The sequence below is a fragment of the Sceloporus undulatus genome, chromosome 8 (genome assembly GCF_019175285.1).
Source record: "Sceloporus undulatus isolate JIND9_A2432 ecotype Alabama chromosome 8, SceUnd_v1.1, whole genome shotgun sequence".
Classification (NCBI taxonomy): domain Eukaryota; kingdom Metazoa; phylum Chordata; class Lepidosauria; order Squamata; family Phrynosomatidae; genus Sceloporus; species Sceloporus undulatus.
This window is the reverse complement of record NC_056529.1, coordinates 6,330,570-6,402,508: the sequence shown is the minus strand read 5'-3', so window position 1 is coordinate 6,402,508 and position 71,939 is coordinate 6,330,570. Positions and strand designations below refer to the sequence as shown.

General features: G+C 40.7%; 3 protein-coding genes and 1 long non-coding RNA gene across 9 annotated transcripts in view; 3 read left to right on the top strand and 1 right to left on the bottom strand.

Annotated features, from left to right (window-relative positions):
- Positions 1-12,844: 12,844 nt before the first annotated feature.
- On the bottom strand, positions 12,845-50,155 carry LOC121914841. Its single transcript, XR_006100591.1, has 4 exons — positions 49,776-50,155; positions 39,625-39,697; positions 19,281-19,457; positions 12,845-15,171 (listed from the first exon to the last, which is right to left on the bottom strand). It is a non-coding gene; the product is annotated as an uncharacterized LOC121914841 (long non-coding RNA).
- Positions 31,028-42,474, top strand: LOC121914840 (hypoxanthine-guanine phosphoribosyltransferase-like). Of its 2 annotated transcripts, XM_042438590.1 has the most exons (10): positions 31,028-31,140; positions 33,885-33,938; positions 34,399-34,505; positions 35,400-35,583; positions 36,090-36,152; positions 37,365-37,382; positions 38,314-38,396; positions 39,620-39,666; positions 40,357-40,433; positions 41,169-42,474. In XM_042438590.1, exons 1-10 carry the CDS (start codon positions 31,120-31,122, stop codon positions 41,226-41,228), a joined length of 714 nt encoding a protein of 237 aa, XP_042294524.1. In that variant the 5' UTR covers positions 31,028-31,119; the 3' UTR covers positions 41,229-42,474. The 2 variants fall into 2 exon arrangements, with proteins under 2 accessions (XP_042294524.1, XP_042294525.1); XM_042438591.1 differs by lacking the exon at positions 33,885-33,938 and having other exon boundaries at positions 31,043-31,140.
- Positions 44,881-50,697, top strand: NUDT7 (nudix hydrolase 7). Of its 5 annotated transcripts, none has more exons than XM_042438589.1 (4): positions 44,881-44,997; positions 47,241-47,400; positions 49,219-49,377; positions 50,155-50,697. In XM_042438589.1, the coding sequence occupies exons 2-4, from the start codon at positions 47,248-47,250 to the stop codon at positions 50,521-50,523; spliced, it is 681 nt and encodes a 226-aa protein (XP_042294523.1). In that variant the 5' UTR covers positions 44,881-44,997; positions 47,241-47,247; the 3' UTR covers positions 50,524-50,697. The 5 variants fall into 5 exon arrangements, with proteins under 5 accessions (XP_042294523.1, XP_042294521.1, XP_042294520.1 ...); XM_042438587.1 differs by lacking the exon at positions 44,881-44,997 and adding an exon at positions 44,998-45,085; XM_042438586.1 differs by lacking the exon at positions 44,881-44,997 and adding an exon at positions 46,138-46,893 and having other exon boundaries at positions 49,219-49,317.
- An 11,419-nt stretch (positions 50,698-62,116) lies between these two features.
- The window catches only part of VAT1L (vesicle amine transport 1 like), a 40,273-nt gene continuing 30,450 nt past the window's right edge, over positions 62,117-71,939 (top strand). Inside the window, exons 1-2 of the mRNA XM_042438480.1 lie at positions 62,117-62,698; positions 70,262-70,391. Of these exons, the coding sequence (XP_042294414.1) occupies positions 62,487-62,698; positions 70,262-70,391 (342 nt within the window). The 5' untranslated portion in view covers positions 62,117-62,486. The remainder of the gene's footprint in view (positions 62,699-70,261; positions 70,392-71,939) is intronic.

Sequence of the window (71,939 nt, the reverse complement as noted above, 5' to 3'; positions counted from 1 at the left end):
GCTTCAATGTAAAGGGAAAAAATGAGTTCTGACTCAGGTTTACAGTTATTGCAAACAGACTATTCCAAAATGTTGCAAAAGGGTGTATTCACACAGTGATATCAGTTTTGTTTGAACTCTATATTCTATGAAAACTATGGGACTTTTAGTTTTGTAAAGCACTTAGAATTCTCCACCAGAAACTTCTAAAGATGTAGTTCATGTTGTGAATTCTCTCTATCTCAACCATCTACAAATCCTAGGATTCCATATGATGGAGTCATGGAAGCCAAAGTTGTATCAAAATGCTGATGATTAATAATGATTAAGCGCAGATACACAAATAATCCAATATGGTAAGGAATGAAGAACAGATTTATATGTACATTAGAATATATATATACCAAGAGCACATCATGTCCCTAATTTCTTTTCATGTGCCTCCGATCAAATATATATATTTGATTGGAGGCACATGAAAAGAAATTAGGGACATGGTGTGCTCTTTTGTCCTGTTTAAACCAGTGAGTGTTTGTGTTAGCACACCTAAAGTCCACAAAAATGGGCAGGGGAAAGCCAAGGCTTACATGAGGTGATAAGCAGAAGCATGCTCCATTCAGTCCAAGGTACAAAGGGAGAAAACAGTCCAACCAGAGTCCGAAACCAGGAGGAAGAATGCCAGAGATATTAGTGCATAGGAAAGATCAGAGAGCTAGGAAGTCAAAAACATGATATAGGGGCTGCATGTCAGATAGGGGTTGCACATGCACTGCAGAAATAATGCCATTTGACACCACTTTAATGGCCATGGCTCAATGGTATGGAATTTTGGGATCTGTCATTTTGTGAGATGTTTAGCCTTCCCAGTCAGAGCGGTCTGGCGCCACAACAAACTACAATCTATCCCAGTGGTTCTTGGGGCTGACATTATCATTTCATGCTTGGCTATGGGACAATGCTCCTAAGATTCTTCCTTGTGAAAAAGGTCTCCCAGGATATCAGTTCACATCTTATAGAGTGTTACAAACTGTTTTAAAAACAAGGAGTAGTAGAACAGATTAGTAAGAAGAAATTCCCTTTCTAAAACAGTGCAGCCCCCCACTACCAAGGCACAAAAAAGAAATTTACTTGAGAAAAGAAAGCAGGTTAAGAAAAAGTACAACGGTCATGCATGCAGGTATAATGGGTCCATACAGACAGGCCAAAATAAAGCTGCTTTGGGTCACTTTGGAGGTATGCTGTTTAAATGACACATGCATCTTAAGAGGCCAAAAGCTACATCAAAGCCTTTGGCATGGCTTCCAGCCTCTTAAATACATCATTTAAACAGCATACCTCCAAAGTGACCCGAAGCAGCTTTATTTTGGCCTGTCTGTTTGGGCCCAATGATTCTCAAACCACCTATGCATTTTTTAATTCATCCATTTTCAACCCTGTATGTGTGTATGTGGGATCCTAAATAATCTGAGATCATCCTCACCTCAACTCATCCATAGCCCTAACTCCAGACAATTAATAAATGTTTATGAAAGTATCATCAGATGGAAATTATGGAATGTCTCAACTCAGCATGTAAGCACCCCATGTTAATTTAACCAGCATTTTATCCTGAAATCTGAAATTACACTGAAAATGTAACAATAATATGGAGTGCTGATGTCTCTTAATGCTTTCCCATATATCCCACTCATACCGTCCAGCAAACAGCCTATATTGTTTTGGGCTGGTGTGATTGCATTCCTGTTTCCGACTCAGACTGTGGGGGAAAGTCTGTTTAATTGTTTAAGTGGAATGGAGAAAATTTTGCTGACTATTCAAGCCACATTATTTTCAAAGATAATATCAGCGACTGACATCTAGACAGGGTTTGGGACTGGATTGATAGGCCTGCTGATTAACAGAGAGACACCAGAGTGACTCAAGCTTGATTTGGAAATGCTTGTCTACCCCTTTAAACAAGACCAGGCACGAGGTTTCATTTCCACAATACCACTATATATATATATATATATATATATATATATATATATATATATATTTCTGCCTGTTGTTATCACAGTTACCTCATTTTCAGAACTGTTCTTGGCAGCTCTCGGATCCTCATGATTTTTTCAGGACCATATTCTTGCATTCCGGATGACATTGGAGCACATTACTTGCAGAAACTGCCATTTCAGATCCCTTTCACTTTGCACTTAGGCACATGTGTGCAGCCTTGATATGGATTAGAGGTGCTTTTGGACAGAATAAGGCCTGAATTGTGAATAGCAGGAAGACATTTCCTAAAATTATTGTTGCTTCCTTGCTTGCTTGAGAAGGGGGCAAAACCCCAAAAGGGTGGATTGGGCCACCCTGGAGCTCCTCGCCTTGGACGCAACACTGGTCCAAATATGAGCGGAAAAGATCAGCTCCTTTTGGGGCTGGGTTTGGGATGCCTTAGGTGGTCCTGGTACAATGCCAGGGTGGCTTCTGGGTGCTCCAGGGCATATATAATCAAAATGCCATGCCCGTGACTTCCAAGCATCTTGGGGGTATGCACTGTCAAAACATTATTCCCCAAGCCGCTGGAAGCTGGCTTTTCCAAGCCATCTGTTCAGGCCAAAGAAAATGAGAGAAGAATTACATCCTTTGTAACATCAGCCTCCTTTGAGTCCCATGTTTCGGATAAGTGCAGGATATAATTACCATAAATAAAAACATAAGGGTAACAGTCTCAGTCCATATCAGGAGCATCATTTTCAGTGTGACTTGATAAACACAAATCAATTTCCGTGTATCCTTTGAGAGGCAAAGCAAACTGTAGCCATGGCATTACAAATGCAGTTTGGAATAAAGCCAAAGGGTTAAAGCCTCCTCGTTCCATACATTAGGGCTGTGATCAGGTCCCTTTTTTGTTGGGAGGGGGGGACAACCTCCATCTTTAAACTAATGTTCAGTTTTATTCTAAGCTTTAGGCCATGTCTGCACTGTCAGAAAAACATAGCCTATCATTGGAATTTTTGGGCGGAGAGGATGACCTATCCATACAACCAGCATCCACAACAAGCTGATACCAGCAGCACTGACTGCACACTCCACCTCCCAGCCACAGTCCTGATAAAACATAGCATGTGCCAGAGGAACCACAGGAACATGAAAGTGACAGTGCTATAGTGCAATGTCCAGGTGGGAATAAGTTAGCAGCTCACCCAGCCCAGGCCACTTTCTGACCTTTGCCTATCTGCCAGTTCTCCTTGCCTCATTCCCACAGTGGGATGCTGTCACATGATCAGAATTCCTGAACTGGTTTGGCCCAAACAGGGACTCTTTTTACTCCAGAGAATTGCCCACGAGCTTGAACTGGACCCATGTTTCACCCATTTTGGCCTTGTGCATAATCTAAACAAGTAAGTAAAGGGACGGGATGGATACATTTTTTTTTCCTCCATGCAAACACCGTTTTAGAATCCTTATGTTTGGCTAATCTTTCAGGATACAAATATACACATTAGTGAAAAAAACTCAGTTTCACACCTCCTATCTTGGTGGATATTATCCTATAACAATAACAAATGTGTACTCCAAATGTTGATCCTTATGTGTATTTTCCATGTGGAAGAATGTGGAATTAAAAGGCTCATGGGAGAGCTAAGGTTTGTATACGTATAAGATATGTTTGGGTATGGGAGGGACCCAAACAGCCTATACATCACACAATATAGACAACCATTTTGACAAGATGGCTCCCATACACTTTTGGCTGAATTTGAAAAAAATGATGTTTGGCTGTTTATGTGCACCTCATATTGGCATCTCTGTGGTTTTCCTGTGTCGTCTTCTGCATGCGCTTCAAATGCCCTATCTGTTGTCTCTAGTTTAGACTTTCCCATGGGACTTTATTTTTTCTGCTGTTGAAAAAAAAAATCATCTGTTTCAAGCTCTCTGCAAGTGAATTGCCTCGACTCTTCCAGACATAATTCTTTATTATTTAGTGTGCCGTATAACAGATGCCCATATAGGATGACTTCAATTACTTCTTAAATGTCTTCAATTCTGAAAACATTTCTCTGCATTTCAGTTTCATCCCAACTCCTCTGGTTAGAAGATATAAACATTGCTGTTGCTTGGAAGGTTCATTTAGTAAGTTCAACTCATACCCTAGATGCCTACCTTACAGTTGTTGAAAATAATCAGGGAAGACAGACAGTGTTAATCACTTACTGATGCCTGTTCTCTTCTGTGGTTTTTGGCAAGTGCAAAAAGACAAATTCCCATGGTTTAACAATGAACAGACTATAATTTAGAAGATAAAAGGCATTTTCCTAACAGCTGCAGCTCTTAATGTCTTTTACTGACATCAACCCTATTTGTTGGGGACAGGGTCTAGTTCAAGGCTAGATGGATTGCCCTGAGTGTCTGGGATTGAACATGGGTCCTTGAAAGCAGAAGGATTTGTGATAAACCCCCAGAATCTCCATGTAGGAGTGAGAAGTTGCCTGCCTGACACCCTGCAAAGTACTTGTGGTCTGTACATAAAGGAGCCAAAATCTACATGAGCATTGTGTTGCATGAATCTCATGCTGAGCTACATGTTACATGTATTACTTAACATGTGTGTTGAATGGTATTGTCACGTAAGTGAACCAAGGCCTTGTTTGCACTGGCCAGGATGCTCTGAGGGCAGCTCATAGTATCCTGACCCTGCAACTACCCAGAACTGCCTCTGATACCTGGTCCTCCATTTCCATGCTGTGATGGCTGTCTTCAGGGGTAACCTACTGAGCTACCAGGCACATCGACCGTTGCCATGAACAGTTCGACAAGCCTGTGTACAAGCCATCACACACACACGTACACCAACTTGGAAGTATAACGCGGCTGCCCGACTGTGCGGGCCAGCTGCTTTGCCGCCGGGAGCCGGTGCGGCTCCCTTGCCCCAACTGCCTGGTTGAGGCCGTCCTCCACCCTGATTGGTGGGCTGGGCAAAAGGGCCCGCCCCTTCCGCCCGCGCCGCTCTGTAGGGGCGGAGGAAGCCTGTATGGTGAGGCTTCAGTCCTTCAGGGTAGCTCATTGGTTGGGCTGCCCTGGAGGAGGAGCCTCACCATGAGGTGAGGAGGCAGGGCCTTGGCCTATTTAAGGGCCATGTGGCCAGACCCCACAGCCATTTTCAGCTTGGCTCTCCCACCCACCCTCTGCTTGGGTGCTTGGGGTTTTCTGTCACAACTTGGGGCAGCAGCATAGGCCAGGATCTGGTTGGTTTGGATACCAGGGCTATGGAGCACTGGTTTGGGAGTCAATAGGGACCCAGGGGCGAGCTGGGCATGCGTTGTGGCCATTGCGGGGGCCACAACATGGTTAAGCCACCCGGTGACTAGGGGCTTTGAGAACAAGAGAGCGCCTGGTGTTATGGCGGCTAGTTGGCGTTCCTTAGCCCCTAGGTCATGCCAACGCCTGGCGGTCACCAGGTATGCTGCTTATCGATTAACCGTGGGGTTATTCAATGCTTCAGATCCTGACCTTATGCTTTGTGCCAACCCTTCTGTTCTGGTTTGCTGTTGCTAATAAAGTTGTGGCCTTTCATCCAACTTGGTTTCATGTGGCTTTTAGCGCCGGCCTCCCAGGCAAAATCTCTTTGTCTTCTTTGTCTTGAAAACTTAACACAGGATTTTGTGGGCTGAGTGTGACTCACCCAAGATCACCGAATGAGTTTTCTTGGCCAAGCAGGGAATCAGCCTTGGTTTCCAGAGCCATATGAGTTTATCCCATGGTGCACTTATGGGATCTTTCGTTAATAAAAATGGCTTTTCTGAGGCTTCCCCACGAAAGTTTCCACGACGGAATGGAAGCGGGAAGCCTCTATAACATTTCAGAAGCACAACGGGTGATCCCACCTCCGGTGCTTCTGAAATGTTTGGGTAACACTTGGGCAACACTTTGGCAATGTTTGGGAAGCAGTAAGTGCCCCGTGGGATAAACTCCATAATCCAATGCTCAAACACTGGGGGGAAATGTTTGTAAGATATTTTTGTTTGACCAAATGGCTTGTGTGCAAATTTCAATTTGGGGCTGGGGAAAATACTGAGAAGTTACTTGCTTCACATATTTGTATCCACCTTTCTGACCCACTATTTTGTACCTGGATCTAGTGGGAGACCTCAGGCTTCTGGCAGGAAAAAAAAAGCAACCTGGACGCTTTAAGTCTAAAGCCTGCCCACTCATGCAACAAATGATATTGTGAAAGAAGAATGATCACCTCAGCTACTAGATTTTGAACTGACAAATTTGTGAAAGTTAAATCTCATGGAGTAGACACATTGCCATGATGCATGTGGACCTGAATCTTAATATAAGAACCCACTCATTAATCAGCCAGGAAGTTCAAAAGAATCAGCCCGAAGATGGAAATATTTCATGCTTTGTAGCCCAAGCTCAAAAAACCTGTTTGGTTTTTCTTTTCCCCCTATAGATCATTATCCGCAGTTTTACAAAATCCGGAAGCAGAGATATGTTGAGGTCAAGTTACATGCGCAAGGTCACCCAGTAGGTGGCTAAGCACTTCCCTACAATGAAATTTGAGAGTTCATATATTTTATATACCCTTTTGGAACTCTGCAATAGGCTGCCAATGAATGAAGAGATAGTTTCCAGTGTGAGATACGATACTGATATGATGGAGGGCAGTTAGGGTGGAGATGCCCCTTAGTTTAATCTACTGAACATTAATGCCATTTCCTCAGATATAGTTAGAGAACATTCTTTGATCTCTCTTCTGCAATTTTGTTCTGCCAGGGTCACCCAGAGGCACATAATGGTCGCATCTGGTTCAGTTTCCCAGTGGTGCTCCCCCCGCTACTTTTGGGTCCTCTTTCAGTCTCACAGGATTGCTCAAAGACAATAGCAAATGAAAAGTAGGCACTTATGTGAGTAACAATTAAATTCAGCATCCCAGACAGCTTCCTGGGGGAGATTAATTGTCAAACTTCAAGATCAATTGGTTCAATTACTTCTGCTGGAACAGCGCAGAAAGATGGGTTATTAATTGTGATGTTCTCGTACCGAGTAAACATTATTGGTCCATTCAGCATAGTACTTGGTGCAGTGTGTTCTTTTCCCCCTTTGCTTCAAGAGGCATTTTCTGTTCAGCTAGTGAGTCTTAAATTAGACTTAGGAAAATCTTCTAACAACTTGGGTATATTAATTTGAAAAAATAAAATACATAACAGGGCCAATAATTTGACAGAGAATCATAAAAAGGTGCCCGTTCCAGGTCAGATTGTTGTTTCTAGCTCAGTATTTTCTACACCTGCATGGGCAATCTGTAAACTTCAGATGTTATTGGACTACAAATCCATTGGTTATATAGCATATAGCTGATGGGACTCAGAGACAAACAACGTTAAAAACCCAGAATCATAGATTTGGAAGGGGACACAATTATTAATTCATCTTCTAGTGTCACCATGTTTCCAAAATAGTGGAAAAGAACAGTAAAAATTCATGACATGCAGATTAGACCATTGGGAAGCAGCTATTAGCAAGTATTGATTTCTGTTAACCTATCCGGGTATTTCTCTGTAAAACTAAAATATTGTCCACATTCATAAATTACAGGATTCACACATTTCTGCCTTTATGAAGGACACCTATACTAAGTTTTTTGTTTGTTTGTTTGTTTGTTTGTTTGTTTTGCATCTCATTCAGTCTGTATAAAAGGAAAATCTATCAAACCCCCAAATAGAGGAGACCTGGCAACCTTAAACTCATTCCACCAGGTGTCAGTGGTGCCTATTAAATAATGTGTAAAGTATTAAGAGTTCGTCTTATTTCCCATCTCCTGTGTATTGGTGAAAAGATAGGCTCAAATATCATAAAAGCAATGTTCAGGCAGGTGAATTTTGTTAAGGGCCAATTTATTTAAGAACGTATTTAGTGCATGCTTTCAAAAGACTAAGCTCATTCAAAACAAAGTGATACACGCAAACCAACACCTGGAATAAAAATCAGGTTAAAACAACAACAAGAAAAAAGGTGGCTACACTTTTATTTCAAAATACACATTACAAACCGCAGGTCATGAAATCTCAATTTCTCGTGATTAGTTGCTATTAAATGTCAAGTTGAAAGTGGCACGTGGGGAAAATATTAGAGCAAAAAATCCCAATCCTAAAGAGTATGTAGCTCACTAAAGAAGGGAGGTGAATATGACACCTATTGAGTTTAACGGAAAAGCTCATTAATATCAGGACTGAGACAAACGCCTCGCCGTCTTTAATAAACTTTCACTGCACTGCCTTAAAACACTTTGAGCCTGATTGTTCAGGAACTCACAACCAAGTGGAAGGTTTCAACATGAATTCACACTCCCTTCAGACTTCCTTGGTCAATACAGGAAATTTGGGAACTGAAGGGTGGAGTGGCATATGTAGGAACAGTAGGGTAGGGCCAGTATACATGACTCAGTTGGGCAGAAGGCTCTATAAGATAAGGCAGTTTGAGATAATGAGACTATAGTTGAACAGTTCTGTCCATGGGCTCATTCACACCCAAACGTCACTGTTTGAAGTTACAGTTGTCAAGCCAAGAACGCAAGTGTGAGCTAGGCAACACTCAGCAGGGATCAAAAAGGATCTCCATTGACTATGCATTTAGCAGCAAACTCAGCTTTGTCATTATGTGATGTCAGTGTCCTCAGGTGATTGTTATTTTCCTTTTCGTTTTGCACATGAAAGCTAGAATCCTATTGCCACTCCCCATTAGAGCAGAAGCGCTGAATCAGTGGCATTCACATTGACTTAAAGATTGATGCAATAAGTCCACTTTAGTTGGGATAAACTGATAAGAATGAAGTGAATGGAAGCAATATAGTCAAGGGAAGGAACTGAAAGAAGAAAAGACTTGTTTTTGAGCATGCACACACATGTGTGCACACACACACATGCACACGGGTCCTGATTTTTTACTTAAAGCAGTTTTGCCAGTTGTGTAGTAGAACTAGGATGTTACCACACTGTGGAATTAATGCAGTTTGACACCACTTTAATTGTCATGGTGCCATCCTATGGAATCCGGAGAGTTGTAGTTTGCTGTGGCACCAGAACTCTCTGACAGAGAAGGCTGAAGATCTTATAAAACTACAAATCCCAGAATCCCATAGCATTGAGCCATGCCAGTTAAAGCAGTTACAAACCGTATTAATTCTGCAATGTAAATGCAACCCGAGTGATCAGAAGAAACAATGATGTTGCCTGCCATGGCACCTCCCTCTCATATATCCCTGTATCCTCCAGGTTCAGTTGCAATCCTCACAATATTGCAGAGGAGGTTGTTCCTAGCAAAAATACTGTGTGCTATATGGAGAAACCTGACTATACCATGACATTTATCTCAGAAAACAAAACATCTCTTAGGCGAGAGTTAAATTAAAGAAAGCATTTTGACAAAGGAAGGTCCTTGAATCACAATAATCATACTGTATAGATATACTGTAAAATCTCAGAAAGCAAATAGATAGATCTGTGTCCTAATTCCCGCGTTGTTGATCAGGTGTCATTCATTTTGTCCATTTGCGGTTTTTGGCATACACTGTATTTATGTCTCTTTGCTAGCAATATTACACTTTAGAAGGTTTAGCGGCGGGTTTGTTTTAGGAATGTGTTTTGAATCAGTACAGTGTGAGCTGTAAAATATATGAACCCAAATTAAGCTAACAAGCTCCTAGGGAAAGGAAGAGGGGGACAAAAAGATCCCCACATTCAGTTCAAGTTAAAGATTTCCCAGCTTTTATGCATTAGATACAGCACTTGGAAGAAAAGTACATTTTCTGTACATTGAGACATCCTAAATGGTTTGGCAGAGATTTGTACGGAAGCTGATGTGCAGATTCTTAAGTCAAGGGATCTCTGGGGATATGTGTGCTTGCAGAAGGAAGGCAGGTTTCCAGCCATGGACTGAAAATGCGGTAGCGTTTGAAGCAAAAAGTTAAATTATAATAGAAGGCAAGAGGACTGTCCAAGGATAGGATACCTGTTTCCAAACTTTGCCATCTTGACAGCCTCCTACACTGCAACCAACTCCAAGTAAATAAGCTGATCCTGTTGGCATGAGCTATTAGCTCTTTGACAAATTTCCTTTTTTTATTGGTTGATGCTGGTCACTTTCAGGCCACTCCATTGTGGACAAAAGAAATGGACAACACAATTCTCACAACGCCAGAGATGCTGCTGAAAACTGAACAACCCCTTGGCTTGCAGTTGAAACATTGCAATGCTCACCTCTGCCCTTCCATGTTAAATAATATTTAAGTCTCCATTGATATCAATGGAGCTCTTTTCTCTATATAGTTTTTTGTGGCTTTTTCGGGCTATGTGGCCATGTTCTAGAAGAGTTTCTTCCTGATGTTTCGCCAGCATCTGTGGCTCTGAAGATGCCAGCTACAGATGCTGGTGAAACGTCAGGAAGAAACTCTTCTAGAACTTGGCCACATAGCCCGAAAAAGCCACAAAAAACAATGGATGCCGGCCATGAAAGCCTTCGACTTCTTTCCTTTCTGTTTTTGAAGCACTGTGTGGAGTATGGACTTAAACTCCTTCTGTCACCATGCACACCATAATTTGGATCAGCCCCACACAGGGTTGCTTTTAAGTAAATAAATGCAAGAAAACGGTCTGCATTGCAACATAACTCTGAAGCTACACTAAAGCATGCATTTGCACTTGAATTTCTAAAATTCTCTGATTCCATGATAGATTGGACAACAAAACAGTGAGTTTTTCCTGGAACTGGAATAAACTAGGGATAAGTATGAGAACAAGGCAAGGACCTCTATGTCACTGTGTGTATGTATGTGTATTGAGGTTTCTGCAATTTGTGCCAAAATATGTCCATGCAAAATTAGTCTTTCCCCCTTTGGGATGCAAATGCACACATATAGAAAACATGGACTGTCTGATGGATCAGGAAAAAATGGAAATATCCATATAATGCTACTTTTTTTTATTATAAACATTACATAACAAAAAAACCTCACATAACAAATAAAGTAAAACAAACATAAAGACAAATTGAAGGTTTCTTTTCCATCTTCTCATATGTAATCTTTCAGTTCTTCAGTTCATCGATTCTTCCAATGCTACTGATTTTTAAAAGCCTGTGCAACAAGGCTGCAGTCAGCTATTGTAGTTCCTCTACATGATTCACAATGCTTTAGCAATTTGTTTTAAAACCATTGCAGAGAGAAAAATTGAGGCCCAGAAAATCAAGACCAATTGGAAATCAAAATATGTTTCTTACATCCCAGTAGTATACGAATGTAGTTTTTAGGCACTGCTAAGTATAAGAAGGGAGGTGCAGGTGGAGAGGGAGATTTCAGAGTTGAACTTGCTAGCTATGAGACTGATGATAATCTTTATTTGCCAAAGTATCATAAATGGTCTGACACAGTAAACTTTCACCAAATGCTTCCCAAAATATTTTCTATCCTAGACTGAATCTTGAGAAGGAACCATGAAACTGAAAGGTAAAAGCTGCCTATTGTTATAGAATGGCCACCTGTCTAGGAAAATTTCAATGTATTACAGAGGGTACATTTAAAATGATTATTAAGGTGCTCTCTATTGAATCTGCTTTCTGTTCTCTTCACCGCATGCTTTCCTTGTATCCAAAGAAAATTCCCCCCAAGCTAGATATTTAACAAATATTTTGGCTTACTGACAAAGACTGTGTGTTATTTAAGTTAGGAATTTCAAACCGACTTTTGATACCATTTTAACTGAATGCAGCAACATGTATCTGGGCATGTAAGATATGCAGTGACTTTGTTCTGTCAGAGAAGTATATGGAACAGAGACTTGACTTTTGAACAAATTTCAGTCTTCTTGTAAAATAATAATAATAATAATGAGAGTGTTTTTTATTATGTCCATTTGAAAGTAATTAAAAAGCCTAAGCCAAGAACAAAACAGTAGTTGATGGAAATGGAAACAGACTGTGGATGCCCCTTGGCTGCTAATGACTTAATGTGCTGATATCTGTGAGTGCCAAAATAATCGCTTTCCACGATTCAGAGCATTTAAATAACTCAAATAAAGAAGGAAGGAAAACAGGCTTGTCTTGGATCTTGGAATCCAGGCTATCCCCAGGCTTTAATTCTTTAACTGGAATATGCCAATTCTCTGGTTCAAGGGGTGCCCCTGTTGCAAGCTCACACAATGGTATTCAGAAAGGGAACAATACACAGTCTGAAGTCAAAGGCTTTCATGGCCGGCATCCATAGTTTTTGTGGGCTATGTGGCCATGTTCTAGAAAAGTTTATTCCTGATGTTTCGACAGCATCTGTGGCTGGCATCTTCAGGGACACAGTCTGACAGCCAGGCAACTAGGGCAGCTGGTAGAGTCCAGTGAAAGAGGGCTGGGTTACTTGAAAGGGGGTGCTCTCTTACAATTGAGACCCAGATCATTTTAGTCTGGTAAGGCCCACAAAGGGGGTTCAGTTGTTTTAGTTGTATCCCTGCCAATACTCCTCAGACTGTAAAAAACCCAAACATACTTCATATGCACCATTTTTCAATATCTAAAGGGATGCCACGTAGAAGATGGAGCAAGTTTTGTTTTCTACTGCTCCAGAGACTAGGGACTATTATCACACGAGGGACTTACAGCGTGGTAATCATTGCCCAAACAGTCCAAAAGCGTGAAGATGGGATCATCCATCGCACTTCTGAAACGTAATTGAGGCATTCTGCTGTTCTTTCGTCAACCAATCGTTCACAGAGAAGCCATTTTTGTAATAATGGAAGAACCTGTTATTACAAAAATGGCTTCTCCACGAACTATTGGTCGACGGAAGAATAAAGAGAGCACTTCAGTTATGTTTCAGAAGTGTGATGGACAATCCCACCTCCATGCTTCTGGAGTGTTTGGGTAACGTTTGGGTTACGATTACTGCGTGGTAAGTCCCTCGTGTGATAAGGGCCTAAGATCTGAGCAAATAGATTCCAACTACGAGAACTATAAGATAACAGATTCCACCTAAACATTTGGGAGAATGTCTTTACTGTAAGAACTATTTGACAGTGGAATGGGTTACCATGGAGGAGGATGGACTCTCTATCTCTGATGGTCTTTAAACAGAGATTGAATTTTTCAGGACTGCTTTAGTTATGTATTCCTGTATAGCTGGGGGTCAGGCTAGATGTTCCTTATGTCCCCTTCCAGCTCTTTCTATGAAAAAGGATGCCTAGTTGGACCAATATTCCATGGCATCATGATCCTCTAGTTTGGAAAGAGCAGAAGCACACTCAGTAGGGATGCATGAGAATTTATTTCAGTTCATTTCTGATTTTGAAATCGGTACCCACAGTCATTAATTTCTTTACATTTGGGTTGGAAAGAATTTCATTTAAAAACTTCAAATGTGGGCAAAACCAAATCTGTCAGATTCATCCATCTGGGCATTTGGGATTCGAGTGCTGAGCTTGTAAAGTTTGGGTTTGAATCTCTGTGTCTTAAACCATGTTAGAGTCAATAAACACAGACTGTGGTTAGCTGCCACTCCATTTGAGATGGGAAGTATTTATTTGAGAAGAAGCCAGGTAGATGTGGGCTGTTTTCAACTAATGTTTGTGCCCTGAGACCACATGCCTTTAAGCCCAAAAGAACTCTTAGTGTTTTACTGTTTACTCATTTAGTGTTCCTTTTATTTTTGATGGTTTGATTATTTCAGTAAAACAAAATGTATACCACTGAGGACAATTTCAGACATAGCTTGGTTAGGCTGGAACATCATCAGTATGCAATACTGATGCAATACTGTAAAAACAATCCAGTTTGAGACCTCTTTAACTGCCATGGTTAGCAACTATTTGGAACTGTCCTCCATAAATATCAAGGTTAGAAGAACCTTGGCTTCATGGGTGAAGCCATGGGGAAGTACTACGAGTATGAATAGTACAGGAGGAGATGGGCCAAGGATCCAACAATATAGGCCACTATATTGGCCTATATGAAGAGATAACTGAGAGCTTTTGTAAGTGGGCATCTATCCAGCGCTGGAACTCTCTTCTCCAAAGATCTAACCAAGTCCAGTTCTCAGTATCTTCTAGAAGCAATCAAGAGATTTGTGTGTAGCACGGCCCAAACACTTGTGGAGTGCGTATTGCATTCTTTCAATGGCTTTGGGCAGGGCTGAGCCAAATCTGCTTACTGCCTGTTGTTCTCATTTTCATCTTTCTCAAACACTGGCTTTGGTTTTGGCCTGGGTTTCAGCCCTCCTTTCAAACTCTCCATTTGTTTTTAATTTGGACGTGAACTGCGTGTTCCTCCTTTTGAAGTACAGGAACTTTGGTGTCACATAATGATGTGTGGAGGCAGTGGCCCTTTGGTGCTAGTGTTTATGTGATTTGCCACATTGTCCCATGTAATTTTACAGTAGCCCACAGAATATAATGAGCTATATAAATATAAAACCTGCTTGAAGTTTTATCTGAGTGCAAGAAAAACATTTAAAAATCAACAGCTGTGAAAGGGACTAGTGATACATTTTTCACTTATGGATTTACTAAATCAAATTTACCCAGCACTGCTGGGGTCTGCCTGATACCCCAGCAGACATCCATTGAGCTACTTCTCTTCTCACTACTTCCTTTTTGCATCATCATCATCATCATCATCATCATCATCATCATCATCGGAATTAACTGAGTCATTTTTCTTCCTTGCTTATTTTTTGAAATGGAAAATGGCTCAGCTTACTTAGCCAAATTCCAGGTTTAACTGAGGTGGATAGGTTCAGCAATCACGCATCATTAGAAGTAATAACGAAAGAAACAATCTATGTGAATATATCAAGCAGATTCAAATGAGAAGTCAAGATGTGCTCTTAGCCTCACTTGTGACAGTGTCCAAAGAAGACACAAGGCTGATGTGGTTAGAAATAATAGGGATATGGGAAGAAAGGAATGCATATCGCTTACGTAACTCTAGCACAAAAGTTTGGATGTGTGATTCTGTGTCCCCTTTCCAACATGTCAAAAAAAGAAGACAAACCTAAAATCCAGATACATGTCTCTCTGCGCTTCCCCATCTGGCCCACATGCAAGGAAAACAAAATGGTGTTGGCGACCAAGCTTGTTGACTTCATCCTAATATTTATCAACCTATGCAACTTGTTCGTAACATTTGGGTTTCAACCAGGCTCATGCAGATATACAAACCAGCCTAGTGAAAAGAAAGAAAGAAAGACACAGAAAGAAAGAAAGAAAGAAAGAAAGAAAGAAAGAAAGAAAGAAAGCAAATTAGAAACATGGCTGGGAACTCATCATCAGACACACTCTTCTTGCCAATATATCTAAGAGAACAGCCACATACAGTTCTGCTTCACACACAAATCTACAATCGTTCAGTGAAGAATGTTGAACTGAAAGATATCTGCAGCCCCATCCCTCATTAATCCAATATCTGCAGACATGTCTTCCTTCAGAGTTGCTTGACAGATGGGTAGGACAATTCATAATTTTTCCACACAAACAAAACTCTTGTCTTGGTTATCTGTTTCATAGGAATTGAATAGCCATTGCCTTAATCTCTCTTTCCCATGGACATTTCCCCCCACAAATCAAATACATCTTGACAATAACAGGAAGAGCCTTAAGCCCTACAGTGTTCATGAAGAATACCATCTACAGTCCTAATGTGCTAAAGAGCTCCTGAAGCTGCAATTCTATGCACACTTGCACTTACTTAGGAGTAAGACCCCCCCCCCTTAAACACAGTGGAACTTGCTGGTTTGAATCCTGTTGGTAGTCCTAACTAGAGTAGAGCCATGGAAACAATGGGATGCATATTTGAGTTGAGGTCTTCCCAAAAGTAATTCCACAACTGATTAGATGGGTCTGCCCCAGCTTGGATTGCCAATAGGATTCAGACCAATGTAAAGTAAAGCATTTCTTCAATTGCCCTGTAAATACGCAATCTAATTTCTATGTACTTGGGATTAGTGATGGGCACATCTATAAAGTCCCTGTCCATGGAATTCTTCCTTTTCCCACTTGCACATTTGTGCCCACTTTCGTTCATTTTGCTCCTGGGTCAAAAGCTGTCTCTATTTTGGAATATATTTTGAAATGTTTCACATTGTTCTATGCAATTTTTTACTTTTAAAAACAGCCTTTAAAACAGAAGACAAACATGCCTTACAAATAATTTAAAACCAGACAGTTAAAACAACCAGAAATATCTTCAAGGACTGGATGCCATGCAAAACAGCACAGCCTTAGCTTCCTAGTGGCTTCCTTTGGCTTCCTTTGAGAAGGCCTTCCACAACTGGGGAGCTGCTATAGAAAAAGCCCTGTCTTCATGGCAGGATGGGACATGCAATAGGGCCTTCACTGAGGATCTCAAGTGTCAGGCAGGCTCTTATGAGAGGACACAGTCTTTCAGATATCTTTGCCCTCAATCTATGTAGAGCTTTGTTGGTCAGAACAGTACCTTGAATTGAACTTGGAAGCAAATTGGAAGTCGCCTGTGTCTAGTTCCCATCCATCAAGTCAACCAAGGTTGTTTCTGACACATAAAGAGGCCTGAATTCCAACTGCAATGGAATCCAGGTAATCCATTGAATTCTAACTTTCTCTCTCTTTAATGCTGTTTATGCATGGAAGGATCATAAATTATCATCTTGGTGAGATTCTATGGAGAATGACAACAGCTTAGAGACAGGCTTGGCACCAGTCTAAATCTAGGCTCAGGTGCTGTTAAATTAAAGGGGAAGAATAGGTAGCAGATGATGAACACAGCATTGATCAGAGACCCTGGTCAGCATTGAGGATACTTGGCTAGATGGACCAGGTAAAATGGCCTGACCTGGTACAAATCTGTTTCCTAACTGCCTTCAGAGTTTCCAATTGACTTTAAAATTGGCACGCCCAGCATTGCGTTACTTCCAAGGGCAGGGTGTGTAGCTAGGGCAGACCATCCCAGGCTCGGGTGGAGGAGAGGCACAGACACACAAAGAGGTCAAAGTTGGTGGAAACAATGAATGCAATCCACAGCTCCCAAATTTATTTGTCATGGTTTGCTTCCCTTTGAGCCCATTCCAAGCAGGAGTCCAGTTGAGCAGAGGTTGCAGGCCCGACCTCCTCTTTACAAAGAGAGCTCTTCACAAAGGGGAAAGCAGTTAATTTGAAATGAAACAGGATACGAACACATGAATTAAGTGTTTTGCTAGGGGAAATTACAGTTCATAGTGCTGTATCATTCCAGCGATTGAAGCTGATATTACCCCACTCTGTTTAGAACTAGGAGATATATAATATCCTGTGGAACCGTTTCCAACTCGGTACATGCACTTCCCCTTTCCGAAAACCCTATTGTCAAATTAGGCAGATATACTTTTACATCCATTCATTTTTATTTTTAAATTAGATTACAGTTCATTTATCCCAGCCCTATTGATATGTATCAAGTCAAGCAACAAGCAGTTCCATTGGTTGCCTCGAGGTCCCATAACTGGCCTTATCTCAGTTTTTATTGCAGCTCAACCTGACAGCAAATACCCTGGGCCAGTAAGAATATGGAATGCAGTCTTATTTATGCCTGTGGCAACGGCCCCAGTGATCTCCACCAGGCCCAAATTTGTCCTTCTGCATTTATCTGTTCAATCTGGAGAACGGCAAACATCCTTGGCAGATTGCACTTATCTAGATTCTCCCTTGCCCCTTTCTTTTTTAAAAGTAAAGTCCTGAGTTTGTCTGCATATATGTTCTTGTGTTTCAGCATTCAGATGCCACAAAGTTTTGTTTAAAACTAGTAGCTTTAGGGTATAGACAGGAATTTCGATTCTCAAAAGGAACTTATAATAAGCAGCAATAACTCCATCTTGGGGTGGTTTGAGAAGTTCATTTTAAGTCTGAGGTTTTGCATGTTTGCTTTGATCTACACTTCCCAGGATGACTGCAGAACAGATAAAACTAGCCCTAGAAGCTTTTCTCACATGCACACATTTGAAAAGTTCTAATATAAATATGTATATATATTTCAAATGCATGTAAAATCCATCCTAAATATGCTTTAGCCATTGGGAAGGACAAGTTCAAGCAATGTGGGCAATTTAGGCACACAGACAGGAGCACGGGTGGGCAAAATATTGGATGGATCTTGTCCCGTTTAAATACAAAGAGAGAAAATGGTCACAGACTGGGTGGGAAAGGGAGAACGTGTGTTTTGGACTTTATAGCTATGTTCATCCCTATTCTGTTTTAAGTTTGAAACATCTTTCATGATTATATATACAGAATATTGTGCAGTGTAAAAGTCAAAGAAGCTGCTTCGAGTCACTTTGGAGGTATGCTGTTTAAATGATGCATGCGTCCTAAGAGTCCAGAAGCCGCATCAAAGCCACGATCCAGTCCTAAGGACTGGAGCGCAACTTTGGTGCAGCCTCCAGACTCATAGGATGCATGCATCATTGAAACAGCATACCTCCAAAGTGACCCAAAGCAGCTTTATTTTCGTCTGTCTGTATGGGACCATTCAAAGACACAACCATGTTAGTCTGGAATATCAGTATGCAAAGGGGTCTCATGGCACTTTAGAGATAAACTGTGAAAAAAGGTTGTAGCATAGTTCGGTTCATCTTCATTATGCTCACAGACCAGCACAAAGTTGTAGCATAAGGTTTCATAGACTTGAGCTATGTCTGCCTGTATACACCAATTTCTTTCTTTCTTTCTTTGACAGTTAGCAAGTATGGACTATTGGGCTAGATTGACAAAGCGTCTGAATAAAGGAGCTTCCTGGGTATTTTCCCCACCTAATGTGAAAAATCAAAGGTACACCCTTTTAGTCTACTTATTTATTTGACTGCCAAGCAGTGCTGCAGATTTCTGACCACTTCAAAAACCTCTTGCATCTGGCCCTGTCTGCAAGTGGTGCTTCCCCCTTAGCTCTCTTAAACAGTTCCAAAAGGAGAGAAAGAACTAGACTTTATTTGGAACAAGGAGGCCATCTACTGACCAATTCAGCACACAACCATTTTCTTTCATCATTGAAAGGATATACAGGTTGAGTCTCCCTTATACATAAATCTGAAATATTCCCAAAATCAAAACTTTTTTCATGGATGACTGAGATACTAACACCTTTCCTTTCCCATGGTTCAGTGTACACAAACTTTGTGTCATGCGCAAAATAATTGAAAATGTTGTATAAAATTAGCCTCAGGCTGTGTGTATAAGGGAATTTTATACAGTATATTTAATCATTCATTAATCATTCACGAAACAAAGTTTGTATACATTGAACCATCAGAAACTACTGTCTAAAATTACCTTCAGGTTATGTGTATGAGAGACTTTCAGCATGGTGCAGTGGTTTTGAGCGCTGGACTATGAATCTGAAGACCACGGTGCGAATCCCGGCTCAGCAATGGCAAACTCCCTCTGAACAAATCTTGCCAAGAAAATCCCTTGATAGGGTCACGCAACAACAATATGTTTTGAAGGTACCTAGAAAATATAAATGAATTTTGTATTTAGGCTTGGGTCCCAGCTCCAAGTGATCTCATTATATACATACATGCAAGTGGTGAAGTTCTGACTACATGCTTTGGCCTTTTAATTTCTTTTAACATACAGTGTGCCATATTGTATGCAGGTGCACCATACGCAGCTTCAAGCATACACTGAAGCCATGCGGCAATCAAACAAATGGTACGCGCCCCTGTAAAATTTTGTATGTGTAAAATGAAAATTGAGCAACCTTGTCTGTGACTCACTCATGCCCCAATGCAAGTGCTGTTGCTACATCAGCAATAGTTCTGTTGAACGGGTCCAGATTGTCTTGTTATGCTGTATACCCTCGTCGCATTACTGGCGATGAGGCTACACATGTTCCTCCCACCTGTACATGTACGAATGCAACCCAGTGTGGAACTCAGTACATTACTGAATAGGATGCTCTTTCCAAGGTAAGTCACATCTGTTCACTCTAGGCTGTGTTTCACTGTCTTCCATATGTGGGATTTGTTGGAGCATCAATCTGTTATCGGCAGCTTTTTTCCCCTTTTGAAGTGAAATTTCCAAGCGGGTGTTCTGCACGAACTTGCCAAACGAGAAATTCTCGGAGAGCAAAGAGTGTAAACACTTCACACGGGCATGACTGCAAAGACACAAATTTCAATAAACTCTGTCCCAGGTGTGTGCACAGCTAAGGGGATTAAATAAATGTTTTCAATAAAAAAAAGGAGCTGTAATAGCGGCGATAACTGATATAATGGAGTAGAGCACAATTTGGAAGTTTGGGATGAGATTGGCAAGATCAAATAAAGGATAGGCCCTTTATCCAGGGAACGCTACAGCTTGGGGTAGCACGTGCCAGTTGTAGACCTGTCTATAGTTAGTTGTTATTGGTGACATTTCAGGTATGAAATATACCTTCTCCCCTTTCTTGAGCAAGTCACATTCTCTCAGCCTCAGAGCATGGCAGTGGCAACCTCCCTCTGAAGAAACATGCCAAAAAAAGTGTGATAGGGTCACCTTAGGGTTGCCATAAGTCAGAAATGACTTGATGGTACACAACAACAACAACAGCAACAACAACAACAACAAGCAACATATTTGTTACCTTTCTTCTCCTAAGTAGACTTTGGAGAGAGCACAGTCCCTGATCCTTCCACTCTCTACACTAAGTAAAAGCAGCAATGGGAATCACAGGGACATGTAGGTGATTTTGGATTGCAATGCCAACAAGCATTCCTTGCCATTGGCTATGTGAGCTGGGGCTGATGGTATTTGCAATTCAGCAACAGTTGGAGGGCCACATGATTTCCACTCCTATTTTAGAAGTAGCCATTTGCAGCCATCTACATCTACGGTTTGCGATAGTACACAACCATTGTTGTTTTCATGTGCCTTCAAGTCAATTGTGACTTATGGCAACCCTAAGGCTAGCTTCTCACAGGATTTTCTTGCCAAGGTTTGTTGGAGTGTGACTGCCGAAGGTCACCCAGTGGGTTGGCTCAGCGGGGGATCCAGATCCCATACTGCAGACCACCAAGAAATTAGTCTGATATCTATGTCCTGTTTCAGTTTATAATATAGCACAAAGGAACTATAAAGAATTGGCACATCGCAGAACCTCTTTTTTTAAAAAGATATAACCCAGTAAATGACTAATAAAGACTATTTTACTGGCTAATAAAATAAAGGCACCTTGTTTTATACCACAACACTGAAGATCTGAATACAGTACTAATATCAGGAAAACATCCCTTTCTTAATCTAGCTGTTGTGGTGGTGCACATAACATCCAATGGCCCTAGATGAAGTTTGGACCTCAAAACATCTCTATATTTAATTTAAATCTTCTACCGTTCATATTTCTGCTTATGAATAACATAAAGTGATTTTTTTAACAAATGAATCTAATCTTCTTTTTCTTCTATTTATTTATATCCCACTTTCCCTCCAAAACTGGAGCTCAAAGTCACTTACTATTGAAAAGAATACAATTAGAAACATATAAAATGAAAATCAAAATAGAATGAAACCATCACAATATGTTACCAGTGATGTATTTAAGTCTTTTACTCCACGTCTCAAGTCAAGTCTCAAGTCTCTACCTTCAAGTCTCAAGCCGAGTCTCAAGTCCTTAGAAGACACTTTCAGGTCAAGTCTCCAGTTGAATCTCAAGTCTGGGAGCCAGGTTTAACAGCAAATAAGATGTGTGAATAGGGGTGGGAGGTGGAGTTTTAAAAACTAGAAAATCAAGATGTGCACAAACAAAAAATATTCTCGGAGAGGAACAGCAACCGTGTTAGGCAAAGGTTTTGAGCTAGGAGGAGCCTTCTAAGCTTCTTGAAAGGTTTAGAAGGCTCCACCAATGTGCAGCTGGGACCGGCTCCTGAATAGACCTCAACCTCAGCTTCAAATCCATTGCTTAATGTGTTTGCTGTTTTTGGATGATGTTAACCCTGCAAGTCAATCACTAATAATATGCAAGTTTCAAGTCAAGTTGGGTCAGGGCGCCATTTATTGCCAAGTCAAGTCACCGAAGCAACTTAAGTCTGACCTGTGTCGGTGTCAATTGACTCAAGTCTACATCACTGTATGTTACCCTCTTGGTAAACTGCACTCTCATTTTGCCGTTCCTTTGCTATTAAACACAAGGGGGCATTTTAGAGTGGGGACAGAGGAAATATTAATGGTTTGCATGGCAAAGGAGCTCTATTCTGCAGGCTAGCTACACTTTCTTAATCATCTTTTGCTCTAGATCTTTCTGGAAGTTCCATAGGGGTGGCTGTTTGAAATGTGCCCTGCTGTGTCAAATTATACAGTGAGATGTGCATGCTAACAGCCACCTGGCATCGCAATGGAGATCCAAAGGTGCTGCAGGGACATTGGAGCAGCTTTGGGGCTAGAATACTCTGGACTGCCCCTGGGGTTTTCTGGCCTGTGTAGCCCCAGACTGTAATAATATAATTTATAATAATATAATTTATTTATATTCTGCCTTTTCCCAAAGGAATCAAAGCTTATTACAAGACATAAACAGCAATGAAATACAAATTATAATAAAATCACATTTCTAAAAATCCCCTACCCCAACCTGGTACTTGTCTCTGTGTTTGTACTATCTGAAAATCAGTAGCGATGGCCACTGCCAGTAAACACCAATATTGTTTCCAGGACTGAGATTTGCCAGAGATCAAGAAAAGGAAAAAGAATGTTAACGCTAAAACAAAATGAACCTAATGCTTAAATATTGTAACTTACTATAGCAAAGATTGTAACTACTGGAACAATCATAATAGGCCGAAAGGAAAGTCACAGCAATGAAAGTGGTGTCAAACTGCATTATCTCCATAGCGTAGATGTACCCTTAGTTACCTGAGTGTTTCTGAATAGTGGGTACTTCTAGGTATTACAAGCAAGGAGCCACTGCCAAGGTGGCAGAAAGAGAGCAACTGAAAGAGATAATTCTAGAAGTCACATTAAAGTTCTGGCCCAAAAAATATTTTTTAATGATCTAGACAGTGGCAAGCCAGAATATTTCCTTCCCCAAAGTGGTCTGACAACAATTCCCATAGCCATGGCTCCATCCATCCATACTCTCTTCCTTTCTTAACTGCTGGGAGGTTAGGGATAAATTTCATCCTCTGATTGAGAGTTCCTGATCCCTGCACAAAATGACAAGCCATTCTATAGGGACAGAGCACATGTTGTGCATGAAGACGTCCCAGTTTTGCACCCAAGGACTGTGTCACAGGTGCTGTAAATGACTTCTGCTTGACACTGGAGAGCTGCAGTCAATCAGGATTTGTCAAATGGAGCAGGTAGACTACAGTGTAGCCTCACCTTGGATAAGACAGCTTCTTATATACCTGATTATGCTCAGCAAACTGTCACATTAAAGGGATAATGATGATTCTCTCCCCACTCAAGTTGCTCTATGGCTGTGAACATTTGCAGTGGAATCCTCCATACACCGCTTGTGGGTTTTAATTTATTTTTGTGAGGGATCATTGAAACCCAACACACGCAAGAACGTGTGTTGGGCCTCTGTACTGCAGAAGAGATGCAGCATTTGCCCACAGCTGCACTAACCACATAAAAAGACTCAATGTTCGCTCATAACTGTGTCTCACAGAGCATTCATTCAATGAGTGTTAGATGCCAGACAATATCAATGATAATAAAAGGTTTGGCTTCCCACACCCCACCTGGAATGCCCTGAAAGTTCACTCTTCTAAACAACATCATTGTTGTTACAGAACACAAAGAAAGGAAAACGCCGTTTCTGTTCCCAGGGGTACTATTACCCTCAATATTTTGGGTGGATGGGTGGGTGCAAGGGATATAGATGAAGAAGCACAATGTTTGATAGGCTCCACTAAATACCTTGCACAGTATCATCTTTCCTCTTCACGTTGAAAATGGTGCAGTAGTTAACGTAGGGTTCATCCCTGAAACCAATTTTCATTCTAATTTCTGGAAACATCTGTTGGGACAGTAGTGTTTTGAAAACATTTTGAAGCACACATATTTGTTATGCCTCCACGGGAGCCCCAAAATGGCATACCTTTGAACAGTTCACAGATGAAACCTGGGCATGTCTGGCCTAGCAACATTAGAGAGTGGGCAAGTTGGCAAAAGTTATTTATCCTAGTTTTTCATCTGCTTTTAAAATGTTCCGGTTTCTCTCTCCTCCTCTCACTTTCCCCCTTTCTCCTCAGCTCACTTCACTTGAACGCTGAGTTCAAAATACAAAAGTAGTTTGCACTGACTTAACTCAGCAGGAGAGGAGAAGAGAAGGTTCCTCCTTTACACTTCTTTCACTCTTGTGGAGTCTTGTCCTCCCCAATAGGATCAGGCAAAAGCAAACTGCACACCCCTCCTTGCCTTCCTTTTTAATAACATTGGCCATCTACAATCTGATGTCACTTAGCCACATGTGTCACAGTTTTCACCTGTTAAAGGTTGGAAGGCATGCACTGAGGTTGGTGACACTACCTGCTGTGAAGCCTGTGTGACACCACTGTCCCCATGTCTAGAAGTAAAAGCAGTAGCAAAGGCAGGGAGATGGAGTTTGAAAGAGAACCAGGAAAAGAGGGAGACCACACTGATGATGAATTGATTCAATCAAGGAAGCCAACCAAGGATCCAGTGACCTATGAGATTTGACAGGATAAGGTGGTGGGCAGGCCCAGAACGCATCATTCCAGAGCCTTTAAGCTTTCAAACATATAGATGCAGATTCAGAGGTTCTTCCTTCTCTCATCTTTTAAAATGTTCTAGTTTTTGTCTCCTTCTCCCACTTTTCCCCTTTGTCATCACCTCACTTCAATTGGTGCAAACTAAGTTCCAAGTGCAAAAGGAGTTTGCGCTCAAATAGCAAGAGAAGGGGAGAAGATAGTGTGGAACTTTGTACTTCCCAGTAGTCTCAGGCAAAGGCAATCTACTGTAGCTTTATTCCTACCTTGTGTGTTCTTCCTCATAATAGAGGATTTATTGAAATTATCCCTGCCAAATCAGGACAGTTGAAGGGTATGGAGGAATAGTGGAAGCTAAATAAAATGCGCCTATGACAGAACAAGAAATGAGTTGTGAAATAAATACATGATGTCATAAGCAGCCCTAAGAGCCACGCTGTGTATTGTTAGAGTCACAGAGAACCTCCTGTGACCTTTGCTGAATTAAAACAAGTGGGATTAGCATGAAGTAAATAACTTAGTAACTGTACTGACAACAAGGCACTAGCTTATGGCTGGTATTCTTCTAGTTACACATTGCGCACTTCCGTACCCTTTGAAGCTGGCTGCTTCGAAGACAGTCATCAACAGCGGAGGGAAACATACTGTTGCAATCAAGTGCGAAAAGAAGACTGAACTTGGATGAATGACAAAAAAAATAGATATCCACAAATGGAAGACATCAGTCTGGAGGTTTGAAACGTTTTGTTTCTTTCTAGTCACAAGATTATGATGTGAGGCCAGGATGAATGTATGGCGTCTAAGAAATAGGATAGGGTGAATACGAGTGGTGCGGTTTCTGGTAATGGGTTGTGGATTTGGGCTCCTTTTTCTTCTTCTTCTTCAAAATCCCAATTAATTCCCAGCTGTACCACAAATATGGTGGTTGAAATGCCTGAAGAACATTGGCCCGGTACAGACTCACGATTTTAGGGCTTGGGATTGCAGAGTGACCGCATGCTCCCAAGCCCTACCATGCGGCGGCGGCGCAATTGTGGCATGGCCCCATCCACATGGGGGCAGCCATGATGATGCAAATGTGGTGCACCATCTAAATATCATGGCACCGCGCGTGCATCATAGCTGTGTGCGAGTGCGCTATTGGTGCACTCATGGCACCTGTTGCATAGACTAAAAGGAACCCGCTTCCAGCTTTCAGCAGGTTCTTTTTAGTCCTGGCAGCGGCCATGGTGTTTGGTCTGTTAGCAAAACAGAAAAGAAACCTCTGTACCTTTATACATTTTAGTTCTTACCCTTTCCAAAATACTCATACAAAAGGCAATTTCAGGGTCTAAAATTTTCACTTCTTATTGTAGGACTCAATTCTCAGTTCTTCCTCCTCTATCTGGAGGAAGACTGATATCCCTACATTTTTAGAGCTGGGATGAGAAAACTCTTATACAACTCATACTGCTTTCTGTAGCATTGGTTTCCAAGGCTTCTCAATATTTGATCCTTCCCTCAGTAATACAGTATTACAGTCATAGCAAGCAGCTGCACAATCCAAAGAGATTTCAAAATTGGTTCGAAGCTCTTTTTCAATGCTAGGTTCTCTTGAGATTTTGTTTCCCTACGATTTGCATTGTTTACTGCCCCGTATTGCAGTGTTCTTTTGTGAGCTGCAGTCAAAATGAGGAGTGAGAAAACCTGCTTTAGAAAGGCTTGTCCCAAAACAAATATAGGGAAATAGTTCTTTGGTTAACATTCCCCTTATGACAGCGCATGTGAAGCATAGACTATGTAATTACCTACTTTATCTGCCTGGGTTGTCAAAAAAGCAAGTTGTTTAAAAAAGGGAATCATTCCAAAGAACAGACAAGACCAATGAAAATTATATTTATGACCATTAAGTATGACACCTTTTTTTTTTTAAAGGATCAGGTACTTGCAACAAAAGAATTGCTGCCAAATGGGATTTTTTCTTTAATAAAAAAAACCCACAACACAGAACTATTGATATACAATTTCTCAAGAAAGAGCACAGTCGCAATTTCAGAAAAGGATGATTAGGCAAAACAAAAAATAAACTGCTCTGTGCTTAACAAAATTTTGTTTTTGTGATTTTGCAGGAAGTAAAACTAATTCTGATGTGAGAAAAGTATGAAAGCAGAACCCAGTGACAGATTATATGCTGAATGCAAACAGATAGATTAGATAGATAGATAGATAGATAGATAGATAGATAGATAGATAGATTAGATAGATAGATAGATAGATAGATAGATAGATAGATAGATAGATAGATAGCTTTTATGTTAGGATGACATTCATCCTAGGTACTGCCAGCCCAGTGAACAAGACACGCTCATGCCCAGATTCCATGTGAGAAACCCTGGAAGGCAGCATATCCTATGTTCTGAAATTGTTTCTGTACAACTTAATGAATATTTCACCTAAACAAATAATACTCCCTTTGCCCTTTCATTTCCAGAGTTTCAAATATCCATTTATACCATACACAGGTATCATTGTGTAGAAGTGCCACAGTTGGGTTCTGTATCAGACAATCTTGACCAATTTTTGTGCTTATATAGATTCACTACTGGCAGTTTTTGCTAGTTCTCTAAAGCTGGGCAAAATAAACTTTCCACATAGGAAGCTGTCATATACCCAGTTGGATTATTTAGCTATCTAGCTAAAAATGGGTGGGAATTTCATTAGTCTACTCACAAAAGGTTATGGTTCCTCTCTTTGCTATGAGTTAAAGTACAGAACATACATTGACCCATGGACAAGTCAACTCAATTTTGGAGTCAATTTTTGGACTACAATTTCTACACTTATACATACATGAGTACTGCTACGTGAAAGCAATACAAGACTAAATGCAAAATGCCTCTGGCTTGCCATCTTTTCCAACTTTCTGCCTTGATGCAATAGTAGCTGACAAGGATAAAGCATAAGCTGCACGAATGTTTTCTGAAGACGGCATACCTCCAAAGTGATCCAAAGCAGCTTTATTTTGGCCTGTCTGTTTGGGCCCATTAGTTATAGATGTTCATAGATGCACAGCAGAAGGAGACAGAAGCACAAATAACCTCAAACCCTAAAAAGCACACAGCTCTATCAATCATAACTAATTTTCCCAACAAAACTATCCTTAACATGGATGAATCAATTAACACGTTTGCTGAGGAACCTACCAAGCAAATGGTCTAGCTGTGGCATATGATCGCCATCCCTTAGCTTTCCATGGCCGTTCCAAAAGAGGGGACACTGGGAGCAAACGAGTTGGAACTCCTTGAAATATAATCTGGTTCTCCGATGTTTTGCCACGACATGCTTATTTATGTCTCGCAGCTTTGAATATTAGCCCTCGGCAGGCAATTTGAAAAAGAAATAGACATTGACATTATAAGTGAGCGGCCCTCCTACCCGTCCTTTCCCCTTCAACACACAGACTCTCTTTGCAACTCACAAAGAATTCTTTCATGACAATAGAGGGAGAGCAACTACGGGAAAATAAATAGCCAAGAAGCAATACGGATCTAATTGCCTGTGCTCCTACATAGCTAAAATAAAACAGCTGTGATCACATACTGAGATAAAACCATCGTTCAATAAATAAGTCTTATTCAATATGGATGTAGTGATAGTAAACTAAGCTGCCCAATGATAAAGCGGACCCATTTTGTGGACCACCTATTGCTCCCACGCTGGAAGGATGTGACCAGCCTCAATGCTGTTCACCCGGGTGGAACATTTCAGTGCTGTGTTTTTGGATGTAATCGATCCTATAGTTCACCCATGGGTTACACGCTGGTATCTTTATTTGTTTACTGATTGAATGAAACCTTGCTTGGCTGAGCTGACTATCATTGAAGGACTAATCCCCAGCAATGCAAAGAAATTCCCTTGTAAGCAACCTGAAGCAAAAGAAATGGACTAGTTTGATTCCCAGAACACACATGTGCGCACTTTGAATCCAAATTCCAAGAAAAGAGATTCCACTGAACCATTAAGAAGGACTTCTTGACTATGGTTGTATCTATGCTGTATAAATAATGTAGTCTGACACCACTTTAGCTGCCATGGCACCATCCTACAGAATCCTGGGATTTGTAGATTTGTGAGGCATCAGCACACTTTGGCAGAGAAGGCTAAAGACTCTGTAAAACTACAGAGCCCAGGACTGCTCAGCATTGAGCCATGGCAATAAAAAGGGTGCCAAACTCCATTATACAGCAGACTTTCTTCTTATGCAGGGATCTGTCTGCATCCCCCCGTGTAATATGCTCACACCTCATTAAAAACAATGAGGTGCATGACCGTGGTTCAGGGCAGCGTGCACACCATGGGCACATGTTCCATTACTTTAATTGGTGTGCGGCTTCTGCGTATGCTGGAAACCGTGTATAGTGTGCCCGCGTATGGAACGGGAGCACTGTATATTATTTCTAAAAATGTAGCAGGTAGACTTTTATGTAAGACTGTGTACAGAAGCAATGGCAGCCAGAGTGGTGTAGTGGTCTGAACGCTTCACTCTGGGAGACCAGAGTTCGAATCCTCACTTGGCCATGGAAAGCCACTGTGCAAGTCATACGCTCTCATACTCAAAAGAAGGCAATGGCCAACCACTTCTACATAAGTGGTATCAAAATACTATAATTGTATAGTGTGAAAGACACTACATGTCCTGGCTTCTTTCTCACTGGACATTTTAAAGAGTGGAGTTCTGGTGTCTCAACAAACTACCATTCCCAGAATTCCAAAGCATCAACACACAGCAGTTCAAGTGGTGTCAAACCAGATTATTTCCGCAGTGCGGATGCAGCCATGATGAACCTTTGGTCTGATTCGCCAGGGTTTTTGCATTGCTTCCCTTAAAGTAAATATTTTGTAACATTTTTAGGATTTTTCTTCAAAGAGCCAACATTCCCCTCTTTGCATCAAAGAATTACATTATTAAATCAGTGTTGCATTTAAGAAAAGCAAAAGAAGTGGAATGAGATCTGGGAGGATGAAGGCTGCCCTCTAGCGCTTATATAAGATGTTACAGTTATTTAAAAGCTATTTAGTGATTGATTTAAATTTTCCTGGTAATTATTAAATAAATAATAATAATAAAAACATTTGAAGAGGAAATAGGAAATCATTACATAGGATGAAACAAAAAGTATTTAAATGGTTATGGAACCAAAGGAATTTATTTTAATTTCATGTTTTTGCAAGATGCCATAATCTGAACAGATGCCTTATCCATTACCATCCTGAGCATTATACAAGGTCTGTTTCCTCTTTTAAAAAAATCAATGCTCAAAGTACTGCTGAGGGGGGATATTTTTACCTGCTTGTGGTGAAATAATAAGGTGGGTTCTAATCTGGCCTCTTTCAGGGATGTAGCCGGGGGGGGGGGGGTTTTGGGGGCCCCCCCCCCCCCTCCATTAAAAAAAAGAAAGGTGGGTGCTGCTGGCCCGCCGCACTCAAGCCCCATTATTAATGGGGCCCTTTGTCCTGGCCCCCCCCCTTCCTAAAATCCTAGCTACGTCCCTGCCTCTTTGGGAAGGGAGTACCAGAATCCAGGAGCAGCCACCAAGAGGTTTCCACCAGATGTACCTATGAGAGTGATGGGACAAAGAGAAGGACCTCTCCAGAAGATCTCAAAACATAGGCAGCTTGTATGGGAGAATATGGTCCTTCACTCCACACTCAGAACTTCATATACAGCCACCTCTTAGTATCCGCTAGGGTTTGGTTCCAGGACCGCCATGGATACCAAAATCCGTGGGTGCTCAAGTCCCATGAAAGACAATGGCATAGTGAAATGGTGTCCGTTATACAAAATAGCAAAATCAGAATTTGCTATCTGGAATTTATATCTTTTTTTGAATATTTTTAAACCAAGAATTATTGACTCTGTGGGTAAAAAAAAAGCAACCCATGGATCATGGATGTGGATGGCTGACTATACTAATAATGCCACTGTGGTACACTTTCCCACTTGGATCCTCCTCTATTATGCTTTACATTGCGATTAATCCAACTCTGAGCTGTAAAAATGGACCAGAAGGTGGGGAGAATCTACGAAAATGATGGCCTTTTTTAAAAAAAAAGCTGTACAAAGAATTTACTCATATGCATTAGCCGCAGATACAGAACCAACAGACACAACAAGACCTGAATCAAACATACGGCTGATATTTGCACAAATTATATAGTCTTCATGATAATTTGATTAACATGCTAGCAATTCTGCATCTCCCTTGCCTTCTGTATTCATTTTGCTGACTGGCTATAGCTGAGCCAATGCCAATTCTTTTTACAGTTAATCTGATTAAGTAATACCATGGAATTGTGATGTCACTGGACCAGAGGCAAGAGAAGCAAGGCAGATCCTAGCCTCTGAAAGGCAGAGCATAAGCTTAAAATAGAGCAAAGCAACTTGCAACATTTCAGGTATTGCAGTTCTGAATGAAGGGATGGCTTCCAGTGGACTGAAGGTAATGGGGGGGGGGACCCAAAATATCACGAATTGCTAAAAATCACTTTAATGGAGGAGGAAAAGGGCTCAGTGGAGGATGCGCTTGTAATTTTATTAACTGGATTGTGATTCCCTGTTAGGGTTTCCAAAACGATACCAAACAATTCTAAAACTTGAATTTAAACAACTGGCATCATTGGGGAAACTCTGCTAAAGACCTGGAAACTGTACTTGATCTTTCTCAATACTGTAGTATAGATTGTATATTCATATGTTTCTCTTTGGGTTTAGCAAATCTTTAAGACTCCTCTGAGCAGCTGCTGGTGGTGATGACTGAATTCCTAAAGATACATTTATTGTCACCAACGTTTTGTTCTAAAATCTTGATTGGTTTTTTATGATCCCTATTAAAATCAGATGCCGTATTTGTTTAAATTAAAATGAGATACAGCATATATATTTTTAAAAGAGGTTATATGGACACACAACATGTTGTTATGAAGATCTGAAAGTTACACCTTTTGGATCTTTGCTCCCCAAACCTACAAATATTGAATTCTTAAAGCAGATTGAAAAGACACACACACACACACCAGCAAATAGAGTTGGAAAGGGGAGCTGTATAATGCATGCAAGTTGTATTGTATGAGAAATCCAAGCAACCAGGGTTCAAATCCCCACTTGGCCAATGGAAATCCACTGTGGGACTTTGGGCAAGTCGCAATCTCTCAGGCTCAGAAGGCGGCAATGGAAAATGCCCTCTGAATAAATCTTGTCCTTGCAGTTTTGTGAAATATTTGGCCTTCTCTGTCAGAGAGCTCTGGCGCTACAACAAAGTACAGATCCCAGGACTCCATGGGATGGAGCCATGGTAGCTGAAGTGGTACCAAGCTCCATTAATTCAGCAGAGTGGCAGAAGTGACAGTTAGCAAATGAATAAATGTTATTATAATAAATACAGAACCTTTAAGCCCTCTTCCCTACCTGCCCTCCACCTACAGTTCCAAGCTGGATCCAATGCTCTACATCTGTTAATTTTATTAGAAGGGAAAACCTTGCAGAAATGCAAGCTTTCGTTCCAAAAGAAAAGTAGGAACAAGGGTCTGATTTGGACTGGGACCATAGTTAAAAAAGGGAGGTTAAAGACTCCCTACTCCACATCAGGGTCCACTAATTCAGACTAGGTGGCTTGGAGGTAGCAATTTGCTTTTTAAAGAAATCCACCATCCATTCATTTGCTAGAGAGAAATGGCCCCATATCCAGTTTGGCTCTTTAAAAAGGCCCCATATGTAGCAGCTTTCCCCAGATTAACAGCAAGCCCATTTATTTATATTGCACTCATAACTCTGACTTATTCCTCGCAAGCTGGCAGAAAACACCATTTCCCTGTTGGCAGAGGCGATCTCCAAGACGAACAAGTTCGACCGCCTTGGTATTCTGTATGATAAATTATCGTGGGCCACTTTTGCTTTAATGGCCTCAGTTGCTCAGCTGACTGCTTTACAGGACAAGAGGGAGGCCATTACAAAAGAAGAAATAATTTGCAGTTCCAAAAAATGGAATTTAACATCCAAAAAGATGAAGGTCTCATTAATCAGCCACTTTTCGTGCAGCCTTAAATATTGGCTACGATATAAAAATATGACTTCCGCAACTGTGACTAGTTTTTAAACCTAGTATTCAAAGTATGCATATTATTAAACCATAAAGTCAGGCAAGGGCCCGTAAAAGCCCATAGTTCAGAGGTAAGGAACCATTGCTCTTGCAGATGTTTTGAACTTCAACTCCCATCAGCCACAGCCATCATGGTCAATTCAAGGGTGGCGATTCAAAACCCTAGAGAGCCAAGTGTTTCCCCTTTGTGTCCTACATGGCAGAAACCGGAACCTCATTACTGTCAGAACAATATTGACTATTACATGCATATTTAAATATAAGTCCTACTGAGTTCAGTGGGAGTTAGACCCAATTAAATTGATATAGAATGGCAGGCAATACAAACAGTTGCTAACTGGGATGTTTTCCATATCCTTCGTTGCTACTCAGAGGATGTGATTTTTAGGGAAGAGGGGATATCCATTACCTCTCCAGCTGTGATCCCCCTCAATCCAATATTCAAAACCTTTTTGTAGCACTACATACCCTCAAACTGTCTTGATCTGGCATGACTATGTGAATAATCTCACTCACGCATCTCAGATTTGTTGTTCACATTATGGAACCACATCTATGCACATCTCAGTGTATAGACGCGCCAGCACTCAACTAAAGATGGAGTCAATGATGTGGATGCATTCAAAACATGTTCAAGGCATGCAGCATTTAATTCCGGTTTATCCCAGGTCTATTTGCATCGGTTATTCCCACAACCAACAATGCAAATCTTTTAGGAAAATGGGAAAAATCTGGCATCGATTATTCCAGATTAAATGCAAGTTTTGGCAGCCCCCCTCCCAAAAAAAAAATTAATCGGATGCATTCGAAATGCATGTCAACAACAAAGATTCAATCCAGATTCTTCCTGGATTATTTTCACCATCTGAATAATGCCTCAAAGATCTTTCTTCCCCAGAAGCCACTTGCTTTTTAAAACATCATTGCCTAATGAAGGAGTGTGTTCCTTATGGGGTGGCTTAATAAAGCTATTATCACGATATGGATGTTTGAATCAGCTTTAAGGTCAATATGGTTACTGCTACAGATAGATAATAACTGTGATGGGCACTAATAGGTCTTTTCTCTGTCACTTGGTCTGTGTTCAGCGAGAAGAAAGTGCTTTGCATGCTCCAGCTCCTGAACATGTGAAAGGCATGCAGGTAAATTAACTTCAAAAATAATAATTATTATTTATTATTATATTTATTATATTCATGCCCCACCTTTCCTCCAAGGAGCTCAAGATGGCATGTGTGCCTCTCCTTTCCCCATTTTACCCATTAAACTAGCCTTAAACTATTTTTCAAGTCGTGAGTGATTTTATCCATTTGCATCATGGCTGCTAGTTGTATCAACCAGCCTTAACATGGTGGTTAACCTTTTATTTTCCATGTTGATGCATATTGTCACCTTGCAGCTCTCAACATATTCAGGATCAATCTCCAATTAATATTCTCTCATCCTTTTTTTAATCACACTTTCTTATTACCACTCCCTAAAGTATTCTGTGGTCAAAGTTTTCTTTTACATGATTTAAATAGATGGTATCTTATCTTCAAGTTGGTTTTGGAACAGGATGCTATGGCTCCTAATCTGTTGTTTTCTCTCTCCCAACTACAGATAAAAGATGAAGACGATGGCTACAATAAGAATTTATTCTGTGTCCCCAGACATTATGAGGATGACATAGAAAGAGTCTTTATACCTCATGGCCTCATCCTTGACAGGTACACATAGATGCTTGGGAGAGGACAAGGGTAGAAATCAGATTCTTTGCATTGTCACACTACAAAAAAAAAATGTATGAATAACCACTTTGTCAGTCATGTTGGTTGTGAATGATAGGTTTTTGAGTCCAAAATGTCTGGAAGACATAAGGTTAAGGAAGACTGAGTAGATAACAAAAGGTGGGAAGCTTTCTATTTCCCAAGCCTGGCCCAAGACATTTTGCTGGCTGAGACACAGGAAAGGATGATGTCCTTTCACCATTCCATATAGAGAAATTGACTGAATTGGCAACTGAATCTTATTCCAATGCTGTTGGTAGGATAACACTTCCACCAGCTAGTTTAGGAGACCCAAGACAGGTAGAAACAGCTCTTTGAAACTGAAACAGCTCAAAATAGGCAGAAACAGAAGTGAATAGCAGAGAGCCTAAAGAGGAATATCTCGAGAGCCACAGAATCTGCTGCCTCACTTGGGCTGTATCCACACTGCAGAAATAATCCAGGTTGATACCACCTCAATTGCCTTGACTCCATGCTATGGAATTATGGCACTTGTATGTGAGACATTTAGCCTTCTCTTTCAGAGAGCTCTGGTGCCACAACTAATTACAGTTCCTAAAATGCTATAGCATTGAGCCATGGCAGTTAAAGTGGTGTCAACCTGGATTGTTTCTTTAGTGCACATGCAGCCTTAGACTAATGACCGAACAAATGTTTTCCAGCTGCAAGTCCCATAATCCCACACCATTGGCTATGCTCACTAAGGGTGATGGGAATTAGAGGCCAAACCTTTTAGAGGGCTACCTTTGGTCTTACCTGATCTTGGCTGGCAATACTACTCAACCAGAAATAGAAGCATGTTGTATCATATTTATTTCCCCTTCTTGAGCCTAGAACGGAACGTCTGGCTAGAGACATCATGCAAGACATGAGCAGCCGTCACATCTTTGCCCTCTGCATTCTGAAAGGAGGATACAAATTCTTTGTGGATCTGATGGACCACATCAAAGCACTAAATCGAAACAGAGATCATTCGGTCCCTATCACGGTGGATTTTGTGACACTAAGAAGCAACTGTGTGAGTATACTTCTTCAAGCATATCCACTTCTTGGCACTTTGACTTCTTTCTGTTACATGAAGTGGCATTATATTACCAAGTGGACCTGTGAAATGGGGAAAGTACAGTTGTATGTAATGCAGTACTGGCTATTCTGGAAATTGTGGTGGGTAGATGCCACACAGAGCAGAATGGCAACAAGATCTTAGTGGATAGCCTGCTTTGCCTGGTACTTAGTTGCAGTGTTGAAATAGGATTCAATTACCAGTTTACTTGGTTTCTGGCCAGTTTACACCCATCCTGAAATCAGTAGGGTTTACTTCTGGATAGATCTTGTAAGACCTTTGTCTTATAAGGAAATGCACAGTGAAAAGCATTCAGGATAATTCCAATGATCACTGAAATGAGTCTCAGTGCTTTTTACTATGTAGTCCCATTTGTCTTGTCCTTTGTTTGCTGGATGATATAACTGATCGATTAATGGATTTAAAGCGCAGTCTGGAAAATAGTATTTATCTCTTCCTAGAATGACTCCTCAACAGAAAATGACAGCATCCTTGGAGAAGAGTTGCCTTCCTTGAAAGGAAAGGTATGATTCAGATTCTTTGGTGTTAAAAGGGCAACAAGAACAAGTAGTCTCCTTGTCCCTTGTATATTTCTGTCCTTAAAAAAAACAAACCCAAAAAACACATTTAATTTCATTTTTCTCTTTACAAATATTTCTTACTTTCAGAGACATCTGTCAATTTCCTCCTTCCCTTCCCATCCTCAAAAATCTTACTTCATGGACCAACATCATAGGTCTATCTCATCTTCAGAGCACTGACAAATAGGAAGATTACTGTTATTAACATTCAAAATATGCTTGTCTTGAAAATTTAATCAGATGGTGGTTTAAATTTAGAGTTCACACAAGTAACATAAATAGTAAAAGGTTTCCAAATGTTGTCAAACTTTCATCAAACTCCTCTTGATAATCTCACTTTATACAGTGCTATAGACCACATTCTATTTATCCACTTTTGTACTGAAAATCCTTATGACATTTTTATGATTTAACTATTTCTAATCCTGCAGCACTCTTGTAAGAGAATTGTTATCTTTGTCTGACAAGCTTTCATTTTTGTTTTCAAATATGAAAATGAACAGGACTGGTTTTCTATAATGTCCTCCTAACATTTTTGCTTATCCAATTTAATATTTTTCTCCAGAAACTCACACTTTTTGAACAGGTTAGCCACATATGTTGCCACTATCCTATACTACCATTATTTTAATATTTTATTTTATGCCGGAGAGGCTTTGGTAAAGATTCAAGTTCAAGACAAGGACAAAACACACATGCAAAGAATCCAGAATTATCATACAACTTCTGTAACCCAAAGAAAATGACTATCAGACACTAGGAGGCAAATCTCTTCTGTGATTAAATATTGCAATTTCAGAGGATACAGTCGGCCCTCTTTATCCACAATTCAACCATCCACAGCTTCAAAATATTTTTTAAATAACATAAATTCCAAAAGCAAACTATGTTTTTGCCATTTTATATAAGAGACACCATTTCACTATTCCATTGTATTTAATGGGACTTGAACATCCATGGATTTTGGCATCTAAAAAGGGTCCTGGAACCAAACCCAGTGGATACCAAGGGCCCACTGTATATAACTGTGCTTCCGTATAGTGATAAAATATACTTTCTAATGAAAGTATGACTGATTCTGTGACAGTGCAAGTAACAATGGAAATTAATTCTTGTGTGTGCTTTTCTCTTCTATGCAAATCCTGTGTGGAACAGAATGTCTTAGTAGTAGAGGTAGGTGTTCCTTTAATACTAATGTTGCTCTGAAATAAGAACATGATGCTTTACAACAATTGGGGACAAAATTACATTTCCATAAAAACCACTCTGATATGGCATTATGTATCCCATTATGTACAGAAATAGGTGGTGGTGGGTACACAGTAAGAACATCAAGTCAGTCAACTTGATTATAACCATAGATCAGTCCGAAAATAATGAAAACGTAACGCAGTAGAAAACCAAGATAAAAGAACAGCTCCTGGGTATAAGAAGATCGGTATATATACATGAGTCGTAGTTGAACCATCACATTCTAAATCAATACCAGATAGCATTTGCTAGGGTTATGGTGAGCTGTAATGGGATTTGACTCCAAGGCTGCATCCACACTGCAGAAATAATCTGGCGTGACACCACTTTAACTGCCATGCCTCAATGCAATGGAATTCTGTAGTTTGTAGTTTTGGGGAATTGTAGTTTTAGACAACAAACTATGATCCCAAGAATTCCATAGCACTGAGCCACGGCAGTTGAAGCGGTGTCAAACTGGATTATTTCCCCAGTGTGGATGCAGCCGTTGAGGAACATGTTAGCATACAAAACTTTGCAACCTTCTGCACAGATTCTTTAAAGTAGGAGTTGGTGACTGTAGAAGGCTAGGGGCCACATTAGCCACCCAAGAGACCTTGGAGGGTTGCAGTCCTTGCAAAAAAACTGTTCCAGGGGCATTTTCACCATGTTTTTAGGCATTATTATTATTATTATTATTATTATTATTATTATTGGCTCAGAAGAGGCCTTTATTTTAAATTAATTCATCCAGGGTGGACCCAACCCTCAACCTTGTAGAGGCCCAGCTACAATGAAACTGAAGGGGGAGAGACCCATAGTGTAATCATATTGTTTCTGCACCCATATAATTATTATATTTTCTTTCTCCCAGGACATTATTAAAACTGGTAGAACAATACAAACACTACTTTCTAAATTAAAAGAGTATGAACCAGGGATGGTTAAGGTAGTAAGGTAAGCATCACCCAATATTTTGGAAGAACACGCTCTATTGCCAGGGAGGACAAGGGAGGTTATCACATTTACTTTTTTGCCCAATCCTTGGAGATTATCACACGTGGATTTTTGCCCAATTTGGCCAGAACAGGGGGATTGAGATTGGGCCAGAATGGAGGGGGAACAGGTGTTATCACACACGAAATTGCTGCAACTAACACCCATCCCCAGGCCGGCTGATTTTGAAGGACGGAAAGCTTCTGTACTACCAAAATTAGCAGGTTAAGTGCAGCTGAGAGACAGATGTTAGTCGGCTAGCAGGGCAGCAGTAATTTTGTGTGTGTTAGCACTCATTTTCACATGTTGCAGCCCAATCCTGGATCGGGCAAAAAATGCACATGCAATAATCTCCAAGGTCCTTCCCTCTCCTGGGACTTATTTTGGACAGCTCCTTCCCTCTGAGCAAAAGTGTCCAGACACATAACCTCTAGTTCCCTATACTCCAGTATACAATTTGTTAACAGATTTCTAACAATAATACACTCAACATTCAAGTTGTTGTTGTTGCTGTTAGCTACCTTTGAGACAAAGCAAGGCTGGTAACCAGTCCCCAAACCTGAGCTCACTAATGCTAAAGCAGCAACAGGTTTCAGGAGGATGAGAAGATGCTAAGATTTGCTTTTGCTTTTGCTCCTCCTGAAATCTTTCCAAGCTTTATGCACTGTTTGGTGGTGGCTGGAGGCATCCCTGTTGGAACGACGGGAAACATTATGACACTATCCCCACGTGTTCTTTCTTAACATCAGACCTAGATGGTCTGGTGTCAATCTGCTTTAAAGTGAAACAGGACCACCTCAAAATAAGGCATACTAATGTTTATGAAATAATCTGTCAATTTGCAAGTTCTAAGAGAGAGAGAGAAATAACATGCAAACAGCCAAGAAGTATTTCCTACTGACCTCCTGGTCAAGGTTTTTGTTCCAGGTTGGCAGGCACCATAAAACTGCCAAGGGCTAGGGACACATTTGAACATTTTGTTGTAGATCCCCACTTGTTATCGCTCAATGGCCTCTTACTACCTACAATGGCCTCTTGTTATCTCCCAATGGCCACTTATTCCAGCATATTTCTTACATCAAATTATGGTGTGCTCATTGCACTAGATGAAGACTATTCTTTAGCATGCCTAAATGTTAAATCTGATTTCTTTCTCCTCCCCCCCCCCCCCCCAAAATTAACAGCTTACTTGTTAAAAGGACAACCAGAAGTTCCGGATACCAGCCTGACTGTAAGTTGGTAATTTTCTATGATTTTGAAATCTGAAAATAATAATAAAATATCTTAAGATGTGTAGCCATAATCATCTGAATTTTGCAATGGAAAATCTCAGTCCCAGTCTTGGAAGAAAATGTAGATTGTGAATAAAGTCATTGATTTATTGCAAGGTTATAAGGAAACACAGCGGAAAGAAGTGGAGGGCAGGGAATATACAAAGCTGATTCCATTCCATTCCAAGTCTCATACACATACACACTATGCACAGACAGCTTGTGATGAGATATGCACTTCCTGATAACATTAAGCATTATGCTTAGATCCCAGCCACCATTGCTCACAGCTTGACATTCAAACATATACATGCACCCACATAGAGAGAACATATTTTCTTGTTTGCAAATCTCTAGGAACATATAACATTTTCTATATGTAAGAACCTTTTTTTATTCAGCATGACTCTATCACACTGAGACCTTATGGTCACCTTCCAACTTTTCTTCATCAGGACTCACCCTCAAATGTTCCACCAACAAAACTGGATTATTGCAACAGTCTGCTTGGTGGCATATTCTTTGGAATCGCTGTTTTGTTTTTGCAAATGGTCACTTGAACTTAACCATCGCTTCTTATGACAAGGCAACATTTACTTTCTTCTGAATACCGTCAGTATGAACGTCTGACCTCTCAATGTTTGTTACAGATACGGGATTTGAAATTCCAGACAAGTTTGTGGTGGGATATGCTCTTGACTATAATGAATACTTCAGGGATCTAAATGTAAGTCCGTTTGTGTTTTGCAAACTCTGACATGTATTATTTATTCAGTACATCTGCATTATCTTTTATTCTATCTCTGCTGTGCCTCTTCATTCTTTTTTCTTAATTCCTTTGGACTCTCTCTGCTCTTCTTATTGCGTTCTTCTTGTCTGAGCTTCAAGTCAGATGTTTTCCCAGTACAAGTGCAGGAGTTCAACTCTGTCCTTCTGGAAACCATTGGTTTTAGAAAGGCAGACTATGGAAGCCCTTGGGGGAAATACACAGACAAAGATCCTACAGTTTCTCTTTGTTTTAGGGCAGGAGAAGACAACTTTGGTGGGTCCAGGGGGCAATTTTTCTGTCCCTAGGCTCTCCAAGGGCCACGCAGAGTGCCAAAAACGATATATCAGAAATGTTTGAAAGTCAGCTTCTGACGTTGAGATATTTTTTTTATATTCCTACTGCAAAGATAGTCATGCAGCAGATATAAAAGGTGGATCACTACCCCAATGGTCATTCAAGAGAGGCAATTCTTTGGCCAGAAAAAGTGCAATCTGGGAAGACTGGAGGGATTTGGATGCCACAAAACAACCTTAGAGGCCACATAGTCACATGATGACTGCACTTTGTCATGCTTGGGCACCTGTGGGAAGCTTGGGACACTGTTTGGGCAGTTATTTGGCATGCTTAGTTTGTTAATGCTCTGAAACACATTTGATAATCAGTTTCTTCTTCTCCTTCTCCTTCTTCTTGAAGCATATTTGCATCCTGAATGAGAAAGCCAAGGAGAAATATAAGGTGCAATTATCTCATTGACTGGAATAATGGAGCAAGGGAACATGCAGCATTTAGATGAACAGAATGGAGATCCATCAGAAAGGAAAAGAGAAAAGAAAAATGTATATCTTACAAAAGCTGGTAAGGTCATCTTGGAGAGGCATCCGGCATTATGTTATCTCTGAAATAAAGGATTATACATTTCCAAAATGGTTAGTGCGTAACAACACCATCGACTCTCTTTATGTCATTGTAAACTGAATGTAAACATCCATAGAAAACATTCTTATGTAACTGCGGTGGGAAAGAATGTTATTTCACTTCAGCTGGCCTATGGAAATCCTACAGTAATGGGTGCTACAGGTTAATTAAACCCATTTGGCAAACTAAGCACATTATAGAAAAGGCTGCCTGTTCTGCGAAACCAACAAGGTTGTGAAATAAATCTGAACCTAATTGGAAAACCACATCGGTACACAATGGTCACAGCATGGTTTTTCCTATCTTTGGCTTACATTATCAATCGCATTGCAAATTTCACTGTTTAAATGGTTATTGGGCCTGCTCAATGAGCCATTCTAACAAGATTGCAATCCAATGAATTTGGCTGTTCTTATCATTGTTTGAGCACCACTGGTGTGCATAAGCTGTTTTTACAAGTGCTATAACCCAAATAAAAGAGAGGTCTCTGTCCCCAGGTGCATTCAATGCACATTTTGACATCGCAAGAGATGAGAGAGTAGAGAATAACAGAGTGGAGAAAGACTACTGGAAGATTGATGTCAGCAGCAAATATGGTAGAATGCACTAAAGTTTTTCCACATAGTTTTATGGCCAGATCAGTTTGTAATGTACCATTGATGAGAACTGAAAAGTTACAGTCTTCTTTGCACATGACGTCTGTGTATCTTGGGGTATAATTCTGGTAATAGTTTCCAAATAAATACGTTGCTGTGCTTGGTTTCCGCACTGAAATACCATCATACAAAGCTGACTTTCGATTTGAGGGGGATCTCTCAAGAGCACTAGCTCCCAAACTTTGGTCCTCCAGATGTTTTGGACTTCAGCTCCCAAAATTCCTGGCTTTGGGTCAAACATACTAGGGCTTTGGGAAGCTGAAGTCCAAAATACCCAGAGGACCAAAGTTTTGGAGCTACTGCACAAGAAGATAACCTCTATATCTTATATTGTACGGTTGCAACAACTGTGCTATAACAGTTCCACACAAGATGAAGCTACCACTTAAATTCCTCACCATGGTTGCATCTGCGCTGCAGAAATAATCCAGTTTGACACCATTTGAACTGCAATGGCTCAATGCTATGGCATTATGGGGATTGTAGTTTTGTGAACCATTCAGCTTTCTCTGTCGGAGAGCTCTGGTGCCACAACAAACTACAAAGAATCCCAAAGCATTCAGCCATGATGGTTAAAGAGGTGTCAAACTGGATTATTTCTGTAGGGCAGATGCAGCCCATTAGAGCTTGGAAAGTTCCTATTAAAAAGTAATTTGTTACCATCATAGTTGCAATCCACTCCATCCCTGCCGCTGCCATCGGTTGGTTGCCACTAGATTGTTAGTTAACCATCTTTACTCCCATTACAATTTACACAGGAACTGATAAATTAACCATTTTATTAAGGGATAAATCTATTGAAAGGTTTGAGAAAGATTGGTCTCCGTTGATGAAATACATTGATGGAGACCCAAGCAGAGTTGGTTAAAGAAGCAAATAAGAGAAGCAAGCTTAAGAGAAATTGGGTATTTAGTACCTCCTTCTAAAGGCTATGTTAGTATTTTCATGTTATACGTTAGACGTTTTTATACAATTGTCGTTAGTCTAGTTTGTCATATTGTTTAGCTGTGTTTGTGCATATTTGATTTGTGTGTGTGTGTGTGTAGTATTTGAATAAAAACTATTTTAAATAAGTAAACTGAACTCTTTTGTATTGCTTTTTAAAATCTTTTTTTAATCTGCTTTCTGTCCTTTTAAGTGCATGCTTGAATGCTTTTAATCCTATAAACAGTTTGATTTTCATTTTTGTGTATATTGTTCATGTTGGTTGGCCAATAAAGCTATCACTGTTTTCTGGGTTTTGGATGTTACGGGATTTGCTATATGGCTAACGTGGCTATCCCTAAATATTTTCTGGGGAAACAAAGTTTGGGAACCCCGATGAATTCTGACATTGGCAGTTTAGGATATGGCCTTTAGCATCCTCAGCCGAGAGCTCTAGTCTAGTACCTCTCTAAACAACAAAACTACACAAGATGGAACTATGGCTGTTAAAGTGGAATAAGAGAACTATATAACTCTGTAATGTGAATGGGATGCAGGTCCTCACCATGCGCATCAGCAGCGCATGTGAACCAGAAGGTGGCAGCCGAAGATCTTCTAGGATTCGTTTTGTTCTCTGCTTTCCCAGCTAATAGAAATTGCTAAGTCACAGCCTGCTAGTGATTTCCAACCAAGAGCAGCAGACCTCCTCCTTTTCCAGATTTCAACCTTCTGTCCAGGAAGAATGTCAAAATGTCCTCCGTTCTGAGCATCACTATGAATTTATATCTACTGTATACTACTTTTTAAAAAGCTTTTATTTTGTGATGTCCTACATTTTTCTCGAGTGCGCTACATTTTATGGCGCCTTGTCCTCCTTTGTGATTATGACCTCTGGCCACCCTATTTCCAGACAATATTGATTCATTGTTCCCCTACGACAGTCTCAACGGTCCCCTATTCCAAATACAACAAATGTACTTTTGCATGTATTTGATTATACTGTATAGTAGCAATAGCAATTATATTTGCGGATTTGGTTAATAGGGATCTCTAAGTCCTCCAGTGCAACTCTGCTGGAAATTGACCATAGAGTTGGATCTAGAAGACATAGAGATGAATAGAGAAAGCGCTTCTCTGGGAATTTGTGGGTCCTCCAGGATGATTCTATGGTCAAATTCTGGCAGACATTGACCACAGAGTTGTGTTGGGAGGACCTAGAAATTCCTAGAGAGGTCCTCCAAGCCTCCTCTGAAGAAACCTGCCAAGTCACACTGTCTCAACCTCAGAAGAGTTATAAACCTCAGAGGAGTTATATGTCTGAGTCACACTGTCTCAATCCCTATTGGGTTTACATGTCTGAGTCAGGATTTGAACCCAGATCTCTAGAGTTGGAGTCCAGCACTCAAACCACTGGCTCTTGGGGCTGTAAATAAACCAAAGGAAATGAATTTATTTTATTTTATTTGTTATTTGTCATGGCCTCCATTTTTTCTTTTTGAACATTTTACATTTTAACTACCAATCCCAGGATTCCATAGGACAGTGTAGCCATGGAAGTTAAAGTGGTATCAAACTGGGTTATCTCTACAGTGTAGATGCACCCTTCCTGACTGAGTCTAATACTGCTTTAACTTAGTTTTCTAGGCTATCCTTCCCAGGATTCTGGGAGCTGTAGTCTTAAAAAGTAACTTTTCCAGGCACTCTATTGCCTCTCAGCAATTTTAGTGCTTTGCCCCCACCATTTTGGAGGCGGGCGAAACAGTGAGAAGCTGATAGGCTGAAAACGCCTTGAGAGACAACTCAGTCCTCCAGTCATAATCGCTTTCAAGAAACAGCCAGTCACAAACCTTCTTCTGTGGCCGTCACTGCCACTTTTTCCAGCACTCCCTTTGCTTCACTGAGACTCCGCCTTTTCAGCGAAGGAACCAATAGTAACGCAGAAAAGCTTGGCGTGGGGCCAGGACACGGAGGAAAGGCTGTCAATCAGCGCCGAGGAACCAATCACTTGCAAACATAGAAAGGGACAGGTGAAGCCGTTTAGTAATGAGGCCTAGTTCGACTGTTGGGTTTTTCCAAGATGGCGGCGGTGAATGTTTCTATCGAAGAGCAGGAAAGGTAGCCGTAGCGAGAAGGGAGGCTGCTCTTTACGGAGGGAAATAGGGCAGCAGGAGCCCCTCGATTCTGTCACTGCTGAGGGGAGAATGTGGTGGCGGTTATTTATTAACTCATTTCATTTTCCATATTTATTTTACAGTGCTATGTTATACTAATTTAATCAATCAATTAATATTTTATTTTAATTAATTAAAATAACTTAATAAACTCATTTTTATTTTTTATTTTTATTATTTTACTCATATTTTGTTTTTTTATTTTCAAATTTATTTATTTCATTCTCCCCTGTTTTTGCCCATAATATTTTATTTTAATTAATTGAAATAAAGTAATAAATTCATTTTATTATTATTATTATTATTATTATTATTCATATTTTATTTTATTTTCATATTTATTTATTTAATTTTCCCCTATTTTTGCCCTTAATATTTTATTTTAATTAATTGAAATAAAGTAATAAATTCATTTTATTATTATTATTTTATTCATATTTTATTTTATTTTCATATTCATTTATTTCATTCCCCCCATTTTTGCCCTTAATATTTTAATTAATTGCAATAATGTAATAAATTCATATTTTGTTTTATTGTTTATTCATATTTATTTATTTCATTCCTCCCTATTTTTCCCCTTACTATTTTATTTTAATTAATTAAAATAATTTAATAAATTCATATTTTAATTATTCATATTTTATTTTATTATTTTTTCATATTTATTTATTTCATTCCTCCCCTATTTTTTTGCTTTTATTTTAATTAATTAAAATAATTTAATAAAATTATTTTTTATTTTTATTATTTAATTCATATTTTTATTATTTATTTCATATTTATTTATTTTATTACACACACACACACCATTTTTGCCTTTTTCTTATTGTGGGGGGGGGCAAATGAGGACATTGCCCTTCAAAGTAAATAGATGTGCTTCACGTTCTCAGAGGGTTTATCCACACTGCAGAAATAAATCAGTTTGAGGCCGCTTTAAATGCCGTAGTTCAGTGCTATGGAATCCTGGGATTTGTAGTTTTGTGAGTGATTTAACCTTCTGTGTCACAACAGAGCTCTGGTGCCACACCAGACTACAAATCCCAGGATCCCCTAGCATTCATCCATGGCAGTTAAAGCAGTCTCAAACATAATATCATTAGCTAACATTTCAAGTTAATATGTAATACTTGGAGTTGATATATAACAGTTGGATGAAGGAACATTAACAATTTAGACACCATTCTCTGCAACTAGCAGGGAATATCAAAGACTCGCAAGGATGGCTGAAGTATGTCAAGGAAGAAAGCGCAAAGGCGGGTTCACGGCTGAACATGACGAAAACGAAATCATGACCACAGATTATTTATGTAACTTTAAAGTAGGGTGATGAAGACAGCGAAATAGTTAAGGATTTCCCAAACTTTGGCTTAGTTATTCAATCAGAATGGAGTTGAGGAATCACAAGGAAACTGTGACTTGGAAGGACAGCTGTGAAAGAATGAGACGAAATCCTCCAGGGAAAACATATATATCATTGAATGCCCAAAGACAAGATTGTCCACACCGTCGTGTTTCCAATCCTTTTAATGTACGGTTGTGAAATTTGGACAGCGAAGAGAGCTGATAAGGAGAAAACTTATTCAAAATGTCGTGCTGCAAAAAGGTTTTACAGATACACCGGACTGCCAGAAAGACAAATGTATGGCTCTTAAAGCAAATGAAATCTGAATTCTCCCTAGAAGCCAAGATGGCTAGACCAAGACTATCGTACTTCAGACATGAGTCCCTAGAAAAAGACAGTAATGCTTGGTAAGGTCAAAGGCAGTAGGAAAAAAGGAAGAGCGTTTTAACAAAACGGTACTATAATATTACTTGGAATGATTTAAAAGGCTGTTATTATATTATTCCCAATATTTGTGCTTAAGAGCAAGCATTCTAATTCTGTTTGCCTCCAAGGGACAAGATGATGATTAGAATCCTATAGAGATTCATATACCTACAGTTTTCATCTCACTGCAGTGTTTAGCTCACTCAGAATATGCACAGTTTTGTCTGATCATCTGAAGCTTTGTTTGAATTAACGAAAATCCTCAAATGAATGTCCTGATTTTTTCTTATTTAATTCATTTATTTATTTTTTAATTTTTATTTGCTAGTTCTGGAATGAGCGTGAAAGATAAAGCTAAGCTGCAGCTGAAGAAATTTGACATCGGAGACAGGTTTTCCCATTTCCCAGGGGGAAAAGCCTCCGTTCTTCTGCCGCTGATGGTTAAAGATGGAAAACTACATCTTCTTTTCACTGTCAGATCAATGAAGGTATGAACATCTCAGTGTCAAAACCAGTTCCATTCATTACTCACAAGGTTAGGGTCCAATTCGCAGTGTGGAAATAATCCAGTCTGAGGCTGCTTTAACTGCTAGGGAATCCTGGGAATTGTAGTTTATTGTGGCACCAGAGCTCCCTGACTAAATGTCTCACAAAACTGCAATTTCCAGAATTAGCATTGAGCCAGGCCAGTTAAACTGGTCTCAAACTGGATTATTTCTGCACAGTGTTTTGGACCGGAGACTCCGATCCATGCAAGATCACTGAGGCTGCCTGGTGGAAATGAAACTCTGATACAGGTAAGCAAACAGTTTCTACTGGTATGCATAATACAAATAACTAGGGTTAATTGATATCGTTTCCCGTTTTCCAGGAGGAAGGGAAGTACCTTAATCTCTTCTGCCAATAGCCAGATGCAGCTGACAAAGTGTGCTTCTTCCTATTAGTGAGAAAGAATTGTCATGCCTCAGCCCATCTGTTCAGGGCAGCAGCACCGCCTCGATTTTTCAGAGCTGTAATTAAAATATCCAGTGCAGTAACTTTTGACAGCTGGAACAGCTGAGCACTGGGGGAAGGAGCTGTTTGCTCCCCTTGTGCCTCTTGTATCTGCCCACCAGAAGCCAAAACCAGTAGAGATATCAACTGAGACTGCCATATGTTTGTTGAAGCAGCCATGTCCTCGGTTATTTTCCATGGCTAGGAGTCTCAGAAACAGAGTAGCAGATAGAACATCAGGTCCGAGGGAAAGCCTAGGTACACCTTTATCCCTCCATAATAATTAAACTCATACCTCCATATTTGCGCTTTTTTATTTGTGGGTTTGATCAATATGTTCCCTCAAGGAATATCTAGGTCCTCCAGTGCAACTCTGTGATCAACTCTAACTAAAAATTGCACTGAAAGATCTAAAGGTTCCTGGAGAGGATACTCTACTAGGCATTTGTAGCTACTCCAGTGCCATTCTATGGTCAGTGTATGTCGGATGTTGACCACAGAGTTGCACTGGAGGACCCAGAGATTGCTAGAAAGGTGTCCTCTCAGGTAAAAACATGGTGTTTTTGTCATTGTGGTTTTTCCATATTCCCGGGGGTCTTGTGCCCCTAACCCTAGCGAATATGGAGGGACAAGTGTAATTTCTTTTTTATTATTATTATATTTTTAAATGTGTTATTAATCTGCCTGGAATACTGCTCTAGTAGCTCCTATATGGGGCTTCCAGGGGAGGTTTTTTGCTAAGTGAATGTCAAGGTACTTAAATTCCTGACACGGGTTCATCTGGCGTCCATTGATAGACCATTGAAAACGAAAAAAACTGACCCCATAAACCTGTTGACTTATCCATGGGTCAATGTAAGTTCTACACTTTAACTGTTATAAAAAGGAAACCCTGGTGAAAGGCAAGAGTGTAATCTGTCCTGAATTAGAGTCTAAAATGTTGTGATGAGAAGATTTAAAAGCAGACTCTCGAATGTGTGAAGTATGGAGGTGCCCAGATTGAATGACCAGCTGTGTGCTTTCATAATTTTCTCCTTCATATTTCATGGCTATCAGTGTATATTGTAACATTTGAAGAAGTGTAGTAAATAAAATATGCTTGGTTAGTTTACTTCTGCTGGACTGGGGGCAAACTCTGACATATATTGAGTATAGGTTTTGCTACACGGAGGTCAAGGTAAAAGCAGAAAATATAAGACATAAAGTCCTTAACATGTTTATTTGGGAAATGTTTCTAAAATGAGTTAATTCTCCACTTGGATCTTAGGAACTGGGGTTAATACTTAACAAATGTATTTTTTTCTAATTCCTAGTTGAGAAGATCACCAGGAGAAGTGTGTTTTCCAGGAGGAAGAAGTGAACCAACAGACAAAGATGAAATATCCACAGCTCTACGTGAAGCTCAGGAAGAAGTAGGGCTGCATCCTGAACAGGCCGAAGTCATCTGTAGACTTGTGCCACTAATAGACAGAGTAAAGTTCAGTTTATCCAAACACTATTAAAAAATAAGTACTGTAGTCACTATTAAAAAATAAGTACTGTTAGTAAAGCAACGTGGATAGTTTTAAAAGGAGACTTAACAGATTCATAACTACTTAGGCTGTGTACAACTATTAATAATGTTAGCTTGGATTTCATACTGATAAGGATGCCTTGAAACATCGAGTATATCCACCAGCTTTCATTTGGCTGTGTCAAATATTCAAGAGAAACAGTACATGATATTCTGTTTTCTGTTTTCTATTCCTTAAAAGAGGATATAAATGTTGAAGCGGGGTTTTTATCTTGAAAAATGCTGTGAAACGCCTGTTGTAGAGGTGGAACGTATGTGATTAAAACTATTGCAAAAACAAAGTATTAAAATGCTTACCTTAGTATAATCAGTTGATATGTTGGATTAGAGAAATGTGCCTTTTCAATAGCACAGCTCAGTCTGTGTTATTACTTCATATTAGCTGAAATCCTCAAACCGCTACATTGCATTGGACCCCTTTCAAAGCAAGTTGTTTGACAGGGATTTGAGGAAAGGCTTCCTTGGGCAAATCATGGAGTTTATAATTCTCAGAGCTACCATGATTGCCTCTAATAGTTGGTCATTACTTTCATAATCTGTTATTTACTTAGATGTATGAGAGGAGCTCTGTATTGTACCTGACTAGAGCTATTGCCCTCTGAGCTTCATTCCCACTGTTTGCGCTTGTTGTGACTTCGAGATGCTTTAAGGAACCTAACACCTCTTTTCTTTTCAGACCGATTCATTGGTAACTCCAGTTGTAGCCTTCATAGAAGATACGTTTCAAGCCCGTCCGAATCCCGAAGAAGTGAGTGATACATTTTTTGTACCGCTGGAGTATTTTATTCGTCCTTCAAAGTATAATGTCGTAACTATACAAATAAACGGACTTCCGTACTTGGTGCATTCCTTTGAATATGATGATCCAGAGCGTAAGACTTCTTTCAGAATAGTGGGACTCACAGCAAACTTTGCGGTGTTCCTTGCTCTTGCAATTTTTGGAGAGAAACCAACATTTGAAGTTCAGTACGATCTTGACAACTTGAATTCTTCGGCTATGGACTCTTTCCTGCCGCAGTACGAAAGGGTAAAAAGCAAACTTTGACTTGTGGAATTGTTCGTTTTTCCCACTGAAACTTATCTTCCAACTGAAACACATTTTTTTTTTTTGGTTTCAATACATTCCCTTAAATTATAATTGTAAATGGTTACAATTACAGTTTTAGGAATCCATTTTTAAGATATTCATGTCTTATATGAAATAAAATATATTGATCAGTTTGTGGCATAGTCTCCATTGATCTGTTTTGCATCATGTTTTTCTCGCTTGATCAATGTGCTGTAGTGGTTTCAGCGTTGGACTACAACTCTAGAGACCAGGGTTCAAATCCCTGCTCAGCCGTGAAAACCCACTGGATGGCCTTAAGCAAGTCACGGTCTCTTAGCCTCAGGGAAGGCAAAGGCAAACCCCCTCTGAAGAAATCTTGCTAAGAAAATGCTGTGATAGGTATGTACAGTGGTACCTCGGGATACGAAATACCCAGGTTACGAAATTTTCGGGATACGAAAAAATCCCATAGGGAATCATTGTTCCGGGTTACGAATGTTTTTTCGGGTTACGAAAAAACTTTTGGTGCTTTTTTCGGCTTTTTCGCACGGAATCGCGGCTTTTCCCCATTAGCGCCTATGGCAATTCGGCTTACGAAGGCTTTTCGGGTTACGAAAGCGGCCACGGAACGAATTACTTTCGTAACCCGAGGCACCACTGTAAATAGGTACTCCTATTGATGCAGCCTAGCATTGCATTTGCTTTTTTAGTAGCTGCATCACACTCTTGACTCATGCACAACCTCAGTTTCTTCAGCTGGTGTTGCTTGGTCTGGGAAGGAAAGAGCTCCTCTAAGTGCAAGATGACTTTGCATGCCTCTGAAACGCTCAAGGAACGGCAGAGGCAAAATTGCCAGCCTGAGGGCAGGGTATCTTGGCAACATAATGGAAGCACGGCTGAACTGCGAATTTCAGTTTCACCGGGATAAGCAGCTCTTCAGCGTTCTGTTTCCGTAAATGTTTTGCCTCAAAAGATATGAATAAATGCTTCCAGGCAACAGCCTTAGGTCCCTCCGATCCTGACAGTAGATTCTTGTCATTACTGCTTTTAAAATACAAGCAGGGCTTTTCAATTCTGTAGGTGGTTGAATACGTGGATAAAGGATCCCTGGATATGAAAGGCCAACTGATGCCTCTACAAATCTCAGGGTTTTGTGGGATGGAGCTGTGGCAGTTAAAGTGGTGTCAAACGGCATTATTTCTACAATGTAGATGCACCCCACAGTGCCATTTGCCACTGTCATGCCATGTGCATGAATGTTGGCCCATTGCATTCTCTGTGAATAAAGATTTATTTAATTCCAGTTGCGTTTTTAAAAGTCCTTTTCAAAAAAATTGAATTACTTTTTGGAAAGAGTTTTGAAGGCAGAGTTGGTTTGGCCTTCCCCCAAAATCTACGGGGTTTTTGCATTTATTGCTGCCCGCCCAGCCTCCTACCAAAGTTGTACATTTTGCATTCATGTCAAAGTTTTGTTTGCATTCTTCACATATTTATGCGCTCCCACCCAGCGTCGTTCTTTGCAGCTCAGCTTTTTATGTTCAACCGAGGAAACGGTTTGCTGCGATGATTTATTTTGCTATGATATCGGTATCTTTCACAGAAGGCAGCAGACAGGAAGTTTCCAACATCAATTAAATTCAGAAATAGCAGTACCTTCACAAATATTATGAAAAAATACTGATTGTAATCTATTAGCTGGATAGCAGGAAGGGAGCCACAATGAGGGAACAACAAACTCCACATCCAACAATGAGGATATAATACAATTCACAAGATGGTTATCTAGAAAGCTACATGGATGTCAAACTTATCCGCATTCTCCAGAATGTCTTATTTAAACTATTGGCCAGAGCCAAAGACTATCACTAGCAAATACTTGCTAGTCATTAAGATCTTCAAGGCCCTTGTCTCAGTTTCCCCAAGCTCTCAACATTGTCATTGGTGGCATCCAAGTTGGAAATTGCCCTTCCCAGATCAGTCTAACCAGGATTAGCTCCAAGTGAAGAGGAAGGCAGGTCCAGGAGCACTTTTAAGGCGTTTAAATTGAAGGATGGCTACTCGGAGATGCCGGATGCCATTTTAACCAAATACTTTGCTTAGGGGAATTATTAGCTTAGTGCCTAGCGCTCTAAACCTCTCCTCATAGGGCATGGTTTCCAGACCCTTCACCATTTTGGTTGCCCTTCTCTGGACATGCTCCAGCTTCTCAACATCCTTTTTGAATTGTGGTGCCCAGAACTGGACACAGTATTCCAGGTGGGGTCTGACCAAAGCAGAATAGAGTGGCACTATTACTTTCCTTGATCTAGACACTATACTTCTATTGATGCACCCTAGAATCGTGTTGTCCTTTTTAGCTGCCGCATCACACTGTTGACTCATGTTCACCTTGTGGTCTATTAGGACTCCTAGATCCCTTTCACACATAGTATTGTTAAGCCAGGTGTCTGAAGATGACCCATGAAAACAGAGAACCCCATGGGCTAACACGCTTTTATTTCTTGGACCATGTAATAAGGAATGATTTTGATTTTAATCTGCTGTAAGCTTTTTTATCTTCTCTTTTATCTGCTGTGTGAATAATTTCTTCTGCCAACACATCCTCTTATTTGCTAGCTTTAATAGGTTTTTTTCTGCTGTTATTTGACTTTATTTGTGTCTGCCGTTATCATAAATGCGGCTGCATTTTAATAGCGTTTGCTGCTTGTTGCTATGGTTGTTTTAATTTTTAACAAAGTTCAATACATTATCCACATGATATACAATTTCAAGGTTATAATACAATTATTTCAATATGCAACACTGCTCCGGGTCATAAAATACCTAGTTCCTTTTATACTGTCTCTGTTTAAGTTCGGAAAGAGAAGACTGGTGCCAGTAATTTACCAATACAGATGTAAAATTATATGGAGTGTATGATGCCTCTTACAATAAAAGGTAATTCCCATTGTCAATCAGCTACTGACATTGTTTCCAGTCTTTTGGAAAATGCTGCAAGTTTCCCTGTCTTCAGCAACCTAGTAAATTCACAGGAAGATATTTTAGGGGTGGGACATTATGTCCATCCCACTTCTCTAAATGTACCTGGATTTGCTTTCCTTTGAAAGGAGGTTACTGGAGGCGTTTTGGTTGTCTGTAACATTTGCATTGATTTACAGAGAGGTAGAGGCACCTATAGCAGTGATGGCGAACCTATGGCATGCATGCCAGAGGTGGCACTCAGAGCCCTCTCTGTGGGCACATGTGCCATCGTGCCAGCACAGAGTTTGCCAGAGTTTGTTACTAGAAAGCCAGAGGGGCATGGCACTTTGCCATAAATAAGTGGGTTTTGGGTTGCAGTTTGGGCACTCGGCCTCAAAAAGGTTCACCATCACTGACCTATAGTATAGATGCACCCTTGGTATACTTCCTTGGAAGTAGACCAAGTTTTCGAAAGCTTATGCTACAACTTCTTTTGCAGAGTTAGTCTCAAAAGCATTACAAGATCAGTTTGCAGACTTATTTTTCTACTGTCACTGAAGCAAATATTTCTTTAGATGAATGCAATGAACAGGCCCCCTTCATACATTTGGGAACGCTGTTTTATTATCTTCCATTTCACCTCGTTCGATTTTAATTGCATTTTATTGCTTTGAAGTATACTGTTAATATTGATATTTGAAGATGCTTGGCTTCCAAGAAGAACAAATTATTAATATTTTAAACCAATTAATCATAAAGGTATCCATGGACTGCATTTGAGAAACTAAAGATGCTTTTGTTTGCTACTCCTCTTTCTTAATGTATGTTACATAGCATAATAACTATATTTGTCAAATGCCTAATGTGACAGCTGGTGTTGTTTATGCTGACTTACAAAGTTTACTTAGAAGGCCAATTGTTGTGATCACAACCTTTGGTAAATGCATCTTTGGTAAATGCAAATTCCCTGCAGACGTGCTCAGGAGTAAATCTCATTGCACCCAGTGGAATTTAGTATAAGAATATAAGAAGATAGAGCAGCTATAACTCTAATTGTTGTACAGAAGAGAGGATTCTTCAGTGAGGATTTCTTTTCCTGGTATTACAGCCTGCATGTTTCCAATGTTGATGTTTTCTGACCAGTGCTGTTTCTTCTCTATACAAATATACCTCAGTTAACTTTAACTAAAACTTTGGTACCAGAGGTAAAAAGAACATGGAAAGAATAGGGATAGCTTATTGTTGCTAACTGCTTTCAAGTTGGCCTCAACTCATGGCATCCCTATGGATGAGACATCGCCAAGGCCTCCTGTCCTCCACTGCTCTGCTCAGGTCTTGAAGGTTCAAGCCTGTGGCCTCTTTGTTTGAGTCTAACTATCTGGCATGTGGTCTGTCCTCTACCTTTCGTAGCATCATTGTCATTTCCATTAATTCATGCCTTCTCATGATGTGTCCAAAGTATGACTTCTTCAGTTTAGTCATGGCTTCCAGGGAGAGTTCGGGCTTGATTTGTTCCAGAACTCATTTGTTTGTCTTCTTGGCCATCCATGGTACTCTCAGCACTTTTCTCCAACATCACATCTCAAATTAGTTTGTATCAGCTTTCTTCACTGTCCAGCTCCCATATCAGTACATGGTGATGGTGAATACAATGGCTTTCACGATCCTCACTTTGGTGTTCAGATTTATATTTTTACACATTAGGATTTTATCCGGTTCTTTCATTGCTGCCCTTCCTTATTCTCGTCTTCTAATTTCCTGACTTCAGTCACTGTTCAAATCAGTATTTGATCCAAGGTAAGGGAACTCTTTGACTATTTTAATATTATCATTGTCTAGAACAGAATCATAAAACCATAGAGCTGGAAGAGACCACAAGGGGTCATACAGTCCAACCTCCTGCTATGCAGGAGTACACCACCAAAGCACTCCCGACAGATGGCCATCCATCCTCTGTTTAAAAGCCTCCAAAGAAGTAGATTCCATCACTCTTCAAGGCAGCATATTCCACTGTTGAACAGCTCTTACCATCAGGAAGTTCTTCCTAATGTTGAAGTGGAATCTCTTTTCCTCTAGCTTGTGTCACACTGCTCCAGGTCCTAGTTTCTGAAGCAGCAGAAAACAACCTTGCTCCATCTTCAATACATCATCCTTTCCAATGTTTAGAAAACATGCAGTGGTAAGCTACCTGGGTTTCAAGTAATAAAGGAGGTCCAGATTGCACACAAATAGCTATGGAAGCATCTGGGAAAAGGACAAATTCAAAAAGTGTACTTATAAAAATATATGAAACACTGCTTAAATGTGATTTATTCTATGGGCAGAATGCACTTAAGTAATTTATACTGTGTAAAAAAATGCACACCAAAATATGCACATTGGAAAAAAAAATGCATTAAAAGAGGTAGATTTTGACATATAAAAACAAGATGACAGCATCTGGCATGACTGAACACAGAGGTGGAGAAAAGAGAAAGTCCAGAGATGTCGGCTTTAGATGTGCACATTACCAGTCATTTTTGGAAACATTTTCTCCCTGTTATCGCCACATTATTGCTATGTTCTGATGACATGCTTCAGGCTGGACAGGTTGTGCCATTTCATCCAGAAAGGCTGGCAGTTCATCTCACTTCAGCAACATAGCAAGCTCTGAGCAGATTGATAGGTCAGTAATCTGTTTCATTCAATAGCTGTGTTCATGCGGAAATATAGTGTTCACTGCACTATTATTTAAGCGCAGTAGCTTGAAGCAAAGGAAGGTGCCTTCCAGTGTTATAATTCAACTGTCTGGTTATTTTCTTGCACTCGGAAGGAAGGGGGAAGGTGGATGTGTTCCTTCATTCTGCTTGAAAGGACATGTCCCCATTTTACATGGCATATATGTTCCCATTATGTTCCCCATATGTCAGACGCAAAGTAAACACCACAACGGGTATAGGGAAGGCACACATCAGTAACATGTTGGAAAGCGACCCAGTCATTTCCATCTGTTGGAAGGCATGGCTGTGTATACTACATGCCTTATCCCAGGCTCCCTAAACTAGATTGCTAAATGGAATACATAGACTGCCTTGGAAAGTGGTGGACTCTCCATCTTTGAAGTCTTTAAACAGAGTTTGGATGGGCATCTTTAAAGAGTGCTTCAAGTGTGTATTCCTTCATGGGATGCGGTTGGACACAATGACTCTTGAGGCCCTTTCCAGCGCTAAGACTCTACGATTCCAGACTGTTGTTAAACTCTGTTATTGATCCAGGGATGAGGCTTTCTCGATATTCAGTATATATAAACTGGGTTTGACTGGTTTTATTCAGATGCCACCCCAATACGTTTTCCTACCTAGGCAACCAAAGTGTCTTATACCCAAGGCCAGTCATGTAACTTTGGTACGTGAAACATAACATCTCACCGGCGCCTCCTCCCACATCCTTACAGGAAACAATAAATCTGCATCAAATAAATAACAGTTCAACAGTACAGGTTTTCTTCTGAGAAGGTTACATCAAGACCAGGCTAACTATCATTGACTTGCTCTTTCTCCTATTAACAAATATGCATTCAGAAAAAACTGCATGTTGGGTGCAAAGATGCATTTAATATCACATTTAGCAAGGGAGACTTTGGCTCGCAATATGTTTCCGGCCTATAACTACCATCAGCCTTACAGGGTCCCATTGGGTCACATTGCCAGCTCTGCTACATATGGATATGAGGTATATATTGGATATAGTGGATATGAACATTACGAAACTGCCCAATTCTAATTCTCACAGGTGTAAATCCACTTGCAAAGATGAAACTTCGGTACAGGATTCCAACTAGTATCTGCAACTAATTTTAAAAATACAAAACAAAACAAAAACCTAAGCGCAGATATAATGAAAATCCAAAATACATACTATGCACCAGAAGATGCACATACATGAATCGTAATATACATGAACCACTATATTCTATTACATCCTACTATTTATGTGTTTGAATGTTGGAGTAGGACTCTGAGAGACCAGATTTGAAATCCTCACTCCATCATGGAAATCCACTGGGTCACTTTGGGCAAGTCACACCATTTCATTTTCGCCTTTTTGATGCTGAAATTAGCCCCAATGTGATAAACTCCTATGTATCTATTAAGGGGTTTTTTGGTTTGGTTTTGTGCGTCACAGTAGTATACAACACTAACATAAAGTCCTAAATTGTAAATGTTTCTTTTACTCAAAGGGAAGTTCCTAATACTCTTAAACATATAGAGTCTTTTTCCAGTAAAGAAGGAAAATATGAAATCGGACCATTAGGAACTACCGACAGAATCGCTTGAAGGAAGCGGTCATCATGAAACGATGAACAAGATCAAGCAATTGCTTTGAAGACTGCAGTGCAACTAATAGGACCGAGTCTGTTATAAGGAAAATTGTATCAGTAAAGATGAACACTAAACATAATGGCCAGCCTCTGGACTTCACACAAGACATCGCAAGTTATTTTGTCATGCTGCCGAGCATGTTCTCCTAATGGCCACTAGCAATTGCACCCTTTGGGTATGAAATTCTTCTTCTTCTGCAGGATTAATGGGTCTGAACTTTACCATTAAAACAGAATCCCCTTTTTAAAAAACTGCAAAGCTCTTTTATAACAAGTAATACCAATGTCACAGTTCCAGAGATGGAATTGATCTGAAATGTCAAATGGTGGTTTAAGTTTCCAGCACGCTAAATTGATACACAGGGAGGCGAACTGAATAATTTAGTCTCAATAAAAGTGCCATATTTTCTGCATCGGTGTTAAAATCATGACAAATGCGTTTACGCCTCGAAGTGTTTAAAGAATGCTAAGCAACACAGGGGACGCCGCAAGCGTTGGGGAAAACTGAAGGGGCAAAAACAATCCAGCATTTCCCAAATGTTATGCTAAGAGGACCTCCAATGATGGGAACTGGCCTTGGTTTGTAGCCTCTTGCCTTTGCTCTTTCACCAGGCAGTGAGGCGTGAGTGGTGGGACCTTCAGTGTCTTGGGTTTGAGATCCTTAAATCTTATACAAACTATATTTGTACAACTTTAATTAGACTATTTTAACGAGAACTTTCCATCAATGGCACTACCTTTCCATGATGGTGGAACTTCATCTTTTTGTGAGGTTCTACTGATGGTAGCTGGTAGGGTCTCCCATATCAGACACGCTTTTGCTGAAGGAAATGTGCTAAGCAGCTATTGGGCAGCAGCAGTAGTAAAGGGCGACACTGGCAGAGGACCACTCAGAAACAACAGTGGCACGATAGCTAACACATGTCAGTACTGTGCAGAAGGAATAAATCCCTCTTGAATGCTTTCTATGATGACAGCACTATGATGAGACAATTCAAAATGAAACTCACGTCTCATTAATGCTGCAAGCCTTAAATTCTGAACCCAAATTGGATGCCTCCACTTTGGACATCTCCAAGCATCTCCATTGTATCTTGTCCATTTCATGATTTTTGCTTGTAAAACACTGGGGATGGGGACTATATGACCACCAGGCTAGCCTGAACTGGGTTTGGATGCTTCATGAAGCATTAAATAGGATGTCTCAGCTTGGCTATGCAAGTAGTAAAGATAAGCATGTCCAGTAGTATCTTCAGGAACCATCCCATCTTTGTTTGCTACAAAGCATGCGAGTCCTACGCAGATGCAATAGACTTTTCTTACTTGCTCTCAAGGTGTGTAGCCTTAGATGGGTTTGGCCCATTTGATAAAAAGAATGTGTAGTACAAATTCAAGGCTTCTATAGGATGGAACCATGGGAATTAAAGTGGTGTTAAACTGCATTATTTCTGCAATGTAGATTCACCCTTCCTCAACATTATGAACAGTTGTATTTAACAGTTGAATGAACCATTGAACAGGCCAAGCCTGTGCCATCTTGTTCCAGATCCTGACTCAGTTCAGTCCCTAGGCTGCCACAGAAATGGGTGGCTGTTTAGACACCCATCTGCTACCACATCATGAACTTGCTACTGCCATATGCTCCTTACCTGCATCTGCTCAGAAGAAACCTGTTGCAGCCCAATGGGTTGCCTGGCTAGATTCACATGGCCAGGTGCCCCTATCCAGTGTCACAGGCTATGATGGAGGTCTTCTGGGAAGACTTGACAGTGGAGTTATGTACGGCATGCTTGGGGCCATGTGGTGTGCTGGATGTCACTGTGGAGTTCCCATGAAACTCTGCAGCAAACAGCAGGTCTGTTTGGCCTGTACTAGGACCCCTTTGGGCCAGGATCAGTCTGGAACAACAGATCGGCACCCAGACAGGCCAATTTTGACCCAGGATTAATGGCCTGCATTGTCCATACAGGACAACATGATGCCAGTGGGAGCACAGGCTTTTTGGCACAGGTACAGGCTCCAAGACAACAAACAGATTCAGAGAAACCAATCAGTCTAGAACCTTTTTGCCATTCCTCAAAAGTGAATATGTTGGGTTTCACTTGTTTTGTCTAACACGTAATCCGCTTCCCTGGTTTTAAACGTATGCTAATGTACGTTCCTTGGCAGAACGGAAAAGATATCTCTCTCGGTGGCAGTTCAGAGTAGAAAATTGCTTTGTTACATCCATGATTCATACCGCCTTCAGCAGATAGAGCCTCCAGTGAAGTTGAGGCAGAGTGGTGAATAAAACAATTATCTCCAATTGTGAATGAGGTTTTGAGAATTGCAAGATCACTCAATACAGAGAACTGAGGAATTGATATTTTCTTTGCTCTCTTTAGATAATGAGGACAAACAATCAAGGAAGCAGATCTTGTTGCTGATAACTATGATGGACAATGGGTTGTAATGACGGATGAAAATAGGTCTTGTGAATATAGATTATGGCACACACTATAAATTCAATATATTTTTTCTCTGACCAAGAACCTTTGAAGACAAGACTGTATAATGATCAGGACGGACTGGAATCATTGACATGGTTTCTTGTTGTTACTCTTCCAATTTTTCCAGAACCTGAGATGGAGTCATGCAAAGACCGAAGCCAAACCAAGAAGGCTTGGGCTTTTCCAGTTTCTCTCCACACTTTGCAAAAACGTTGAATTTACAACCGAAGCATGCAGTAAAAATTGCAGAAGAAACAGGAGGCACATCCCTTTTCCTCCAACCCAATTGCACATAAGTTTCCTTGAATCTAACAACCCCTTTTTTCCTGACCATCTGCTGACAAAATACCAAAAGTACTACATAACTATAGAGTAAGTACTCTTGTTCCTCTGGCAAGGATTTAGTACTCTTCTTGTTCTTTTGTTGGTGACCATCAAGTCCTTTATTTCTTCCTGCAGGAAAAGGTGCTTATTAGAGAGAAAATGGAAGAGAGGTTGCAGGAGGGGCTATAGGCCGCCAAATCCAGCCCAAGTAGTTCAATGCTATATGGGACAATGGGAGCTGTCAGTGAACCTCAAGCAAATGCTCTGAAAGAAAAGGGCAGACAGAACAAATAAGCTAAAATTTCAGGGCTGCGTTTCTTCTGCAGCCTTCGTTTGAAAAGCATAATGTCAGAAAAGGGTGCAGTTTCGGGTTTTTTAAACAGAGAAGTCACCGTCTGAGGGAAAGGGCAGATGTTTGAGGGAAAGGTGGACTGTATTTTGTTATCATCCTAGCCTTAATATTGATTAATTTAATATTGCTTGGTTTTTAAAAATTAGAAGGCCGAGTGAAGAAACATGAAGCAGCTGCAAGCACTGCAATGCACAACTGTTTTCCCGAGGCCATGCATGCAGAGGATCCCAAAATGATTTTCATTCAACTGGTGGACCACCGATTCCTGAGGGATCCAGGAGATGCACTAATGCCAATGTGGATCAATACAGATGATCAGTACACTAATGGCACAGGTGGATCAAAGGTTTCCCTAGCAAAAGAACATCTATGGCCAGATCCCTAGTTTCAGACAGCAATTTCCGATGTGCTACCCTTGACTCTGGAAGGAATGTGTCCCATGTGTCCACCTCCCTGGACAGGGAGATCTGCAAAGAAGGTCTTCTTCCATGTTCCACCAATTTGAGTGAGACCCTATTATTATTTTTAACATCGTTTTTATTAAACATAAACACACTCACAAACACATTTTGAAGATATTCCTGAAGTACAAACAATAACAACAGACAAGGAGAAATAGGAGGAAGAGGGGAAAAGGAGAAGTAGACGAAAAAGAAGGTGGAGGAGGAGAGAAGAAGAAGTAGAGGAGGAGGAGAAAAAGGAGAAGGAGGAAGAGGAGGGGGAGTAGAAGAAGAAAAAGGAGAACAAAAGGGAGAAGGAGGAGAAGAAAAAAGAGGAGGAGAGAAGAAGGAGGAGGAATAAGGAGGAGGAGGAAGAGAAAGAGGAGTAGAAGAAAAAGGAGAACAAAAAGGAGAAGGAGGAAAAGAAAAAGGAGGAGCAGGGGGAGAAAAGGAGAAGTAGAAGAAAAGGAAGGAAGAGGTGAAGGAAGAGAAGAAGAAAAAGGAGAAAGAGGAGGAGGAGGAGAAATAGGAGAAGAAAAAGGAGAAGGCGGAAAAGTAAAAGGAGGAGGGGAAGGGGGAGAAGAAGAAAAAGGAGGAGGAGGAAGTAGAAGTGGAGAAAAGAAGGAGGAGAAGGAGAACAAAAAAGAGAAGGAGGAGGAGAAGAAAAGGAAAAAGGAAGAGAAGGAAAGAGAGGAGGAAGAGGATTGTGGGGGCGCCTCTCCTCCTCCCTGGTTTGTGGGAGGCTGGCAGTAGGACCTGAGCTCTCCTCCCTTCAGCTGCAGCCTTTGCCCAGAGCCCAGGATCCTCCTCCTCCTCCTCCATCACTCCAAGAGAGAGAGAGAGATTCAACAGGAGAGAGAAGAGAGAGGACCAGGCTGCTGCTGCTGCTGGTGCTGCTGCCGCCGGTGGAGAGAAGAAGAGCCAAGGACCGGCTCTGCGCTGGGGCTGCCTTCTTCCCAGCATCATCTTCCATCCCTGCATCCCTGCCTCATCCCTGGTCCTTCCTCGCCTGGTTCCCCATCTGCCTGGCTGCCATGGCCAAGGAAGGGGCCGAGAAAGCGGAGGAGACGGAGCAGATGATCGAGACGGAGGCGGCCGAGGGAGGAGGCCCCAGGGCCGGCGGGGAGGCCAAGGAGATGCGCGCCGTGGTCCTCTCCGCCTTCGGGGGGCTCAACAAGCTCCGGGTGGCCAAGAAGCTCATGCCCGAAGCCCAGGAGGGAGAGCTCAAGATCCGGGTCAAAGCCTGGTCCAGTATTATTATTATTACTCATTATTATTAATTATCAATTATTATTATTATTACCACCATCATCCTAATCAGTGCTCCTCTTCCATCTCTCTTTTCAGCCTTCACTTCTAAAGGCATGTTCTTACTGCCTCTCTCTGTGTGTGTCTCTGGCTTTCTCTCTTTGCTTGCATCCACACTGCAGAATTAACCCAGTTTGATGCCACTTTAACAGCCCTGGCTCCATGGCATGGAATTCTGGGACGTGGAGTTGGTGGTGGCACCTCAGGTGCTGTTAAAGTGGCATCAAACCAGGTTAATTCTGCAGCATGGATGCAGCCTTTCTTTTTCTCTCTCTCGCCCAGTAAATGTGTCGCTATTTGGGGGATTTTGGACAATGCTGCACTTTTGCAAAGTTATACAGAGAATTAAGATCCTTGTAAAGATACGCAACCGGACACAAAAGTCAGACTCATATCCATCATTGTCCTCCTCATGACCATGAATGGATGGGAGAGCTGGACCGTGAAGGAAGAAAATGGGAGGAAAGTCCATTCATTTGAGATGTGGTGCTGGAGACAAGTGTTGAGGGATCCCAAGAAGTCGAACAAATGGGTCCTGGAACAGATCAGAGCAGGAATCTCCCTGGAAGCCAAGATGGCTAAACTGAGGCTGTCGTACTTTGGCCACATCATGAGAAGGCATGAAGCATTGGGGAAAAAACCATAATGCTAGGAAAGGTGGGAGAAGTAGAAAAGGAGGAAGGCTGCACACTAGATGGATGGACTCTATGGAGACTATAGGGGAAAATCAGGGGATTCAAAAGGCATTTTCCTGGGAACGTCGCATGCGGTTGCGCCACCATGGGGCGGAGTCGGTGTGTGCATCATATGGATGCCGCGGCCCAACTCCGCCCCCAGGCCGGCCTTAATGGCCAGTTTGTACATTGTACATTAAAGAGGTCACAGGTATGAATTTGCAAGAACTGAGTAGAGCAGTGGAGGACTTGGTGATGTCTCATTTACAGAGTCGCAATGGGTCGCGTTCGAGAGTGGATAACAACAACAACAACAACAATAAAGCTTGGTAGGATTGTTCCTTTCCATCCTATTGAGAAATACTATATATACTCATGTACAAGTCTAGACATTTTAGTCCAAATCTTGACCCCAAAAACCTGGATTGACTTATCTATGGGTCAATGTAAGTCTTGTGCTTTAACTCTTATAAAACAGGGAACAAAGGCAAGAGCATAATCTGTCCTGGAAGCACCGATTCCCTTCTATTCTGTCATCCATCCAACCTTTTTAGTGTGAGCGCAAACAGTTATGTCTGCTGGGATTTTGTAAGTGCTTTGGCATCGCTTCCCTTTGCTTCGTCCTTTAGATCTTTTGTTACGAGTTTTTACCATCGACTGATCCATGGGTCGTATCAAAAGCTATAGGTTTGGCCCCAAAACCTGCCCTGACTTACACATGAGGTCGATCTATAGTCAAGTATATATGGTAAGCTGCCCCGCTTCCATGCAGTTTTCATACATGGAAGGAAGCAACCCAGGGGCCATGGACCCAGATGTACACTAGGCTTTGTTGGGTGTTTAATGCCATCAAACCAACTTCAAGTTATGGTGACCCTAACAATGAGAGACTTCCAAGTCACAGTATTATCAACAGCCCTGCTCAGGCCTTGCAGACTCAGAGTCTATCCCTGGTCGAGTCTATCCTTCTGAAATGGGATCTTCCTCTTTTCCATCTGCCTTCTACCCTACCAAGCATTGTTGCCTTTTCTAGTGAGTCGTGCCTTCTCATGACATGTCCAAAGTACAACAGTCTCAGTTTAGGATGGGTTTACTCCCAAGTGAAAGGGTCTCCCCTTTCACTTGGGAGTAAACCCATCCTAAACTGAGACTGTTGCACTTGGAACCTGGCATTCCCACTAAGTGCAATAACTCTTCCTCCCAAAGATATAGCCGTGTTTGTCTGTAGAATCAGTATGTAGAGAGATCTTGTAGGACCTTTGAGACTAACAGAAATAAAGAAATTGTCAGCATGAGCTTTCCTAGACTTCAGTCTACTTCCTCAGATGCTGCCTCTCAAATAACTGTGCATTGCATTGCAGTCTTGCAGTGTAATCCTGTCTACATTGACTCAGCAATAAATTTCTCTTCCCCCATTCCTTGATACCATTCCCAGCAAAACAGGCAGAAAATTGCAGCCTTAATTGTCTTTCTTTTTGCCCAAACCACCATCGCTGGTCTCGCTCCTTCCGGCCTGGCTCTTGGAAAACAATATTTGGCAACCAAGCATCTTAAAAGACCAGCCACACACGCATTCCTCCGCTGCTGACGGGGAGTCTTTGGGAATGTGTAACTCCAATAGTTCAGCCTTTTGGGTAGCGATGCAGAGGAGAGAAGGGAGGGAACGCAGCATTTTTGGCCTTCTAGGGTTCTTCTCCGTCAGTCTTCATTTTCCCTCTGTGTCTGTGACTTTGCAGTTTAATAGTAGACTGGCTGGTTTCCAAAAGGATGCTTCGCCCTGTCATCCATTCCAGGGTTTCTTTCATGGTGTTAACTTTCCTTTCCTTTTTCTCCGTTTTGGGTCTGTCAGTTATGGTTTGGTTGTGTTTGGTGATTCTGGCCCAGCTGAATCTGACAAAAAGCGTATTGATTATTTTCATTGCTTCAGTTCAGAATGAATACCTCCCTCTGCTCCCACCTCTTCATCTTTCTCCAAAGCCTGGCAATAATTTCTGTGTTTCAAAATATTGAGCACACCTATATTTTTCAATTCCAACTCCTCCCTCCAGCCATTATTTTTTTAGTTGATTTGTATATGCCTTAAAATCAACTGTTGTTTTACGGCAATGCCCTGGATTTTATTGGGTTTTCTTAGACAAAGAATACTCAGAGGACCTTATCACACTAGACAAATCCCAGGCAGAAATGGTATTTAAAAGTAGGGGGGGGGGGACACAAATGGAGGATGTTTTTCAGACAGTGTTTCTTCCAAAGCTCAATAACGTGAAAATAAAGCAAACAGAAATTCCACAAAAATGACACCTTTTTACTTTCAGAAACTTCCGAAAGTAAAAAGGTGTCATTTTTGTCGCCTTTCCATTTGCTCCATTTTCACGTTATTGCTCTTTGGTGCAAACGCGTCTGAAAAACGTCCCGCATGTTTCGACTTTTAAAAGGTGGTCAGAAAAGTAGTCTGCAGTGTCTGGTATTCCTTGGTGATCTCCTATCCTTCTACTAACCATGGCCAAACCTGGTTATATTTCAGGATCAGATGGAGTCTGGTGCATTCTGCTGTACCTGAATACTTGGCAATGTGTTCAAGAAACTGAAAAGTAGACCTATAGTTTCAATAACAACTTCTGCAGTATCTAGCAGAAACAAAAACTGAGTTTAATTAACACTGAGCTGAGCTGAGAGCACCACTTTAGTGCTGCAAATTTTAGGGCTAATGCACATCTAAGAAAGAATTTGATGCACAAAGCAGGTTAGCATTGGTGATGCCAGATTGGGCTGAGTTCTCCTCTTCCTCATCTCAGCCCATCACTGTTGAAACCCCTGGGATTACTTGAAGGAAAGACACTATTTATGAACAAATTATAGCTAGGTAGTAGACTAAAAAGTAAACTTTGGTCCAAAACACACTGCAGAAATAATCCAGTTTGAGACCGCTTTAACTACCCTGGCTCAGTGCTGGGGAATTCTGGGAACTGTGGTTTGTTATGGCACCAGAGCCCTCTCCAGCAGAGAAGGCTCAATGTTGCACAAAACTACAGTTCCCAGAATACCCTAGCACTGAGCCAGGGCAGTTAAAGTGGTCTCAAACTGGATTATTTCTGGAGTGTGTTTTGGACGGTGGACCTAAGTCTTCATTCCTGATCTTCCTTACTTAACCTTATCAAAACCAACAGTACTTAATTCAGAGAAAATCTATTTAGTATGTATTTGTCCAAATGCATACTAAATACCATTTAGTATGCATTTGGAGAACAGTTGCAGAATTCTGTATCTCTCCATTTCTTTGAGTAGCTATCTGTATTTGTGATCAGTTGAAGTTAGTTCCTCTGGACATAGATCTCAGGGAAAGGGGTGTTTTGTTATCAGGAGATGTGCTGTGTTGCTGCGACACAAATGCCCAGCATTTCATGGGAAGTAAATGTCAAGGTGAATGGTGTGTAGCTTATTTTAGAAACAGTTGACACGCCAGAGTGATGTTCCCTAGGGGCGAGCTGGTTTGTTTTGCCAAGGGTCATGAGCGGAGCAGCATCTTATGGATCTTGCTGTCTCTCTCAAATACCAGCTCAGTTCTGTTGGGTTAGCAAAATGGACCTCTATCCGATCCTAGATTGCACTGTGATAGTACACTTTCATCCTATATTCCAAAGGATCAGTTTTGCCTCCCTGATTCTGTGCCCTAATGAAAGACTTTTCCATATCTCACTCTTTTGTTTGGTAGGCTTGTTCAGACTCTAGATCTAGCCCAAGGATTTTGACCCAGAAAATCCCATTAGCACCTTTCCCCAACCCTTGGCAGTAAAGATACCGGAATAACAACAAAGTAAATACAATACAAAATTATGTCTCATTAATGTTTCCTCTCCTTCCCGTTCCTCTTCCTTTTCCCTATTTGATTAACTGCCTGAACAGTCTGAACAATTAACATGGCCTTATCTTCAACCTATGAATGTCTACTGAAGGTTATTTAAGTATACTTGAGTATATTTAACTAAGTAGCTGAGAAAGAACACAGCCTCACAACAACAATTAATAAACAAGTGCATAATTTAAAGTCACTTTACATGGTTTGATTGGGTTTTACCCAATATATATTGTACATTGGGTTGAACATATATCAAGAATACACACAAATACTGCCTGTTGTAGACCTAATAATTGCAGATTTGGAGGCAGGACTCGCGATCCAATCAATGCTCGACCCACAATAATTAAATTAGATACTCATTTCCATTGATGTTTCCAGTGACCTAGATCTCCTCATGAATGTCGTCTTGTATTCATGCCGTTGTCTCATCCAGTTTTTCTAGGTCAGGACCTTTCACTAATCTCCATGTTGGCCTCCACTCTGCTTTCCCAGGCTTGGCATTCGCATGGCACTGTGTAGCATGCCAGTCATTGGTGGAATTACTCATTCCACCTGTTGGCCGCATGCGCCCACATGAAGAGCTCTGTTGTCTGAAGGATGGGATAGTTACAAAAGCATGTGTTGTGTGGCGTTTGCAGTTTTGGAAGTGAACTGCCGAAACGCAGATTTAAATCCTTTCTCTCCTCTGAAGTGCACTGGGTCTGTAAGTGCTTCTTAGGACATTATCACATGGAGGCACTTATGTGGGCAAAATGTTGCTGAACTGTTTCAGAAGTGTGAAGGTGGGATCATTCGTTGCACAGCACATCTAAAATGTAATTGAGGTTTCCCACTTTCTTTCTGTCGACCGAGAAGCCATTTTTTGAATAATGGGATATCCTGATATTCAAAATATGGCTTCTCCTGGCTTCTCTGTGAACACTTCATTGACGGAAAGAAAGCAGGAAGCCTCAATTATGTTTTAGAAGCATGACGGACGATTCCACCTTTGCGGTTCTGCAACAGTTCAGCAACGTTTCGCTCACGTAAGTGCCTCCGTGTGATAATCCCCTTAGCCTAACCCAATATTAACAGGGATTGTTATAAGGAAAAATGGGTTGGGAGAAAACTTACTGGTTCCCAAACTTTGGTCCTCCAGATGTTTTGGACTTGCACTATATTGTATCTTTATGGGGTTTGGCCCAGAGACATTCTTTTCTGGTATTATATCCCAGGCTGTTAGGAAGCTTCAGAAACAATATACTGGGTAGTTTCGTTGGCACTGCTACAGAGAGACAATGTGTAAACATGTTTCTATCTTTAAACAGCGTTAATGATTTTGTGATATTCAGAAGAGACACAAAGACAAGGAAATGGCGCGCCCCGAGGGGTTCTCTGACAGAACTGGGAATACAATGAAAGACTTTTCATAGGAATAGGAATGCTCTGTAGCAAAGATTTTCTAGAGCAGAGCCAGTTACAGCAAAGGATTTTGATTTTGCTAGTAGCCTTTACTCCCAACGTGTGAACTCTTTTCTTTTCAGCTTTATTGAAATTCTTTCAGTGCATTGATCAGTTTACCCTCTTCTTCATTTACCAGCCTAGAAAGGCAAAACTAAGATGTGTGTGTGTTGGGGAGGAGTAGGCATTCCAACTGGTTCATTTGGAAAGATGCATCTGAGATAAAACAGTGCTTTTATTTAAGACTGAAACCTCACAGTTGTCAGGAAACTACCGGGTTCTTCAGTATTTTTCAGCAGGCAGCATGTCAAATAACATCAGGAATGAGAGTAAAAGGTGAATTACACAAATCTTGGGATGCAACATGAGCTTTGCATACATAGGCTACTCCAAACTCCCGAAAAGCCTTGGTATTTGGCAAGAATTGAAACTCCACTTATTGGTTGCTGTTGTTTTTTTAAACCCATATGACATTCTTCCTGCCCTTTTTTGTTTTGTTTTTCTCTTGAAATTTCAGTGTGTATTGCACTGTGTGCCTTCAAGTCATTTGCGACTTATGGCAACCCTAAGGTGAACCTATCATGGGGTTTTCTTGGCGAGAATATATATATACATATACATATATATATATATATATATATATATATATATATATATATATATGCGACGCTACAGTGTCCTCTGGTGCTGCGTCCAGATGACGCAGCACCAAAGGAGCACCAAAAAGCCACAGCACTGGTGGCTATGGCACCCTTTCTGCAGCACAAAAAGGAGCCACTTTATGCACCAAGGAAAAGCCTTTCTGCACCATGGAAAAGCCAGATTGAGACCTTGGCATGTAGTTGCCATGGCCTTGATCCGGCAAAGAAAGAGATGGCTGCAGGCCGCCTCTTAAGAGTGGTTTGTTCAGCCCCTATGCCCTTTAGAAGTTCCTTATGGGTATGTTTAGGTTGGAGAAGAGAAGATGGAGTGGTAATATGATCTCAATCTTTAAATATTTGAAGATGTTTTATGTTGAAGATGGAGCCAACTTGTTTTCAGATGCTTTGGAAACTAGAACACAAACCAATGGATGCAAATTACAAGTAGAGATTCCATTTAAACATTAGGACGAATGTATTGGCTGTAAGAGCTGTTCAGCAATGAAACAGAGGGAGTGAATTCACTCTCAATGGAGGCTTGTAAAGAGAGGTTGGGCAGCCATCTCTCAGCAGTGTTTTAGTTGTGTATTCCTGCATGGCAGGGGATTGAACTAGATGGGCTTTGTGGTACCTTTCCCCTCTGGTTCTATGCCTTTATGAATTCCAGCATGGCTGATGCAAGGACTTTGGAATGGCAAACTGTTTAGTGCTGTTACACCTCCATCACCAACTTAGGAATGTTCTGTTAGCAAAATTCATGTTAGGTAAACTAATTTATGGGGGGAGGGCGTTGTGGGAATTCATTCTTTCTATGCATTGATGTCTTTAGTCTCCTTTGCTGTAACAGGCACCCTCATATCTTCGTTTCTTCTTTCTTTTGTTCACAGTGGATTAAATTTCATTGACCTGATGGTTCGGCAGGGGAACATAGACAATCCACCCAAAACACCACTTGTCCCTGGATTTGAATGCTCTGGAATTGTAGAAGCTGTGGGTGACAATGTGAAAGGCTACGAGGTAATGAGACATGTCGACATTCCTTGGCCATTCTTAGTCCAAGTGAAATGGGATGGTAACAGTGAAAGTGGGATGGGTCAATGAATGGGATAGGTGTAGTGTAGGATCCTGGGTTTGGATATCCACTCAGTCTTGGAAACCCATTGGGTGACCTTGGGCAAGTCACATTGTCTCAGCCTCAGAGGAGGGCAATGGCCAACCCCCTCTGAACAAATCTTACCAACAAAACTCCATGGCAGTTAGGGTCCCCATACGTCAGACTGAAAGATACACAACAACAAAAATGGGGAGGAAGTGATGCTACTCCTTTACATCTTTCTGCCAACTGATCTCAACCAGAAGTTAAAACTGTTGCGCCAACATATATCCTCCTGCCAACTGATTTGTGAGATCAGTTAATAAAAGGGAGTTGTGCCATCAGCATGGCAGCTTAGCCAACATAAGGCCAGTTCAGTTGGCACAAGAAGGCTGCACTTGTTCCTAAGCCCCTAAACACAGTGCATCTTTGAGTTCAGATTGCTCTAAAAATGGAATCTTCTCTGAAGATGCCAGCCACAGATACTGGCAAAACATCCAGAATAAACTCTTCTAGAACATGGCCACATAGCCGGAAAACCCAAAAAAACTATGGATGCTGGCCATAAGCCTTCGACCTCACATATTTCTAGGTGATTCGAAAAAACATACTGTCATTAAAAAGGATAACATTTCTTGAGTTCTTTTTAGGAAAAAAATCCTTTCAAAATCCTTCAGCGATAGCATCTGTTTTATGACAACCATAGCAAACCTTCAATGATAACTTACCATAAAACAGATGCCATTGCTGAAGGTTTCTTAAATGTACAAACTGTCAAGAAAAAGTGATTAAAACAACAAGGCAGGAGGACATTCAATAGAATGTCTTTTTGAATGTCTGTCTTCTTGTTTTATCCTGACTTCCCCCAGATTGGTATCCTTCACATGTTTTGGACTTCAGCACCCATTGTTCCCAATCAAGACCACGCTGGTTGAGGCTGATGGGACTTGCAGTCCAAAATAACTGGGATACACCCCATCAGATTGTGGGGAGGCATTGCATAACAGATATATAGCAGAATAACCTCTTCTTTTAAAAAGTGATCTGCATTGCTTCATAGTTGAAATAAATATTTTTTTTTCTTTTGCTGTTTTTTACTGGTATTATATTCTCTTTAGTCTCTAATTGAATTTGAGCTGCAAGACTAATGTGTGCTGCTTTCTTATTTTAGAACCTATCAAAAGCAGCTGGCAAAGTTGGATGTAGGTATACAAATGCAATAATATAGAGCTTGCAGTCAAAATTCAATATGTACCCTTTTTTAAAAAAAAGAGAGAGAAAGAGGCCATTCTAGCACATTGAAGAAATTTAGAACTGAATTTAATGCACAGCTTTGAAAAATGTTTTGGCAAGCCATGTGCCATGTTTGCTTGCCCCACTACATTTCATGTTAACCATAGTTTGTTACAGAAGTCATGGATTATGTGGTGTACAACCAAACCAACCATGGCAGATGACCCAACAAACATTGC

Bases quoted from the DNA above. Each gene is read 5' to 3' on its own strand.
- LOC121914840 (XM_042438590.1), top strand. From the start codon at position 31,120: ATGGCTTCCAGTGGACTGAAG. The intron at 31,141-33,884 runs GTAATGGGGGGG...GTCTGTGTTCAG, and splicing joins TGGCTTCCAGTGGACTGAAG to CGAGAAGAAAGTGCTTTGCA. The intron at 33,939-34,398 runs GTAAATTAACTT...TCCCAACTACAG, and splicing joins AACATGTGAAAGGCATGCAG to ATAAAAGATGAAGACGATGG.
- NUDT7 (XM_042438585.1), top strand. From the start codon at position 46,730: ATGTCGTGCTGCAAAAAGGTTTTACAGATACACCGGACTGCCAGAAAG. The intron at 46,894-47,240 runs GTAAGGTCAAAG...TTTATTTGCTAG, and splicing joins GAAAAAGACAGTAATGCTTG to TTCTGGAATGAGCGTGAAAG. The intron at 47,401-49,218 runs GTATGAACATCT...TCTAATTCCTAG, and splicing joins TCACTGTCAGATCAATGAAG to TTGAGAAGATCACCAGGAGA.